At 43.8% G+C, this 72,089-nt stretch overlaps 1 protein-coding gene, 1 long non-coding RNA gene and 1 pseudogene across 2 annotated transcripts; 1 reads left to right on the top strand and 2 right to left on the bottom strand.

The window, feature by feature from the left end:
- Window positions 1-23,685: 23,685 nt before the first annotated feature.
- On the bottom strand, window positions 23,686-39,497 carry LOC128108624 (uncharacterized). The gene is made up of 5 exons (XR_008217546.1): window positions 38,793-39,497; window positions 37,049-37,140; window positions 29,476-29,745; window positions 26,960-27,048; window positions 23,686-24,675 (listed from the first exon to the last, which is right to left on the bottom strand). It is a non-coding gene; the product is annotated as an uncharacterized LOC128108624 (long non-coding RNA).
- A 15,081-nt stretch (window positions 39,498-54,578) lies between these two features.
- Window positions 54,579-56,148, top strand: LOC128108623 (heterogeneous nuclear ribonucleoprotein C-like; annotated as a pseudogene).
- A 5,138-nt stretch (window positions 56,149-61,286) lies between these two features.
- Cxcl13 (C-X-C motif chemokine ligand 13) lies at window positions 61,287-65,878 on the bottom strand. Its single transcript, XM_052735998.1, has 4 exons — window positions 65,752-65,878; window positions 64,043-64,175; window positions 62,329-62,409; window positions 61,287-62,054 (listed from the first exon to the last, which is right to left on the bottom strand). The coding sequence occupies exons 1-4, from the start codon at window positions 65,810-65,812 to the stop codon at window positions 62,003-62,005; spliced, it is 327 nt and encodes a 108-aa protein (XP_052591958.1). The 5' UTR covers window positions 65,813-65,878; the 3' UTR covers window positions 61,287-62,002.
- Between the last annotated feature and the right edge of the window lie 6,211 nt (window positions 65,879-72,089).

Here is a 72,089-nt window from a genome sequence, read left to right as displayed (position 1 = left end):
GTTCTTCAGAGACGACCAAAGCTGGGGAAGCAAGTGGGAATAAATTCCCCAGAGATAAGTGTGTTTGGGCTCTGGCTGCCCATAGCATGTCCAGTGTGGTGTCTGCTATGACTGCAAGAGAACGGAAATCCGTCAGCATCGCCTGAGATGTCTCACAACCAGACTTCTTTGTTCTGGGTCAGACCTAGAAGGAGCAAATTTACAGAAGAGTGGGTGTGGTGTGAAAGGTCCAACCACACTTCATCCATATACTTCCCGAAACTGTAAACCTAGTTTCATGGGATGAGATGGGAGCCTTGATCAAGTAAATGATTGAAGTCTTGAAATAAATGGAACTGAATATTAGGCAAAAACAGTCTTTTAAAGGCTGAAAAGGACAACAAATTATGGCCTAGGACGAAGATCACATGAAAGGTCCTATAACCCAGTAACAAGAAAGATCCGCAGAGCAGCCTCAAAACACTTACTGGAAAAATAAAACGGTTGTGTTTATACTCAAGTCGCTGAGTCTGCTCAGTCAAATTGGTTACATAATCCGACACAGACTTCCTTGATTAATGTTATTTTGTACCGGGAGGACGGAGCCCACATCTGTTGTGCTGAGCATAGAACCCGAGACATAGTACATTCATGCTGCTGGCTGAGAGTTCTCAGCTCATAGCGTGAGTGATTGGTTAGTACAGTTTTATACCCCACTGGAAAAAAATTGCACAGTCCTAATAAACTTTCTGAAGGCAGTCCTTTGCAGAAGCATATTATTATCTTACTCACTTTGTAACTTATCTTGAACAAAATCTGGTTTCTGTTCTAAAGTTTAAGAAGTAATGAAGAGGCTAAGTGACAGTGGTCCCACATTCTTTCCAGAGATTGGTGTTAGTTAGCTCATTTCTGGCTTACATAAGGTGAGAAAAGCACAGTGTGGCTAGTGCATTAAACATTTCATTTGACATGCTGAGAAAAGCTTTCCAAATTGAATCACTTTGTAATTAGGAGCCAATTAGGTAGTTAGGACTTGACTGTTAGGCCCTTGTGTCAGCCTCCTATACCCCGAGGCACTCTCTACCTGGAAACCCACTTGACAGACAGCGTGAGAGTCAGGCAGCAATTGCTCCCCATCCACTCCTCCACTGCAGATTCCCTGGTCTCATTCCCAGCCTTGTAGCAGACTACCTGCAGGGGCCTGTCCCCCCCCACCACTCTGATGGACTCCCTGGGGAATCTTCAGATCCTCCAGGCAGGCCAAGATTTCCTCCTTCCCATGGACACTCAGCCCCCCTCCCCATCTAGCCCATTCTCATTCCTTCCTATCAGCCCCAAATGCCTAGAAACCTGTCCTATCTGGGGGTCCCCAGTGGCCACACCTGCTAGGGACTCAGACACATTCCCTACCAGGCAAACCATAGCCACCACACTCTCCTACGATCCAGAAAGGACAACAGAAACCAAGGACCCGAGTTGACCACTCATCAAAGACAGGACCAGATATCAACACCTAGAATTACAATCATCCCAAACCCTGATGCCTAGACACCAACCTAAAAACAAAACCACAGCCAGAACAATATGTCTCCACCACAGCTCAGCAACCCTACCACAGTAGGCCCTGAGAAATGTAATATAGTTGAAGCATATGATAAGATAAAATAGTTACTATGGGGATGTTCAAGGACCTTAGAGGATGTGAACGAATCCATTAATGAATACTATGAAAACACAAACAGTAGAATGAAATGAGGAAAACTGTGCAAGACATGAAAGTGAAAATGGAATCACTAAAGAAAACCCCAACTGAGGTAAAACTGGAAATGAAAAATTTAAAAGTTGAACAGAAACCTCAGAGGTAAGCCTCACCAACAGAATACAAGAGACAAGATAGAAAAACTGGATATCTCAGTCAAAGAAAATCTTAAATCTAAAAAAAAAAAAAAAAAAAATCCAGACACGAAATATCCAAGAAATCTAGAGCAGCAAGAAAAAAAAAAATACAAATAGTAGGAATAGAAGAAAGAAGAAACCAGGTCAAAGGCATAGAAAATGTACCGAACAAAATCCTAGAAGGTTTTTTAACCTAGAGATGCTTATCAAGATACAAGAAGCATACAGAACACCATATAGACTGGACCAGAAAAGAATTTCCCCATGACACATAATAATTAAAACACTAAGTATACAGAACAAAGAAAGAATATTAAAAAGCCCATCCCCATTCCTGCAAGGGAAAAAGATCAAGTAACATATAAAAGCAGACCCATTAGAATAACATGACTTCTCAGTAGAGACTCTGAAAGCCAGAAGGGCCTAGACAGATGTTCTTCTATACATGCTAAGAGATGAGAGATGCCAACTCAAACTATTATACCCAGCAAAACTTTCAACCACAGTAAATAGAGAAAGAAAAGCATTCCACAATGCAAACAGTAGAGCTTCAAGTGCTTTCTGCAGATCTACAAATCTAGGGCTACAGAAGGCACTAGAAGGAAAACTTCAATCTGAAGAAGTTAACCACAACCAAGAAAACATGAAGAGTAAGAGCAGACCTGCAAATCAGAAGAGGGTGTGGGGAGAAAACACCACAAGAGCAACCCTACCCATTGATAATCATCAACACCAATGGTTTCAATTTCTCAATAAAAGGACACAGACTAACAGATTGGATACAAAAACAGACTCCACCCTTCTGCTGCATCTAAAAAACACACCTTAACATCAAGGATAGACACCATCTCAGGGTAAAAGGATGGGAAAAGATATCCCAAGCCAATAGATCCAAGAATCAAGCTGGAATAGCCATTTTTTATTTGTTTGTTTGTTTGGTTGGTTGGTTGGTTTATTGGTTTTTCCAGACAGTAGCCATTTTAATATGTGATGAAATAGTTTTCAAATCAAAGCTAATCAGAAGAGCTAGGGAAGGACACTGTTGGGTCTCAAACCCAAGGCAAGTCTCACACTGGTACCTGTGCCCCCCAGTACTCCTGATCCTGCCCCCTGCCCTAAGCCTCTCCGTCCCAGGAGTTGGGCTTCTGCTCCCTTCCCCCAGCCTGATCCCTACATAACTCCGCCATTTTGGCTATGTGAGTATCTTGTCTCTTGGCCCAGGTACCTCTCTTGGTCAGTGGTTCATCTCTTGCTCTCCCTCCCTGTCTCTCCTCTCATGGTCCAGTTTTGTCTGTCAGCCATGTTCAGCCTAGACTCTTCCCTCTGCCTGCTCTTCCTGTTATGTCTACAATAAAAATCATCTCCACACTTTAGGCGTAGCCGTGTCCGCCTCCTCTTACTTCATTTTCTCATTCAGATACCACATACTCATCAAATGAAAACTACACCGGAAGGATATTGCAATTCTAAACATCTATGCACCAAACACAAGGGCATTCAAGTTCATAGAAGAAACTCTACTATAACCAAAATCATGTGTTGACCTCACACAGTGATACTGGGTGACTTCAGTACCCTACTCTTGCCAATAGAGAGGTCATCCGGACAAAAACTAAACAGAAATGCCCAAGATAAACAATGTCATAAACAAACTGGACCTAACTGATATTTACAGAACATTTGACCCAAACATAACAGAATATACCTTCTTCTCAGCACCTCATGGAACTTTCTCCCAAATTGGCCCCATCCTTGGACAAGCAAGTCTCAAGAGATGTAAGAAAATTGAAATAACACCCTACACTGTATCTGACCACTATGGGTTAAAGCTGAATATCAACAAAAGAAACAACAGAAAGCTTACAAACTCGTGGAATCTGGACCACTCACAAATGAATGAAAAATGGTCAAGACAGAAATTAAGAAAGAAATGCAAATCTTTTTAGAATTGAATGGAAATTAGAACACAACATACCCAAGCCTGTCGGACATGATGAGGGCAGCTCTCAAAAGCACGTTCATAGCACTAAGTGCTACATCAAAAACTTGGAGAGCTCTCATATTAGTAACACATGGCATACTTGAAAGTCCCGGGGAAAAAAAGAAGAAATAATCCCCCAAAGGAGTAGATGGCAGGAAATAATAAAACTCAAGGCCAAGATCAATAAAATAAATAAACAAAATATAAGCTTAAATATAAAAAATTAAACAGACCAATACAAAGAATCAATGTAACAAAGACTTGATTCTTTGAGAAAATCAGATTGATAAACTCTTAGCCAAATTAACTAAAAACTGGAGAGAGAAGCTCCGTATTAATAAAATTAGAGGTGAAGGGGGGTGGGTAACAGACACTGAGGAACTACAGAGAACCCCAAGAACATACTTGAAAAATCTGAACTCTACCAAATTAGAAAACTAAAACAAATGGATAAATTTCTTGATATACACTGCCTGCCACAATTAAATCAAGATCAGGTAAGCAATTTAAACAAACCTGTAACATATCCCCTAGTGAAATTGAAGCAGTAATTACAAGTCTCCTGTGGTAGTTCAAATGTAATTGGCCCCCATAATCTCACAAAGAGTGGCCCTGAGAGAAGAGAGGTGGCTCAGTGGTTAAGAGCACTGACTGATGTTCCTGAGGACCTGGGTTCAATTCCCAGGCTGTCTGGTGTCCAATCACAATAGAATTAAAAAAAAAAAAAAAGGAAGCAAGGAAATGTGGCCTTTTTGGAGTAGGTGAGGCCATGTTGGAGGAAGTATGTCACTGTGGAGGTGGGCTTATATAAGGTCTCATACATGCTCAAGGTACCGCCCAATGTCTCAGTCCACTTCCTGTTGCCTTCTGATCAAGATGTATTCAGCACTATATCTGCCTGCACGCCGACTTGACATGCTTCCTGCCATGATGATAATGGACTGAGCCTCTAAACTGTAAGCTGCCACCTCAATTAAATGTTTTCCTTTATAAAAGTTGCTGTAGTCATGGTGTCTTCTTCATAGCAATAGACACCCTATCTAAGACATCTCCTAACCGAAATAAAGCCCAGGGCAAGATGGTTTTAGTGCAGAATTCTACCAGACTTTCAAAGAAGAATTAATGTCAATACTCCTCAAGTTTTTCCACAAAACAGAAACAGAAGGAACACTGCCTAATTTTTTTTTTTTTTTTTTTTTTTTTTTGGAGACCACACTTATCATGGTACTTAACCTAAATAAAGACCTACAAGGAAATAGAATTACAGACATTCTGCTATCCTCGTAGATCAGTGTCTTGCTCAGCCGTCATCGAGAAGCTTCCTCCTGCACTAGATGGAAACAAGTTCACAGACCCACAACTGGACAGTGTGCAGAGAATGAGAGACCTTGGAACACTCGGTCCTTTACGAGATGTCTCCATCAAATCCTTCCCCTCAGGACCCAGGGAATTCTGTGGAAGAGGAGTCAGGAAGATTGTAAGAACTGGTGGGAATGGGAGACACCAAATAAACAGGCCTTCTAGAAATAACGGGACTGACACACACAGGAACTCACAGAAACTATGGCAGCATGCACAGGGCCTACACAGGTGTAAGCCAGATGGAACCCCAGTTCTGAGAGGGGACGTAGACGAAACCCAGAAGCTATCTCCAATTGATAAGCACCCTGAAAGGAAAAGCTGGTTTTCTCCAAAGGAGTCTCACTGGGTACACAAACCACACTGCAGGACAGGCCCCATGCCCAGCAGTAGATAGTCAAAACAAAGTCCGTGGGATTTTTGGAGTTTTTTGTCTCACAGTGCTTTATTTGTTTTTTTTTTCTTTTTCTTTTTTTTTAATCACAGATCTTTTGTTTATCTATCATGATTTCTCATCTTGTTTTTATGGGTTTTCTCCATGAGGGGATGTGTGTGTTTCAGTGTCTGTGATCCTTGAGGTTTTTGTTTGGCTCTTTTTCTTCTCTTGTTTGTTTTGTCCCATTCTGGCTTCTCTGTTTTTATTTTACCTAACTTCATTTATTATTATTATTATTATCATCATCATCATCATCATTTAATGCCTATTTGCATTCTAATGAGAGAGATCCATTTACTATGTATATATAGATACATACACTATTTATAATTGAACTTTGGTGACATTTTATTATACAGACTAAGTTTCTTTTTTTTTTTTTTTTTTTTTGGTTTTTTCGAGACAGGGTTTCTCTGTGTAGCTTTGCGCCTTTCCTGGAACTCACTTGGTAGTCCAGGCTGGCCTTGAACTCACAGAGATCCACCTGGCTCTGCCTCCCCAGTGCTGGGATTAAAGGCGTGCGCCACCACCGCCCGGCCTAAGTTTCTTTTTAACTAAGAAAATATAATGTTGATGGCATTAAATAATTGTTAAGGTTGAGCATCCTGATACATACCTGTAATTCCAGCACTTGGGAGTTTGGTGCAGGAGGACTGGGATTTTTATGCCTTTCTATGATACGTGTTGAGACCCTATCTCACAAAAACAAAAGAAAGAAAGCTAACAACAGAAATCTCAGTTTAAGATAGTATTGGAATCGACACGGGACAGGACGGAGCTATTCTCAGGTCAAGTTCAGAGAGACCCACAGATTGATCCACCTTGTTTGAAGCTGTAGAAAGCAAATGTTATGGGGCATTTATTTGATTGCTAAGGTCTGAGAAGAAACTTACCATCGAGTGTTCTGTCATGTAAGGCAGTGCTGGGCTGGGGAGGTGGCTCAGCAGTCACGAGCCCTTACTGCTCATGCGCAGGACCTGGGTTTGGTTTTCAGCGCCCACGTGAGAGCTCAGAGTCTTCCGGAACTCGGGTTGTGGGGGATCCAGTGTCTCTTCTGACTTCAGAGGGTTCCTGCATGTATGTAGTGCACATGTATGCACTCAGGAATACACGCATAAAATTCAAAGGGAATCCTGTGGCGTGCGATGAAGGACATAACCACTGCCACGTTGTTTGCCCTTATTTTCTTTTACTGATGCATTAAGGGTTTACACTACAGAAAACAAGAAATGCTTCTCTTTATTTTTAGTGAGGATCTTATTTTGGAAACAATGTTAAGTCGTCATGGGTCAGCCTCTCAAAAACCCCATTCCTTACTTTACTACTGACATCTGATAGCATTATGGCCATTTTTTATATTCAATAAACCAAACTGATGCATGAGTCCATAGATGACTGGGATTTTCTTCGTTTGGATTTCCTCTGTGTTGATCCCGTTCAGGATGCCACATTGCTTTGATTGTCCTCCAGCAACACAGGCTCTTCGTGTCTCCGATTGCTTCCAAAGCCCCTCCCCCATTTCGTTATCCTGACAACTTACTGGTTAGGAATTTTGTAGACTGTTTCTCACCTGTGATACTTTTCATACTTCGGCTGGGTTTATGGACATTTTTGAAGACATCAGAGACATAAAGAATAACCAACCATAAACACGAGTTTTCCCTGGTCATCTTGGCGGTGACCTGTGAGCACTTATTAGCTTCCTCCCCCTCTTGGTCCGAAGCTCTTTGGAAGTAAGCTGGGTTCACCTTCTTTGAAGGTTAACTCACATTGCTCTGAAGTGCCCCTTCCCTTTTATTCTGGCATAGTTTTCTGTACCGGTGTGTAGCTAGAGTTTTTCTGGTCCTGCCTGGCCCACGGTCAGGACAAATCTCTCACCCGCCAGTCCCAAAGCTGCTCAGACCCAACAGAGTAAAAACACAGAGGCTTATATTAGTTATAAACTGTATGGCCGTGGCAGGCTTCTTGCTAGCTGTTCTTATATCTTAAATCAACCCATTTCTATTAATCTAAAAGTTGTCACGTGGCTCGTGGCTTACTGGTATCTTAACATCTTCTCATGGCGGCGGCTGGCAGCTCTCTCTGCCTCTGCCTTCCACTTCCCAGAATTCTCTTCTCTCCTCGTCCCACCTATACTGCCTGCCTGGCTACTGGCCAATCAGCATTTTATTTATACAGAGGATATCCACAGCACCGGTGTCATACACAGACATGAATACATGACTGGATGTTCACACACAAACTCCGTCTCTCACGTCTACCAAAATGGTCTACACTGAGACTTCAAACTGGCCATGGCCACCTGGCTGAGCTTCGGGTGATGGGGAGAAAGGGGTTTTACAGCAGAGAAAACGAAACACACTCAGGTGTCACGGCCAAGATAAACAGGGATAACGTGTTTATAGTTTTTCTTTATGTCTTTCTATCACATCTTTCTGTGATGTCTTCACAGGTTTCTCCACAGTGACATTCCTTCTTCTCCCTTTCTGTCTTGTATGGTTGGAAGTAAGCCAGCTTCACCTACAAATTCAAAAGCTAAGCTCTCATTCACAAGACCTTCTCCCTATACCTCATGCTTATCAGGGTTTGTACATTGAAATGGTATTCTCTGCCTCCCGGCGCCCCATTCAGGTGTGTTCAAAGATGAAACTCAAAGATAACAGCAAGAGATGAAACATGCTACTGGGACTTTCTTTGACAGATCAGAGCCCAGTGAGCGTCAAGTTCGGCTCCTCCCGCCCACCAGTTCTCTGTGGCAGGCTTAGGGGCCTTGCAGGCACCAGGACCTCAGCTTGCCTCCTGAAACGGGTTGTTTTTCTCCTAGTAACATTAGCAATTTGACCTGATGGGCCATATTTCACCTTGGAAGCTGACGTTAGCGCCCAGTGGATTCCAGAAGGAGAGAAAAACAGTTCTCTTCCACTCTTCCAAAGAAGGCACACATTTGTCATTGTTTCTCTCTTTTTTTCTTATTTGATTGCTAACTGTACAGTGTTTGAAAACACTATTTAAAAACCAGTAGATGTCAATAAAACCCTTCCCAACTCTAAGCTACTGGGGAGAGTATGTTATCTCATAGCCCCATTTCCCAAAGTCCAATTTAGTAGACTAGTTAATTTTAGAATCCCAGTCTATATGAGAGTTCAGAACCAGCTCTTCATTATCTAGCTATATCTAGCTAGCAACAGTACTAATGGAAATCTACTGAGGGTTGGCTGCAGGAGGAGTTTCGGAGTACATAAAAGCCGCATTAAAAGAAAGAAAAGGGAGCTGGAGAGATGGCTCAGTGTGTGAAGGTGACTGCTGGCATCCTGTGCCCCAACTACATCCTTGAAATATTTAAATTCTTCACATGATCTAGAACAACTTCAAAAAAAAAATCCCATGGATAAAATCATTTCATCACTTGTTTTTGTCTTTCAGTCTCTATTAGAACATAGCTGTGCTCCTTCACTAATGTTCTTTGTGTGATTTCATTTGCTCACCTGCGAGTGCAGCCTAGTGCTCCGTGGAGAACACACAGAGCAATCTTTACTAGCTGCTTCTGGACAAAATGTTGACCCTGGTTTCTCCAGGGACTGCTGTCTATCCTGAAGGATTTCAAGCCTAATTCCCCTACCCTTAGCTCATCACCTGCTTCTTAAGAGAAGAGCCATGACTTCTAAGGCATGGAGGATTCCTGGAGAATTAGTGGTCCCCATCAGCATTGAGGGGAGCGGGTGTCCCTATGCCTACTCCCAGTATGAAGTCAAGTGAGGGAGACTAGAAAAGAAAATGTTAAGAGCTTAACATCTGCTCTTGGCGTATGGCTGACACAGAAGCTGCTATCTGAATCGCCCCTGATGGGAACAACCTCATGAGAGGGTAGCTGCTTAGAGGAAGGAAAAATTGCCAGTGTCTGTGACATGGACCTGATGTAGCCACTGCTCCTCTGCTTCCTCTTTCTGGACACCCCCTCTTCCATCACAGTTTTTTTTTTTTTTTACTGCTTTATTGTTATAGCACTCACACACCACAAAATTCGCCCTCTGAAAGTTTACAAGATTCGGAAGAACGTGGTGCACTCACAGTTGTGCAGCCCACCATTATGCAGTTGTGAAACATTTTCATCCCTCCCTAAAGTCACCCTGTATCCATCGTTACCCCCCTCACCCTTCGGCTCTAAGTGGCCACTACTTCATGTCCAACCTCCATGTTCACCCATTATGAGCACTTCACAGAAAGGTGATTATCTATTACACTGCCTTTATTTGGCATGGCTTCCTTAACACACTGTAATGTTTTATATGTTTATCCACATGGCATGAATCAGTGCTCCGTTACTTTTTATGACGAAATAACAAAACTTCCCATTGTGTTTATTGTAGCCCCATATGGACATAACCCGGTTGATGTGCTTTTGAAATGTTATGTTATGAGTTTTGTTTTAAACATCTTCTTTCAGTTCTTTGTGGAGTCTACCTGAGAGGAGAATTGCTGGGGTCCAGGGTAACAGACTCATCCATCAGTGTTCTTCCTTTTAGGGGACTCCAGACTGTTTGCAGCGTGTTGTACTGTTATTATACATGGCTACCAGCCATGCAGATGTAGCCTCTGAGATCATAGCTGTTTTGTGTCTTGGTCAACACTTGTTATTTTGTTGTCTGCTTTTTAATGGATCTGTCCCAGTGGGTAAGGAGCAGGAGCTATTCTATTACCCTTCTGATGCTGGAGTTGAACATCTGTCCGTGTATTCCTATCCAGTTGTAGATCTCTGGTTTTAGAAGGAGTTATTCAAACCCTGTGTCCACTTTCATTCAATTACCTGAAGGTTATCATGTGGGCTGACTGCGAATGATGAGTAGGTCAGAGGGGGACAAGCAGATTTCTGGAACTGAGAACCACATCGTGTGTGGCCGTCATAACACTTGCTTCAAAAATGCAGCTAGGTCTTCTAAAAACCTAGTACTAAAAAGTATTAAAAGTACCAAAAAGAAAAGGAGCCAGAATTTGAGCAGACAACACAGGGATTTCATGGTAGCAGGATCATGACACTTGAATTGCCTACTTTCTCTGAAAAGGCTAATTAAGGCTAATTAACTAGTTGAAGAAGGAGGTAGAGGGGAAAAGTCCAAAACATGCATCTACAGAGAGTTAAATTTTCATTTAGACTTAACTGAACTAGTTAGTAAATCAAAAATGAAGCTATGCATTAATACCTGGCAGTAATTAAAAGTTAAAAACAAACAAACAAACAAACAAACAAAACAAAAAAACCCTGGGGTTGGGGCGGGGGAGATGGCTCAGCCAAGTGCCTGTTGAGCAAACTCGAGGGCCCGAACTCAGACCCCCACACCCCCGTCAAAGGCAGACACAGTGGTGCTTGCCTGTAATCCTAACGCTGGGAGGCAAAGGGTGGACCCGTGAAGCCCTAGTGCTGGGAGGCGAAGGGTGGACCCGTGAAGCTCCATGGCGAGCTAGTCTTGCCACATTGGTGAACTCCAGGTTCAGCAAGGGACTCTGTCTCAGAAAAATAAACTAGAATGAAGCAATAAGGTGCAGAGTGGCCGAGGAAGACACTCGGTATCGCTCTCTGGCCTCCACATGTACACTGATACCTCCGCCCCGCACACACCTGGGATATGCCTGAAATTTCATCCAGGGATGGAAAAACTGGATGAACGCTATGGAATCAGAGGCTGTTGTGTGAAAAAACAAGCCTTAAACTAGCTCACAATGTCACTCTTACCAAAGGAAACTAGTTTGGCCAAGTACAGTACCTAGTCAACACACAATATAAACCTCTCTCTCTTTCTCTCTCATGTGCATGTATGTGTGTATGTCTCTCTCTGTCTCTGTGTGTGTGTGTGTGTGTGTGTGTGTGTGTGTGTGTGTGTGTGTGAGAGTGTGTGTGTGTGTGTGAGTGACATCAAGGAAGGTGAGGAACGGCCCTAGAGGTGGATGGATGACCACCATGAGACTATGGGAGTAGGGAGCTGCTCTGAATGGCTGTCTGGAACTTCAGTTAGAATCACGCCAATCATACTTCTTGATTGGTGTTGAGTTTTAGAGGTGATAGGGAAGTCCACTAATGAGAGACTTGAGAGGAAAGAGGAAGTATGTGGATAGTTATGGAGTTACACACACACACACACACACACACACACACACACACACACACACACGCCATAATGAAGAAGCCCACCAGGGGCATGGATATTTAGAAGCAAGGAGAAGCTCCAATTTCTGGGGCATACATAGGGCTGAGGGGGTCACAAGGTCAAGGTCTGAAGAGGATGTCAGATGAGGAGGAGCAGTCAGTCAAGAAGCAGGAACAATAGAGCTTTTGACATACCCGCTTTGTCCGGATGTGTCTGCTGTAAATTTGATGTATTGGTGCCTTCAATTTGGCCCTACAAATAGCAACCCTATTATTCAGTTTGAAACCCCCAGAACCATGACAGAACTTGGGATTTCTATCATGTAACTTTTTTTTTTAACTGAGAAATTCTTCAGTTTGAAAAAGGGACTTTCCAGTGGAAATAATAGAATGTAAATTGTTTACTTGGCAGGATACCATTGGACTAAGCTCAGGCCCTTCATATATAGGAATATGATAAGAGTTTACCTTCCCAGTGCTTTCAGAATGGGGTGACAGGGAAAGTTCTCCTCATTTGAAGGAAGGAAAGAAGCCTGAAGAATGCCATATTTCAGAAAAATACAGCCGTGAAATAGGAGCTGCAGAAATCCTGGCCAACTAATGAGCACAGTGAGCAAGAACTAAACATGGGGCTAGTTAAGATGAACTTGAGTTGTTAGCCCACGGTGAAGCCTTGAAGTTCACACAAACAGGACAAAGACTTCTCAGCTGCTTTGCTTAGATTTGTTGTCCCATTGTCCTTCCAGGGAATATTTACTGCTGGAAAAGGTACAGAGAAAAAGGTACATGTGTGTTTAGAGAAGCGGTAATAAACACAAACACACTCTAATGCAAGGGTCACTTGAAGTCTGCTGCTGCTGCATTCTCCCTGTGGGTATGCATACTGAATCTTAATTTCTCCATCCCAGGTTATACTGGCTTTGCACGACGGGGTGAAGGATAGGCGGATAGATACCAATCCTCTTGGAGCATCCGTGCTCTTAGGACAGTGAGTCCGACCACATGAAGTACTACAAAAGAAGGACAGGGACAAGCAGCTTTGAATACTATCATGTTCATAGTTCATAGTTAAATCAGTTGCTTCCAGACTGATGTGGTGAACAATGCCTTTGGAAGATGTTGCTTGATTACAACTGAAAAAAAAATGCCTTTGAACTTGTATACAAAGTCCTTTTTCTAACACAAAGCCAGGCAGTGTACCAGACTGTTTCCCAGTATTTGTCCCGTGGGACATCAGTATCCATTGACGCTTCAAGAACAAAGGTCCTGTGGTCAGATTTTAGTACTGTGACATCTCACATCTTCTTGGGAGTTCATTGTACACGTTTGCATAGTAAAGCCTCCAAGAAGTTCGGCAGCAAGGCATTCATATTAAAAACTATACAGCCCTGTACTTCCCAAACACACTTGATTGTAAAGACCCCTCTACTTAAAGTGTTCAGCTTGATAGGTGCTGTGTTAAATGGTACACACAAGGTACTCAGGACCTGGTGCCAGGATTCAATGACTTGAAAAAGCCAACAGAGACTAAAATTAATTTGCACCTGGGCAAAGTGTTTATTTACCAGTATTCTGAACAGGTGCCAGGCCATGGTAGCCAAGCTTCTGCACAGAGTCCTAGTATAATTATGACTCCAGGTGCATGCTTGGTGGAATACTACACACTTCTACTGAGAGAGCTTACATAGCCTGACGGGTAGAGGTTTTCACAATTATTTTCTCTAAATCTTTCCAATTGCTATAAAACTCTACATGTATGCAGCCACTACAAAGATCTCTCCTGCTCTGTTTCATGCATGTTTCTGTCACCATCTTGTTCTTCCAGAACTTCCCTGTCCATTTGCTTCCTCATCTCACTCCTCTTGACTCATCTTCCAGCTGGTAGTGCTCACACCTGTTAGCGTCAAGGTTCCGTGGGTGGCAGCTGTAAACACAGAGAATCCCCTCTCTCTGTACTCCTGCTTTCCAAAGGCAGGTGCCAGTGGGGCCTTCCTTCACTTCTCTCAGAGTCTTTCTCATGAAGCCATTGTAGTTTTTGCACTGAGCTCCCCATATCTTTAGAAGGCAACACTCTTAATTATATTGAGTGTTCTTAAAGGCATCTTTATTTCTCCAAGTAATACTAATAGGACTCCTTATAGGCAGACTTATGTCTGATAACCAGCCAATTCTTAAGGTAAATGTACAAAATCTTGACAGATTCAGATCTTTAAAAATAGCATCTACTCTTCATTTTAACTTAGAAAATATTTCCTTTTGGGGGCTGGAAATGTAGCTCCATTGGTAGAGTATTTGCCGAGTGTATGAGTTACTTCTCTGTTTCTGGGATACACACCATGACCAAGACAACTTATAGAAGGAGGATTTTTACTTAGGCTTATGGTTCTGGAGGATGAGTCCACAATGAGTCTTAGTTAGGGTTTTATTGCTGGGAAGAGACACCATGACCATGGCAACTTGTATAAAGGAAAACACTTAATTGGGGTGGCTCTCTTAGAGTTCAAAGGCTCCATTATCATCATGGTGGGACATGGCAACATGCAGATAGGGTGATGGAGATGTAGCTGAGAGTCCTACATCTTACAGGCAACCGGAAGTGGTCTGAGACACTGGGCAGTACTTGAGCATATATGAGACTTCAAAGCCTACATCCACAGTGACACACTTCTGTCAGTAAGACCACATCTACTCCGCAAGGCCACACTCCTAATAGTGCCACTCCCTTTGAGGGCCATTTTCTTTCAAACCACCACAGCAGGGAAGCGGCAGGAGCTGGAGCTGTGGGCTCAATTCTTAGATGGCAAGCAGGAAACTGAGAGCGTGAACTGGGATTAGCATGAGGCTTTTGAAAGCCCAAAGCTGGTCCCCATTGATGTATTTTCTCGAGCAAGGCCCATCCCCTAGACCTTTTCAAATAGTTCCACCAACTGGGATCCAAATGTTCAAATGTCAGCGCCTGTGAGGGAACATTCTCATTCAACCTGCACACCTAGCATCCACAAAACCTTGGGTTCCATCCCCCACTGTTTAGAGAGAGGGAATCAACATATGAATGGATAAGGAAAGTGTGATATATATGTGTGCATTTCATTATCCATAAAGAATAACGAAAGTATGTCATTTGCAGCATAATACAACTGGGGACATTATGTGACATGAAATAAGTGAGCATAGAAAGACATGGTTTCTGCCATTTGTGGGAGCTAAAAAAAAAATTAGCCTGAAAGAATAGTGATTGCTAGAAATTGGGAAGTAAGGGAGGAATCCAGTTAATGAGGGCTGACTTTGGTCAGTGCACACTGTATGCTTGTGTGTAAATATCACATTGAGTCCCATTAATATTTATCAATTGTTATCAAAAACTAGTTATTAAAAATAAAGAGTGAATGGGGAAAAGGGACAAATGCCTCATGTTCTTTAGCATAGGATCTAAAACAATTGAACTCACAGGAGCAGAGAGAACAGTGAGCAAGGGAGAAGGTGATGGTCAAAAATGACAGATTCTCAAACATAGGAATGAGCGCTTGAGGTGTATCACATGGCATGGTAAATGTCATCGACGATACACCTCAAAGTGCCCGGAGGGAAAATGTCATCATTTTGTCACAAAACTTGGCAAGGTCTGAGGTGATGGATAAGTCAATAAACTTAACAATGTATTCACAAATCAATTACTTTATATCCCCTAGACATATATAACTATAAATTGTCAATTTATACTAAGATCTTAAAATGAGAAAGAAAAAATTGTGTCTGACTTAGCCTGAATATGAATTAAAGCTGAGCTGGAAACCCCCTTTCTTCAGCTTCACCCCACTCAATCAATACATACCTTCTAAAATTGTCTTCAGAAACATATTAAGGAGATTTTGCATGGGTTTCTTCACTGCATCATTATTTCTTGGATTTTCAAAAAGATTTCTCTGGCTACCTGTGTTTTTTATGAGAATGGCTGTTTTGCCTGCATGTGTGTCTGTGCGCTGCTTGCGTGCCTGGAGCCAACGGAAACAGAAGAGGGCACCAGATTTCCTGGAACCGGAGTTCAGACAGTTGTGAGCCACCAGGTGGGTGCTGGGGATTGAGCCCGGGTCCTCTGGAAAAGCATCCAGTGCTCCTAACCACTGAGCCATCTCTTCACTCCCTGCCACTCCCTGTGGGGGTCCTGCCTTTAGTTCTGATTTTCCTAATCATTTTCTTCTTTAAAAACTGACGAGGATCATCCCAGTATTCTTACATATTTAAGTACTTTTTCTATTTCAAGGTCTATTTGTGATGTCAGCACTGTGATGTCACAGTAACTATTGAGATGGAATAATGGAACATTTTGATGTTGCTCACTCAAGCCTTGTGATGAGCACAACACAGCATTGTGACGTCACAATGCACCACTGTGATTTTACAGTGGACCATTGTGATGATGTAGTGATGTCACAATACAGCATTGTGATTGTACAGTAGTACTGTTATGTAGAAGCAGAGCATCATAACGTCACAATGAGGTATTTTGATGGAACAATGGAGCAATTCTGATGTCAAGGGTAATACTGTGGTTTCAAAAATGGAACATTGTGATTTTGTAATGCAGTACTGAAAGTGAACAGTTAAGTACCTTAATACCAAAATTCAGCATTTTGAGAACACAATTCAGCATTGGAATAGAACAATCTAACATTCGGATGGTTTGTATAAATAAAGTACTGTGACTGTCTACTGTGTAGCTTTGGGAGGTCAGGATAGAGTACAGTGAGGGAACAGAGCACTGTGATGCCACAATTCCCATTGTGGTAGCCAAATCATACATTGTGGTATCAAAATTCAGTTCTGTGACATTACAGTGGAGTATTGTGTTGTTATAATGGATCGATGTGATGTTAAAATGCAGCAACGTGATCACACAATGCAGTATTGTGATTATACAAAGGATTGTTGTCATGGCACAATGAAACATTGATATGCCACAATTCAGTATTGTGATATCATCATACAGTACTGTAATGGCTCACTATAGAGCACTGTCATGCCACAATTAAGAATTGTGATATCATAGGGCAGCACTATGATGTCCCGTGCAGCCTGTAATGGCACAACAGAGCATTGTGATACCAGAATACAGCACTGTAATGTCATAATGGAGCATTGTGATATGGCAGTGGAACATTTTGATATAAAATGGGGTATTGTGATATCATGCTGAGGCATTGTGATGTCATATTGTAGCATTGTGATCCCACAAGGAAGCATCATGATGTCACAATAGAGCACTGTATTGTCATAATAGAGCATCATGAGATCATAGTGAAGCACTGTGATGGCACTATAGAGTACTAGAAGGTCACACTGGAGCATTGTGACAGCACAATGCTGTCCTGTGAGGACACAGTTCAGCATTGAGATGGAACATTCTGATGGTACAGCGTTATGGTAGTGTAGAAAAAATGGCCCCCAAAGGGAGTGGCCCTATTAGGAATTGTTGGAGTAGGTGTGACCTTGTTGGGGGAAGTGTGTCACTGTGGGGGTGGGCTTTGAGGTCTCCTATGCTCAAGCTACTCCCAGTGAGACAGATAACTTCCTGTTGCCTACAAGTCAATATGTATTAACTCTCAGCTCCTGCTCCAGCACCATGTCTGCCTGTATGCTACCATGTCTTACCATGATGCTAATGGACTAAATCTCTGAAACTGTGAGTGAGCCACCCAATTAAGTGTTTTCCTTTACAAGAGTTGCCATGGTCATGATGTCTCTTCACAGCGATGGAAACCCTGACTAAGATAAGGGTGGAGCACTGTGATGACTCAAAGCAACATTGTGATGCCATAATTGGGCATTGGGATGACATCGTGGGGCACTGTGATGTCAGATGCAACACTGGAATATGACAGTGGGGCAATGTGATGGTGAATGACCATGAAGTGCTGTGACGCTACCATATACTGCTGTGATAGCATAGTGGAGTACTGTTAGGACATAATTCAACACTGTGATGCCACCATATACTGCTGTGATAGCACAGTGGAGTGCTGTTAGGACATAATTCAACACTGTGATGCCACCATATACTTCTGTGATAGCATAGTGGAGTGCTGTTAGGACATAATTCAACACTGTGATACCACCATATACTGCTGTGATAGCACAGTGGAGTACTGAGGACATAATTCAACACTGTGATGCCACCATATACTGTTGTGATAGCATAGTGGAGTACTGTTAGGACATAATTCAACACTATGATGGCAAAATTGAGCATTGTGGTCTCAAAGTGTGATGCCAGAACTGAGCGTTATAATCTGATGGCACAATGGAGCATTGTGGTATCATAGTACAGCACTGAGAGGGGATGATCAACCATGTGGTGACAAGATTCAGCATTTTGAGAACACTAATCAGCATCGGGATGGAACCATCTACCTAACTTCCTGATAGTGCATGATAAACCACCATGACTGCCCACTGTGGAACTTTGCAATGTCAGTGTTGGGCATTGTGATAGAACAATGGAGCACTGTGATGCCACAGTTCCCATCGTGGTGGCACAATTGTGTATTGTCATGCCAAAATTCAGTTCTGTGACATCATAGTAGAATACTGCTACCACAGTAGAGCATTGTGATGTCATACTTCAGCACTATCGTGTCAAGATGGCGCACTGGGATATTGTAGTGAAACATGGTGATGTTCCAACAAAGCACTATGATGTCACAATCGAGCACTGTGATGTCACAGTGCAGCTTTGTCATATCAAGATGGAGCTTGGTGATGACACATTTAAACCATTGAGATCATACTACTTGATGTCACAGTAGTTCATTGCGGTGTTACAATTTCATTTTGTGATTGTCACAATGAAACATTGTGATGGTAAAACAACATTGCAGTTTCACAATGTGCCATTATGAAGGCACGGTTGGACATTGTGGCTTTACAGCTGGGAATTGTGATGGCAAATAGAGCATTGTGATGTCACTATTCACTGAATGATGTTACACTGGCTCATTGTAACAATTAATCTTTGTAACTTCATAATGGAGCATTGTGATGTCACATAGGGGATTGCAATATCATAATAGAGCATTTTGATGTGACAATGGGACATTGTGATATCATAATGTGGCATTGTGATGGCTCACTTCTGAATTGTGATGTCATGATGAGCATTTGTAATATCATAATGGAGCACTGTGATGTCAGAATGTAACACTGTTGTCAAAATGGAGCATTGTGATGTCCCAATTCAGCAATGTGATAAAACAGTGGAGCACTGTGATAACACAATAGAGCATTGTGATGTCACAATGGACCTTTTGATGTCATAATGTGGCACTGTGATGGCATAATGGAGCTTTGGGATGTCATAATGCTGAATTACAAAATGGGCGGGTAAAGTGTTGGGGTGTGAGAGGAGTGAGTTGGGTGGATTTAATGAAAACACATTGTAATATATATGGAATTCTCAAATGAAAAAGGAAAGACACAGACTTTCCACATAAGGCCTTTTAGTTGGTGAACTTTTTCTAAATTTCTTGAATATGCTGAGGAAAGACAGCCGTGATGCTAAAACAAAGAAAGGATCAAAAATTAAACAGAAACAAATATAATTTTTTTCATGAAAAGCTAATGGTTGACTTAAAATTGACTAGCTAGGTACTTCAATTTAAAATATACGTATTTTTCTAGTTCTTTTTTTTTCCCTTACTGTATAGTATTTTTGGTAAACCACCTGGAAATGCTCAAGTGCCTTTTTGCCTGCTTGTATACTGATCCTGGGAACATGGGCCGGTGCCTGGAGAACTGATACTCGTCATGAGAACAAGGATTATGGGTCATGGCAGCAAAGCAGAAGCTGGAAGGAGTCTGATGATTGCTAAGCTGGCATGGAAGTCTATGACAACCTCTGGACTTTCAAAAAGTCAAAGAATTTACAGGAAAGTGTGTAGGCTGACTCCAAAGATGATGCTCTTTCAATATTCTTGCAATAGTCTAATGGCAAAATAAATGTTACCAAATACTGAACTTTACTTAACTGTGTGCATTCTGAAGTGGACTGACTCTTTAAAAAGTATTTCAAAATTATTTTCAAATATTTCAAATCCAAAAAAAAATTCATGGAAAAGGTGTACCATGGTCAGTTTTCACTTAAAAATTGTTCAATATCATTTATCATGAGAGAAACACAAGTTACAATCACATGATGGCACCACTTTACACTTTCTAGAAGAGTGAAAACGAGATATTAATAGCCTGATAAAGCCAAGCACTGGCAATAAAGCCAAGCTGGCTTAGAGCAACTGGAATGTATCAGTGCTGATAGTGAAGGTGTAAGTGCCGACCTAACAGTGGTCAGCCTTGTCAGCCTCAGTCAGTTTCACAGCTGCCTACCAAGATGAGCGTTCATTTTTGTCATCTGATCCAAAGCTACACATGGATTTCTATTAAACCAGGGCAGGCCATCTGGACGAGGCCTCAGACCGGACCAATGACTCATAGCAATGAACACTAACAAATAAAGATGTATGGACTTTAGGGTAAACTGTGTGACTTGCTGGGCCACACAACAACTTCCAGGGCAAGACTGTATTTTTGTTTTTTGGGTTTTTTTTGTTGTTATTGTTACTTTTATTTTGGATCTTTGTTTTGTTTTGCTTTTTCCTTTAAATTTGGTTTTATTGGGGGGGGAGGTTCAAGGGTAGAGGGCAGATGTGAGGGACAGGGAGATAAGCGGGATCGGAATGCATGTGAAATCCACAAAGAATCAATAAAAGTAAAAATACCAAAAAAAAAACAAAAAACAAAAACAGGGCAGTGGAATCTATGAGCACACGCATGCGCACGCACACACATACATACACACACACACATGCACATTCACAAATGTATATGCTATTGTCAATAACATCCTAACAGCCAGAAACTAGAAACACATATCTGCTTACAGGTGACTTGGTAAACACATTGTGTCTTATACATTTATGTAATTTTGTTTTACTTATGTAAATAATAAAAATAAGCCATAAATCTATGCTAAAATATGGAAGAATATTTAAAAAATTATACTGTACTAACAATACTGTAATATTGTTAAGTTATTGTCTCCTTAAACCTTTAACATTAAGTATTTATGAATGAAATTAATGTTATTAAATACATTTGAATCTCATTAAATCTCACAGAAATTTTTCAAAGCGTCTTATGTGGAAAGTGGTTTCATAACTATTGTTATGGGCCCCTAATTTTATAATAAGTCTTCTATTTCTATAGACATTTTATTTTATTTTGTTTTGTTTTATTTCTTTTTTTCAATTTGGTTTTTGAGACAGTGTCTCTCTATGTAGCACTGGCTGGCCTGGAGCTCACTATATAGACCAGGCTGGCCTTGAACTTGCAGAGATCCACCTACCTCTGCCTCTGGAGTGCTGGGATCAAAGGCGTGCGCCACCTTGCCCCGCTTCTGTAGGCATTTTAAAAGGAATGGGAGAGAAGAGTATCTAGCTGCCATCGGGCCTGACAGTGGCTAATCAAGGCACGCAAAAACATCAGTTGTCCTCCGGAATTTCTAATGCCACAAAGCAAAACTTGACTTTATAGAATCCTACCCAGATGTTTTGAGCACCCGAAGGGCTGTATGGTCTCAGGAAAATAGAAATAAAAAGCATCTTTAAGGCTTTCATAGCAAGTAATGCTGAAATGAGGCTCAAGTATAGGCATTAATTGTATGTTTTTAAGAATAATATGAGTCAATATTTATGGTACACTATGATAAAGCAACATTCCATGTAGTAACTTATGTGACTCAACTCTCTCCAGTCATAACTTTTCCCAGGAAAAGAATGTTGATGAAAATGTAGAGTCAGCAGAGAGATATTTATTATCTTGTCTTTTTTACAACATCTCCATGTAGCTAGAGTTTTCCTGCCTGGCCCACAGGCAGGATAAATCTCTCTCACCTGCCAGCCCCACAGCTGCTCAAACCCGACCAAGTAAACACAGAGACTTATATTGCTTACAAACTGTATGGCCGTGGCAGGCTTCTTGCTAACTGTTCTTACAGCTTAAATTAATCCATTTCCATTAATCTATACCTTGCCACATGGCTCGTGGCTTACCGGCATCTTCACATGCTGTTTCTCATCATGGCGGCTGGCAGTGTCTCTCTGACTCAGTCTTCCACTTCGCAGCTTTATTCTCCTCCTTGTCCCGCCTACACTTCCTGCCTAGCCAACGGCCAATCAGTGTTTTATTTATTGACTAATCAGCAACACATTTGCCATACATAACATCCCACAGCATCTCCATGAGAAGGTCAGAAGGAATAAGATCGTTCTGAAATGTTTTAGTTAATGGGCACTTCATGATGTCCAGACCCAGCTACAACTATTTGTATACCTATTTTTAAATAAGAAAGTGTGGTGACAGAGTCCACCCTAGAGCCGACTGCAGGGTTTAGCGGCTCCTTTAACTGAAGGCTGCTGCAAGCACTCAGCAGGTTATTTGAGCTTTTAAATGTGAATTGATTAAATTTAAAATCTCGCGCTATTCATATGTAAAATAGAGGTGATAATAGATAGCACTTTCTTTCCTCCTAGGGCTATTATGAGGATCAAATGTGTTAATATATGCAAAGTACTTAGAAAAATGACTAGCACATTAATACACTTTGAAAAATATTAACTTGAAAATAATAAGTACGCACGAAGGCCTTTTTATAAAGTTCTGTGGGTACTCATGATGGAGAGCAAGTTCTAAAGTGAGTCCCAGTGATCCGGGTTCTTTGTATTTATATCCTTATGTAATTTCACTTCCTTTAATGTGACTTGAGCCAAGAGACTTGCTCACAATTAATCACCTCTGAAAAGGGTGAAGAGATGCCATTCCCCAGGTTAGGTTATGAAAGAGGGTGATTTAGGGAAACTCTTGGGCCCTTTTTACTTGTTCCCTCTGACAAAGCAAGCTGCTACAGCCGTCTTACCGGGAGACGGGGCACATGTCAAAGAACTCTTGGGTGTCTTTAAGCTAACAGCAGTGAAAAACCAAGAATACTGCAAGCCGAGAAGCCTTCAGAGAACTGAATTCTGCCAAGAATCAAGTGAATGAAGCTGGATGAGGCTCCTCTTTTTTGCCCTCAGAAGATAGAAGCCCCTTGGACACCATAATTGGATGTCCTCAGACCTAAATCAGAAGACCCAGCTAAATGACACCTAGATTCCTGATCAATAGAAACCATTATATAGAGTCTAAATCACCAGTTTTTGAATAATATTTATGCAGTAAGTAATATGTACCAAATGTATATCTTGGTATCATCTAAGTGTACTTTTGTGCTAAAAATATTGGAGCTGATTTGGCTATGAGATGATATTGGGTTCTGAAAAACTTTCTATTCTATTCTATTTATTTACTTAGTGTGAATATGTACACACACGTGTGTGTGCCTGTGGAGAGGTCAGAGGGTAACTTGCAGAATTAATTTTCTATGTGGGCCCTGAGCATTGAAGGTGTCTTATGCCATTGAGTCAGCTCATCGATCCAAGACTGGAAATGTCTTAAAGAACATGATAATGAAAGGAAAATTGCTTCAAACAAATGGTACAAATCTAGGCCTTGAAGGTATTTCCAATGTGACCTCCTAGTGATATATATCCCAGGGTCTTGAAGAGCTGTTTGTACACTTGTGTTCACAATAGTATTGTCTGTAACAGCCAAAGAAAGTAAACTTCTAAAAATACAATAAATTGTGACAGAGGTTTTAGTCAAAGTAACTACATGGACTTTCACTGACCAACATTTATAATCAAAATAAAATATTGAGCTAACAAAATGTTGTATCCAATCAGGAAGATTAGGGTGTGTGTGTGTGTGTGTGTGTGTGTGTGTGTGTGTGTGTGTGTGTACAAGAAAGCTAAATATTTATTTTTAAATGGTTAGAAGCCAATACATAAAATTTCCCCAAAATCAAGACATAACAGTTCAAACATTAAAAACATAGAGCCAAATAAGAAAAGACATAATAAAAATATTTTTTGTTTCTCGGATTTGAATTAAAAAATAAGATGCAAGAAACTTTAAAAAAATACCTGTGCTCTTTGAAAATCAGTTTCACTAAACAGTCTTTATTTCTAATTCTGAAAATAAACTATTTGATGACATTCCTGCTCAGAAAGAAGGGCATTCATAGGGAGCCTAACTCCCCCAGACAAGCATGGCTGCATGTGGGGATAACACGAGGGAGGGGCATGGGAGATGGGAAAGTCGAGGTACCGTTGTGAAGAGCACTGCGGACTTTATCTTGACAGATGTAGATAGGCATGGTCACAGCCGCTTCACCCACCAAGGATCACGCTCCGGGGATCATGGGGCAGTTCTCTAGAGAGGTGATTTGCCCAGGATAGTCATGTCTGTGTCCCCTGAAGGTGGCTGGTCAGAGGTTGGATGGGTGACCCACTCCTCTGAAAAGCACCAGCCCTGGTCTGACCTCCCCTCTTCTCAGATAACACTCTTACCACCACTGGAGAGGGGCTAGTTACAGTGTTCTCTCCTGAAACTGGGTTACGATTGTTCGTTTACAATGGACTCTCTCCTCAGATATCTCAGCCAGGCAAACCTGGCATAGACAGCTGTGGACTGGAGGATGAGCGTACGAAGTGCACACAGGCAGCGTTTCCTGTCTGCTTGCTCGCCCTGGTGAGAAGTGAGGTGACAGTGGCAGCAGAAGCAGGCACAGACATGAGAAGTCCAGGAGGCAGATTCTTCAACATCTGTTAACATCTGATGCCTGTGGGAAGTCAGTGTGACCATGACGTCCAGGAGTTCTTGCTGTAAGCAGTAGAATCAGGGTCTGATTATCTCAAGGGGATGGGTATTCACTAAAAGGACCTTAGTGGTGCTCAGAATCTATAAGAAGGTAAGAGAATAAAAGTTGGGAGTCGCCGGGCGGCGGTGGCGCACGCCTTTAATCCCAGCACTCGGGAGGCAGAGCCAGGCGGATCTCTGTGAGTTCGAGGCCAGCCTGGGCTACCAAGTGAGTTCCAGGAAAGGTGCAAAGCTACACAGAGAAACCCTGTCTCGAAAAACCAAAAAAAAAAAAAAAAAAAAAAAAAAAAAAAAAAAAAAAAAAAAGTTGGGAGTCATACAGTACTGAAAAAGACTCAGTAGCAGTGCACCAGGTGGTGGTGGCGGCGGCGGCGGCGGCGGCGGCGGCGGCGGCGGCGGCGGCGGCGGGCGGCGGCGGCGGCGGCGGCAGCGGCGGCGCACGCCTTTAATCCCAGCACTCGGGAGGCAGAGGCAGGTGGATCTCCGAGTTCAAGGCCAGCCTGGTCTACAGACTGAGTTCTAGGACAGCCAGGGCTACACAAAGAAACTGTCTCACAAAACAAAACAGAAAACAGACTGGCAGTGCAAAGAGGAGGGAGCACAAGAGTCTTGCATCAAGAAGACTCACCAGGAGATTATCACTATCAAAGCCTCATGTCCCTGTCTCTAGGGACCACCCCAGTTGGCTTTCCCAGGGAACAGTGTTCACTTGTCTAATTCTGGCTGCTGTACCTATAGCTGTAGGAGTGGAAACCAGGATGACTGTTTCCCACTCCACAGTGGAAGAAAGGCACTCACTGGAACAGACCAGAACTATACACAGGTGGGGGACTGGTCGGGCATTTCCTCTTTGAGGAAGAGCCAGGGACCTGGGATTACATTTAGCAAGCTATTTCAGCATGTGGTTGACAGGACACTATGCCTATCAACCAGAACCTTTAGCTGGTTCCTAACTCCAGGTAGCTCAGAATCTTTGAGTTTGCGTCTTGTCTTCTAGATAACTTAGTCTGTGTCCCTATGATGATTAATGTCGATGGACAACGTGATTGGGTTAAGAAATGCCAAGAGCCTTAGTGAGGCACACATCTGGGTGTGTCTGTGAGGGTGTTTCCAGAGAGGATGACAGAAAGGTAAGACCTGCCCTCACTGTGGGTGGTGGTACCATCCCATAGGCTGCTGTCCTGAATGGAATAGAAAGAGGGGAAGGGGAAAGCCAGGTGAGCACCAGAGTTCCCCTGTCTCCACTTCCTGTTCTGGGATGTCAGCAGGAAGCCCTGCTTCCATGACTTCCCCCGCTGTGATGGACTGTATCCCCTCAAACCATAAGTGAAAATAAACATTTCCTTACTCAAGCTGCTTCTGGCGGGTATTTTGTCATAGCTATGAAACAAATAACTAACAGGGCCCGGAAGCCTTATCCTGACTTTTTCATTCTGCTTACTTCAATGGCTAAACATTCTCTAAGAAGGCAACTTTTCAACCAATCAGCCGAAAGTATCCTCTAGTCTGGCTTGCTGAGGCTCTTGGCTGCTCAAATCTAGTAATACCAAACTGTCTTTACTCTGTGTAACTATCCCTGTTCTCATTTAATGTTGTAGAAACATTTTCCATCAAAAGTATTTATTTACTCTTTCTCTTAGGGAAAAAAGTGGACATTTTCCAGGTTTGCTTGCCTAATTTCAAAAAGTCACACAGACATAGGTATGATCAATAACTTCCTTAGTTTCACTTCTAGCTAATACTTACCAGCAATAAAAATGGTTGTTTAAAATGTGTTGCACAATTAAGTATCAAATGCACTCCTGCTATTTGATGAAGATGGTTTTATTCCCAAATGTCAACATGTTCACAGCGATATCAGGGCAGATAGATGCTGGGTGCTGGGGTGATAATTCTACCTGTTTTTAGTAGAATCATCTTTCATAGATAATTTCCTGTTTTACTATGGCTAGTATAGTTTTTCAATTCAGGTGAGTACAAAATGCTCTCCCTCTCCGAACTTATTAAACCGATCTTCCATGAGCTTGGATTATAGACCTCCTGTTACAGATAGAAAGTCTGGGACAAAGGGCTCCAATTATTTTTGAAAAGTTAAACCAAGACTCCATAGCTCAACTGCAATGGTATTGTACAATCATTAAATCAGAATCATACAATTTCAGAGGGCAATCAAAATTTTCTCTTAGTTTTTCAAACTGAAAAGAATTTCACTTCAGCTAAATTTGTAAATGTTATAGATTGAGTAATTGAAGAGGTACACAGCAAAACTGTCACTTCCTTTTGTCTCTGTGAACAAAAGTTAAGTGTAGCCTCAGTGTTGACCCTGCACAAGGAAAACCAGCCAAAAGAGATATTATTCACTTACTCATGCAAAGCCCTTTAAAAAATGATGTTTCCATGGAAACTATCAGGAACTGACTCATCAGGAATGGTGATATTTTCCAGACAATATCTCTAAAATTAAAATGGAAAAATTGGCAAAATTATATAGAAATACAATTTTAGCCCCTCCAATTGAAATATCCCTCTCTTTCTTTAATATAAGGACATGTCACAACAGTGAAAAGCAGTGTGAGTAGTAGTGACCATTCTCGTAGGAGCAAAGATGTGTTTTGTTACATTTTGGTTTTGGTGAAAGTATCACATGTAGCTCAGGTTGGCCTCGAACTCTCTATGTATCAAAGATGACCTTGGGTTTTTGATCTTCCTGCTTTGACCTTCACATACTAGGATTACAGGTGTATACAACTACACCCGGTTTATGGAGTATAGAGCATTGTCTTAGTGTTTCTATTACTGTGAAGAGACACCATGACCACAACAACTCTTATAAAGAAAACATTTAATTGGGGAGGCTCACTTGCCATTTCAGAGGTTCAATCCATTATTATCATGGTGGCACACAGTGGCATGCAGGCAGACATGGTGCATCTTGGCTTGCAGGGAACAGGAAGTCGACTGAGGCACTCTGCAGTATCCTGAGCATAGGAAACCTCAAAGCCTGCCCCCACAGTGACACACTTCCTCCAACAAGGCCATACCCACTCCCACAAAATCACACCTCCAAATAGTGCCATTCCCTATGAGATTATGGAAGCCAATCACATTCAAACTACCACAGGTGTCTAACCAGGGCCTCATGCATGCTGTGTATCCTAGGCAAGTTTTCCCCTAACTAATCTATATCCCCAGCTAGGTGGGAAGAAATCCTAAAGAGAGACACTGTGTCTTCCCCTGGCCTATCAGATTACTGAGACAGCTGACCCCAAGGAACTGGAATTTCCCTAGGAGTCTCACGCTTGGGAAGGGAAAAGCTGGGGCCCTGGTGCCAACCGGAGGGGAAGGTTGTCTTTTGTGATTGATGACAGTGGTGCAGGACAGACCGGAGCTGGCATCTCATTGATGGGCAGGACTACACCTTAACCAGGACTCCTTATCTATGCATACCTTTTGCCCTCTGTTTAAACCTGCATCCCATGTCAAGACTCCTAAAAATGGACCTTTGAGTCAATCACGTCTTATTTTCTTCCCGTTCTGGCCACATTGAGTGACTCTTCTTCCTCTGCCTCTTCCACTATTCCTTGTTTCTTTAACTGGCTTATTGAGGATGAGTGGCCAAGCCACTAGTTTGTTTGTCAAGGCTGACAGGGTACAGGCTCTGAACCCAACAGCTCAGGTAACAGCAGATAACGTGTAATTCCATAAGAATATAATTAAATTATGTCAGCAATCCATACGCATGCAGAGAGATTGGATAACATACAAATTCATGAGCCCATAGTTACCAGCGGCGGTGAGTGCTTTGCAGGCAATGAAAAGGGGCCAGGCCTAGTCTGTGGCTCTCTAACACAGTTGCTTCCTATAGAGAGCAACACCACTGTGTTCCAAGCCTTTCTACTCTCTGAGCTCCACCTGAGTCCCCCACACTTCCATCTCCATGCCTTTGCTCAAACACTTAACAAGAAAATCCATTTCCCATGATATCTGCAGTTGCAAGCATCACTGAAGTTCAAAGCCCAGCAGGCTTTTCTTTGTCCACCCAGTAAGGGTGGACAGTCTCCTGTCTTAATCTTGCTGTCAAAGCTCTCATTACATTTCGCCTGGTTTTCCAGTTACCTCCCTATGATGAGCAGTATGTGATGTTCCAGTTAGTGTAGGTCCCCCATCCCACCCCCCAGTTCTCTCTGCAGCACCACAGTAATGAAACTTTAGATGAATCTGTGAGTGTGGTGAGGGAGCTGTTATCACACTTATGAGTGTGATTCGTCCATTCTTTCAACTCCCTGTCAATGTTATGCTCATCCCTCTCAAGACAGGTGTACTGTCTGCACATTAGCAACAACAGTGGAAGAAACGGTGTGCTGAATGCTTTTGAACATTTCAGCACAGTGTGGTGATCTATTGTGTACCCTAATAAACTTGCCTGGAGATTGGAGGACTGCTGTGGGATGTTCTGTATGGCAAATGTGTTGCTGATTGGTCAATAAAACACTGATTGGCCATTGGCTAGGCAGGAAGTGTAGGCGGAACAAGGAGGAGAATAAAGCTGGGAAGTGGAAGGCTGAGTCAGAGAGACACTGCCAGCCGCCATCAGGACAAACAGCATGTGAAGATGCCGGTAAGCCACGAGCCACGTGGCAAGGTATAGATTAATAGAAATGGATTAATTTAAGCTGTAAGAACGGTTAGCAAGAAGCCTGCCACGGCCATACAGTTTGTAACCAATATAAGTCTCTGTGTTTACTTGATCGGGTTTGAGCGGCTTGGGACTGGCAGGTGAGAGAGATTTGTCCTGACTGTGGGATCTGGGATCTGCTCCATCTGGATCTCTGTGAGTTCAAGGCCACACTGGAAACAGAGCCAGGCAGTGGTGGCACATACCTTTAATCACAGTACTGGGAAGCACACACGCCTTTAATCCCAGGAAGTGACATGGCTGGGCGGAGAAAGGTGTATAAGGTGTGAGGAAACAGGAACTAAAGCAGTTCAGCTGAGATCCTTTCGGGTGAGGACTCCGAGGCTTCCAGTCTGAGGAAACAGGATTGGCTGAGGAGTTGGCGAGGTGAGGTTGGCTGTGGCTTGCTCTGCTTCTCTGATCTTTCAGCCTTCACCCGATCTCTGACTCTGAGTTTTTTTTAATTATAAGGCCATCTAAGATTCAAACAACAGAATAGTATCTTCAAATTTTGGGAAGAAACAGAGGTATTAGGGGCTGGGAGATGCAGAGAAGGAGTGGCCAAGGCCATGTTTTAGGCCTATAAAAACCTATCAAAAACCATTGTGACAGCATAAATTTCCATCCCTTCTGATGTCTTTATTTTTAAACCTGACCCTTTGTCCCAGGAAACACTGGAAGTCCCCGTGATCAGCTCTGTGTTTGTGCAGTATGAGGAACACTGCATTTTCCATCCACCTCATAATTTGAAATGCAGGAGAAGATGTTGAGGTCAAGTCATCGGTGGAGGAAAGCACTGATGAGGAGAAAATCTAAACCAACAGGAGTCACAGCAAGGCAGAATGCTCCCTGTGCTAAATTCCTCCAGAGCCAGCCTGCGTCTTTAATCAGTGCCTAAAACGTTAGGTTTTTATCTGATGGTAGTAAACATACTTGGGGGTCTTAACTAGTGTTTCTGTTGCTGTGAAGAGATATCGTGAGCACAGCAACTCTTATAAGGAGAACATTTAATTGGGGTTGGCTTACAGTCTCAGTTTAGTTCATTATCATCATGGCCGGACATGGGGCATGCAGGCAGACATGGTGCTAGCTACATCTTGATCCAAAGGCAACAGGAAGTGAACTGAGATAATGGGCATGACTTGAGCATATATGAGACCTCAAAGCCCGCCTCCACAGTGACATACTTCCTCCAACAAGACCACACCCACTCCAACAAAGCCACACCTCCTAATAGTGCCACTCCTTATAAGCTTATGGGAGCCAATTACATTCAAACTGCCACACTTGGTAATAATCAATCCCCAGAAGGTAAAACTTTACATTTTCAGTTCATTTTAAGGTGCTTTTTAATAATGAACTATAGAAATGATTCCTGAAAGTATAGTCTTTGGTGCTTTGGACTAAAATAAAACATATTGTAAGGAATTCTTAGTGAGAATACAGTATTTGCTTCAAAAGATATTTCTCAATAAGCTACTTAGGATAGCAACAAAGATTTCTGGCAGGCTGAGGTGCAGGCAGAGCTTCCCCTCATAGAATGAAAAGACTCTTGTCTGAAGGTGGTAAGAAAAATGGAAGAGATGAGAGAAGCATCATGAAAGTTGTGTGTATTGTCCAATGTTTGCCGACTCCAAAACCCTCATTATTTACCCCTTAAAAGTTTCAACATGTGCCATCTACTCTGAGCTTGAACTGAATAAGTGCTCAGAAATGGTATCAGTCTTATAGCTATTTTTATGTGTTCTAAGAAAATGATCTAATGTGCTTTTGAACATTTACTTACTTAAAATTTATGTGTATTGGCCGGGCGGTGGTGGCGCATGCCTTTAATCCCCAGCAGAGGCAGAGGCAGGCAGATCTCTGTGAGTTCAAGGCCAGCCTGGTCTACAGAGCGAGATGCAGGAAAAGGCACAAAGCTACACAGAGAAACCCTGTCTCAAAAAAAAAAAATTATGTGTATCAATAGTGGGACTACATGTGAAAGCTTGGCCTATTCCTAGGCCAAAGAACTTTGGATGTAAGGTCAGATTATAAATCAACAAAGAGACAGATCATGTTCAAAAGGGGGAAAATGGGTTAGGGATGAGTTGAAATAGTCTCTGTTTAGTCAAGTAGAAGTCTTAGATGCTGACAATCCGTAAGTGTGAGCTATTGGAAAGACAGACCTGTGTAGTAAGCCAGGGCCACATGGTTGCCACACACATGGCAAGTCAGTCTTAACATCAGGCTTTTCATGCTGGTCAGGCTTGGGTCACAGAGCCTGTCTAAAGTGGGGCAAGAGCAGACATACACTATACAGCCTGTCTCTCGCCGAGCACCCCCTGGACCACACAGCACTTAGATTCTCTCAGCCTCACCCACCACTGGCTCTGCTTCTAATTGATCCCTGCCTGGGAGCAATCGAACAGTGTCTGTCCAAGTCCCTCTTGCCTGTCCCCCTGCAGTCACACAACAGAAATAAATTTCCTTTCGTAATCTAACAAGTACCACTTGTCATAACTGAAAGTACTGACTGGTGCAGAGGAGAGACAGAACGTCAAACCTATTGATTATGCCAAGGGTAGGCTATGGGCGTATCTTTTCCAGGCCTCAACTCTCATCTGTGGAATAAGATACAAAAAGTCTTATGGCGTCATGCACTTAAAGCTGTTTCAATTTCTAACGAGAAAAGTAAATAGAGAAGCAAACGTTTCTTGGGATAGGGTGAGCCCAAGGCCTGGAGCAAAATTTGTTTGAAGTCACCCACTTCTGAGTCCAAAGGGCACACTGGCTCTCTTCATACTCTCCAGTACCAGGGTTCAGGGAAGAGCCTTATTTAAACCAACAGCACTGACAGCTTGCTTCCCTGCTGTGGGAATGTGCAGTCTCTTGTGCTTTGTTAGAGAGCCACACTGCTATAGTCAAGTGACAAAGACACACAGCAGCATAAACGTATGCAAATGTCTCCACGGCAAAGGGAAGAGGTCTGCGGTTCCCTTTCCAGTGACCTGGAATCAACGCTCATTGACAAATAGGAGCATATTTGATCATTAGTGCTGCAAATTAGTCAACATGCAATGGTCGAGTCTCAAGACTCACAGGGTCGCTAACTGTGTTTTGTCCCTCAACCAATTAGACAAATGATTTTGAAATATAATTTAGAGCCTCATCTCATCCAAGACCATTTTGTTCTTGTTTTAATAATCGTTTCTCGGAACAGACACAGCCTTTCCCCAGAAACATAAATACAAAGGGTGTAAGAGTATAATCTCATTGAATGATAATTAAAAAGTTTCAAAACCTTTTCAGCAATATCACTGTCATGAAGTGCTGCCCTGCTGTTTTCTTCAAAGTGAGAAAGGGCATGGTGAAGAAGGGTAAGGGACCCATGACTGTTTGTTTCTGCTGGGCACAATCCAACCAAAACACCAGCCAAGGCTAAGGACAGAAGGACATTTTAGACATGTGAAATGTCTAAAATGTCAGGAGTGAGTGTTCCCCGGGGCCCTTCTTGAAAATCACTGTGTCGGTGAGTGTCCTAGGAGGCTGGAAAGAGGGCCTGGTGCTGTGTGAACATCCAACATGGGTGCTGGGAACTGAACTCCTGCGGAAGAGCAGCAGGTACTCCTAACCACTGAGCCACCCCTTCAGCCTCTAAAGGGCCCTTCTTGAGGAACAAGCTTCAGCTGGCCAAGAGGTAGCTGGGAAATGGATGAGCAAAGCTGTATTTTATTACTGTTGCTGCTGCTGGAGCTTGAGGGGATTAAGGGCTGTCCTGCGCGGCCTCTGTCTGGTATACACAGACCGCTATTATGTTGACAGTGACATAGATAGTCTGTTTAGGAACAGGACAAGAAAGCAGTACTGTGCTACAGAATCAGCAGATGAAAAAATCCATTAGTGTAATTCATCCAGTGCACTATTTGACCCCTAGTTCTGGGTGGATGTTTGAGTGAAATGCCGGCTGAAATCCTTTTCAGTGGTGAGTGTTGATTACTTCTCAGTATTTTGCATAGCACAAAACACAGACACTTCGGGCAGATTGTCATCATCTCCCCCAAATTGCCATGCACAATGAAGTTGGTGCTGGCAAAGCACAGTGTAAAAACCAGAGTAGGGTGTCACAACTCACATCATCATGCAGACCCCGCACTGAGGAACTGCTCTGGGAATTCAAAGAAGCACCAAGGCTATTCAGGGAAGACCTAATGAGTCATACCCTCAATCCACCCTAGAAACATTTCACTGGAATTCTTCCATTTTTCCAGACGATACTGAGCAAAAGAAATTCAGGAGAAATGGCTGAAGTCCCAGAGGAAGCAATTTGCTAAGTTATCCCAGAGATATCAAAGTTTTTCACTACTCTTCCCCCCCCGCCCCCCCACCCCCTTTTCTGGACATGATCTTGCTGTGTAGCTCAAGCTGGCCTAGAAATTTTGGTCCTTCTGCCTCTACCCCCAACAGACCGGGATTTCAGGCATGCACCACTGTGCCTGGCTCTGAAATTGCTTTCTGCCTACTACACGGTATTCTAGCTACTCCTCATTTTCTCCAGGCTCCTAAGCCTACACGCCACCTTCCTTCCTATTTAAGTGGACCAAGTGGATGGGTATAAACGACTTTCTGTCTCGCAGAAACAAAATAAAAATGATAAGAGAAAAACTTTCTGCTACCTGGAGAAACTTTCCCCCTTCTTCCTGCTAGAAAATGGAGGCTGTCTTTATTTTCCTCACAGACTCTAGACCCTGTCATATTTCCCCTCTGTATTATGCCATTATTTGCCCCTCAAAACTGCCAGGAGCACCAATCACCTTCTAGGGACTTGGTCCATGGATTACGCCCTCACTTGACTCTAGCGTTGAGTTCTTTTCTCCCTAAGGAAACTCCAACTTCCCTGGTCCTGTTTTGTGTCTTTAGTCAAAACAACAAAGTAAGACTTGAAGTAAACATGACTAAGCGATGGCATTTGTTGAATCTGGTGACTTTTGAATGGGAATTTGTTCTTTTAATCTCCTATGTTTTGTACCAATATTACCTTCAGAAGGCACGCGCGCACACACACACACACACACACACACACACACACACACAGTGTTAAGAGTTCAGTCAAGGTAGAGACCATAAGCGCCTCTGTCTGTGGCGGCCACACAGAGTCACCAATTATCACACCAAATATGAAGTAAGTTTTGGGTCTAGCTGGCTGAGCTTTAAGAAAAAAAGGAAAAGTAAATTATAGAGGATGTTCTGTTTACATTTGAGTGGGGGATTTCCTAATTCCACTGTAGTAACTGTCAAATGATTTATTCAAAGGTGACCCCAAAAGCTGGCTGGAAGTGACCATTTGGAATTTTTAAAACCTTTTCAGTCATGCTACTAAAAACATGATTAACTGTTAGGAAAACACAGGGTGTCAAAGTTCGCTCATCTGTTGGGTCCTCAAATACCTGCTGGGATCTCGTGCATCACACAGCACCAAGGTGAAGATAGGTTGATCTTTATTTTCTACTGTATTATTTCTAAGAAAAGCACAGCTGTGGCAGAGCACCCGCCCACCCCACTCTCTCCCTTTAGACCCACCCCTTTCCTGGGGGCCTTTATAGCTCTTCTTTCCTTCTTAGTAATTCTCCATCCTCCCAAATCACCCTTGTGCCTGAAATCCACCCCCTCCTCCTCTTTGGAAACATAAGCCATGCCTGTCTTTAACGCATGATGCCTGTGAATTCATTCCCATGGCATTTTAAACGACTTTCCATTTTAACTTCACCAAAACAGGGATGACGATCAGAATAAACCTCTTTCTTGTTCTCAAACACCATTTCCGTGACTGCCATCTTGATTCTTACTGTTACAAACTCAACAAACAGGAATTAAGAAAACGGAAAGGAAGGTAAATCACTACCCTGTCTCTAGTTCGTTTCCGGTCACCCCTCCACCCTAGCCTGTCCTTCCCTGTGACCTCCCTGACTTGTGTTGCCGCCACTGACCTTAACACAGTCTCTGTCCTCTGTGGGATGCAAATGGCCCTTCAGAGGTGACCAAGGAACAACTCATCTTTAACATTTGTACATATCGAGACTTGGTCAAATTTTAGGAAAACAGGATTTCTCTGTTTTTTTTTTTTTTTTTTTTTAGAAACAGTTTTATTCAGTAATTTTATTTTTTAGATGGTTAAATTTTTAAGAAACTTAACTGAACATTTTCTCTCTATTCCAAATTCAACATTATCCCTGGAACAGGCCAGGTAAGCTAGGGAGCCTACAGCAAAGAAGAGGCTGGGCTAATTCTACAGCCTTTCTCTTCCAGGACTCTTCCAGCTTCTTCCAGACTGGTATGCCAACCAACCAACCAACCAACCAACCAACCAACAAGCAAGCATTTCTCCCCAGAACCAACAGGACGTTTTTAGGTGGCAGCAGGGGGTTGGGGGTCCAGAATTCAATTTGGCTGCAGGAATGAAGCTGGAAAAGACAGAGAGACCCAGTTCTGGTTTGTAGTTAAGTAACAAGAGGCCAAATCAGGAAGTGTGTACAAGACACTTGACTTGGGGAAGAATTCTTTTTCTAAGGCTTATGCTTTTGAAACCCCCCTCTTATCCAACAGACACTCCTAAAGTGTTTGCGCCAGCAAAAGGTATGAACAAATGAACAAAAGGCTTGGCTGCAGACTTCTCACACGATCGTCTGCTCCCCAGGAGGTGAGATGCCGGGTTAGCTTGACAAGTCTGTGTGAGACTTTTCACAGGAGTCACATATCAGATATCCTGCATGTCAGATATTTACATTATGATTCATAACAGTAACAAACTTACAGTCATGAAGTAGCAATGAAAATAATTTTGTATTTGGGGTCACCACAACATGAGGAACTGTATTAAAGGGGCACAGCGTTAGGAAGGTTGAGAACCACTGGTCTATGTGAAGATAATTGGGTGTTTTAGATGTAGCAGTCATAAGCTGCAACAACCCAGGCTCAGAGGACGACAGAATTCCACTGTTACGCTTCAAAGTGCTTCTGCTGGTGCTGCTGGGGGCATCCACATCGCCATGGATGCCATTTTAGAAGCACATTGTCTGGTATTCAGAAATTCTTAAACTGGTGCAGTTAGACTCTGAATGATGGGGATGGAAGGAACATTCTGCCTTTGGGTAGTCAAAGTCCCTGAGCGTGCACGTGCGTGCGTGCGTGCGTGCGTGCGTGTGAGTGTGCGCGCATGCGCGCGCACGCACGCGTGGGCTTCTATACAGCTGTTTCATGCTGTCCCTAGAGGATAGGTTCTGTGACCTCCCTCAAACCAGTGACGCCTAAGTCCTTCATATGAAATGTCAGGGTTTGTATATAACTTGTGTGTGCCTTCACCATACTTCAGATCATCACTGAATTATCTACATTTCCTGATACACTATAAATGCTACCTGAATAGCCATCATGCTGTGTTATGTGAGGAATAATGATGGAAAAACACTTCTTCTGTTTCAGTACATATGAAATAAACATAAATACTACACATCTGCGGCTGGTTGAATTCACAGAGGCAGAACCTATGGGAAGGGAGGGCTGACTGTGTATTATACGGAGAGGTTATTAGCTTGTATGGCTGGGAAGTTTGGAACCTGCAGGCTGGCTGACTGGAACCTCTCAGGCAGGAGCTGTGTCTAGTAGTCTGCAGGCAGAATTTCTTCTTTCTCGGGGAAAACTCAGTATTGCTCATCAGTATTGACTAGGTTCAATCAAGGCTCACCCTGACGGTTAGAGACAGTTTCCATACTTGGAGTCTACTGATTGTAATGCTAACCGCACCTGTGAAATGCTGCTGTGGCCCGCTGTCCTCTGGGCATGGCACGGCTATGACTCTCTCGAACTGTCAGTGGCTGCGATGGTCCAAAAGAGACCTACACAAGATGGAGCCCATTAATTTTCAAATATAGTGGAAGGTACTGGGGTACACAGCCCTTCCCATCCATCTGGAGTTATACACAGTTAGTGGCTACTAAGGGAGAGAGCTTACAAGACCATGGCCCACCCCATGGGCACATGAACAGTTCTAGAGAAGAGATTTTTCTTCGGTGGTGTAGCTGCCATAAATCGCTCATCTTCTTTATAAGCAGCCCCTCGTCTCCATTTCAGTAAGTAACCCTAACTAATCTCACTGTTTAATCAAGCTAGATTGGAGTGGTCTGTTTCTTTGGTCTGTGGTTGGTGCTCTATCTGAAGTGAGTAAATGTTTGTTCTCCTCAGGGAAAGTTCACAGAACAAACACCTTCACACTAATACTTAGATTTGTGTTTAATTGAACAGCTTGGTACTATAACAGATTGTGTTCACTTATACCAGTCACACACCTCTCTCCCAAAGGAGGGAGGACTTGGAAGCACAGCTCATTGACAATGTTCCTCGCATTTTCGGGGCAAAAACCTGGGCTTCCACAGCCTTTGAAAGCTAGACTTGGCACTGGTCCCCAAAATGCCCACAAAATAGATGAGGAATGGTGAGAAGTCAAGGGAGATTTGTTAAATGTGAGAAGAGGAATAAATGAAAGAGATCAAGTGGCCTCGAGTCCATCTTATGGCTACTGGCATGCTTTAGCTTTAAGCAGGGAAAGAACTGGGGGAGAAGGAAGGATGGGGGGAGAAGGAAGGATGGGGGGAGAACGAAGGGGCAGGCATAATTTAGCAATCCTGGTCAAGGTGTGGTGAGGTTATTGCGTCAGTTCTGGTTCTGCGAGTTAGTCAAGCCTTAGAGCAGGGGTGACTTGAAGGGAGTGATCTATTTTTCCACAAATGAAGGCTTCTGCTTCAGGGTTCCAAAATAAGGGCCTCAGCATCACAGATAATCGTTCTCATCTTAACAGGGGTGGGGGTGTCCCGTGAGGTTTCGTTCATCCTAGAATCCAGGGTGACTGTAGAGTTGGGACAATGATTCACAGAGGTGCCTTCAGCCAAAGTAAAAGAGGCAAACAGACACAGAGGAAAGGCAAAGGTGCCCGGCTTTCGCCCTGCGCTGCCAACATTGTGGCCCAGAGACAGAAGCCAACCCTTCCATCAGAGACGGCTCCTGACGAGTTTTAGCAGTCCTGCAGACAGCCTTGAGGTAGCCTCGTGGTGAAAGAAGGTTTAAATATTTTCAGCTGGAGTATAGGGAGTCTAGTGCTCTGTTGTAAAATGGAGGCATTCATTAGGCAATGTTTTAGGGCTGCATGTGTGGTGGCGCATGCCTTTAATTCCGGCACTGGGGAGGCAAAGGCGGGTGGCTCCCCATGAGTTCTAGGCCAGTCTGATCTATATAGTGACCCTACCACTTTCCCGTGTCTCTAACTTACAGATGGCAGATTGTGGGATTTCTCCAATTCTATATCATGCGATCCAGTTTCTCACCAATCTCTGTCTGTCTGTCTCTCTTTGTAGGTATGTATACACATACACATACAAATGCACGCATTTAGTTCTTACTATAGGTAATAATCTTTCTCTTTGCACACACACATGTAACACACACACATATTCATATCTGGTTTTATTTCTCTGGAGAACTTTGGCTTACACACCTGAAGAATTGTCCTGAGTTGGGACTTCAGTGTGCTCTTATAACAGATTCCCAATGCTGGAGGTGTTCCACTATAGTCTAAGTGGAGATACAGCATAGAGAGAATTCAAATATGGCATGCGCTTTTAGGACCATAGGTAGACATTTGCGATGATTTCTTAGGTCCGTTTTTTGCATTTACAGGACCATAACATCTGCCTTGCATACTTCACTGGACTGCCTTAAAATTAAGTTCCTTGAGTCAGTGCATGTGACCTAAATAATAAAACAAAAGTTACACGAGTCATTGCTTAGATGAAGACAAGGGCATTGTTTATCATCATCAAAACGAGCCAGGAGAGAAAGACAGGACAGGGAAATTCTGGTGGCGTGGGGAAGAAAAAAAAGCTCTTCATTCAGAGTCTAGCTGAAGTCTCTCCGTATTTAATTATGCGCATGTGTGGGTGTCTGCGTGTGGATAAGTGCATGTGTGCGCAAGTGCCCACAGGGGCCAGAGGCATCAGGTCCTCATGGAGGAGTTACAGGCTGGGGACAGAACTTGGCTCCTCTGCAACGGTAGTATGTACCCTCAGATTCCCCGAGACGTCCTTCAGCTCAGGCCTTGTTTTTAATCTTCAAATCATAAGAGTTTCTCGTAACTTCTCTTAAAAAATTAAATCTAGTGATGGGGGTTTCAGGGTTTGGGGCTGTAGGTAATAGCTGCAAGGATTTGAAATGCTAGGAAGCTACATGGACATCCTGAACACTGACCCTGAAGCTCCCTTATGCAAGTAGCCTTCGGTGACGTAGTCTATGTTTTCCATTGCTGCTCCATGTCAAGGGGGTGAGGTGAGCAGGGAATGGTCAGCGGGAGGATAAAGGCGGGCAGAGGGGACCATTGTAGGATCAAGAACCCAGTATTTTAAATTCTCCCACTTTGGATATAAATTTTTAATATAAAAAAATCCAGCTCTCTAGGAAGGGATCATACCCTTACATCTCAGGCTGCCATGGAATTATCAAGTGGAGTAGAGTGGTCTTGGTCCAAAGGGGCATTTTAGAGACTAATAATACATGGACTCCCAGTGACATAATCAGTCACCATGGAAACAGGTGGCTGCCCCTGTTTCCATCCAACACTCTGCAGTAACTCCATTTAAAGAAGCTATTCGAAGCCTTATGCTCAGTTCCATGGAAATGCAAGCTCACAACGTGAATTTCGTTCCTAAAGGTAAAATCACCTTTTTTTTCCATCATGACTTTTGGACTTCAGTGTTATTGCCAATCTTTTTGAGGATAATTCACCCCAGAATACTTCTGTAAGGAAAGAATAATGGACATTCATGGAGAGACACTGTGTGCCAAGAGTTTTGCCAGCTGTTTGCGTCCCCCTCAAAAGCTCCAGAATTAGAGATGACTGTTACTGCTTTGTAAGTGAGGAAATTGAGACATGGAAAGTTTCAATAATGCAGCAAAGACCAGACTGTGATGCTGTTGAAGAGCAGAGCGGAAATCCAAGCCCATTTTCCTCTGTGCAGAGAATGCCAATGTTTCCCTTGATAACCCTACACCCCACCTTGGGGGCAGTCCCCACAGAAACTGATGGATTCTTGCATCTTTCTATCAGATGATGTACTCTGTCTTTGGGAACTTCCCCAGCCCATGTACAAACTGGAAAAATGCTACAGTGTTAAAACCTCCAGGGGGTGTAATGCTGTGGGCAGTACAGGCAATGGGGTGCTTGAAAGTTGTGGACAAATTCTCAAACTGGAAAATTCTGACCCATGTTCAAAGTAGTCTCTGAGAGGGCACACAGAGGCATTGAGCTTCAGCTGGGTTTCAGCCTTGCTTTGGTCCAATATTTCCTCACTATGCCCCTTTTCTTCCCTTTTGGGATATTTATTGGTAATATTTATTCCTGTGCCATTGTATGTTGGAAGTATGTGATTTGCCTTTTGATTTCCTGAGGGTTACAGTTAAGAGATTGCCTTGAGTTTCAGAAGGGACTTTTGATGTTTAAACAATCTTGAGACTGTGAAAGGCTATAGAGACTTTTGAAGTTAGATTAAATGTATTTTGCATTAAGGCTACAAGCCTATGGGGGCTAGGGAGTGGAATGTGGGGGTTTGAAAGAGAATGGTCCCCATAGGCTCATATATTTGAAGGCTTGGTCCTTCATTGGTGGAACTGTTTTGGAAAGGATTAGGAGGTGTGGCCTTGTTGAAGGAGCTGTGTCACTGGGGGTGGGCTGTGAGGTTTCAGAAGCCCACACCAGGCCTAGTCTCACTCTATGTCCAACTTACAGATCCGGATGCAAGCTCTCAGCTTCTGCTCCAGCACCATGGCTGCCTGCCTGCCTGCCACCATGCTCCCTACCACAATGGCCATGGACTCACCCTCTAAAACTGTAAAATCCCCGTTAAATGCTTTTCTTCTTTAAGTTGCTTTGATTGTGGTGCTTTGTCGTGGCAGTAGAAAAGTGACAAAGATATTGAATATGTTGAGTAGTAATATGTCTGCTGGTAGCCCATCTACCCCATCCTTATAGATGATATGCTCTCTTAACCACCCTGAGATTCAGCTCCCTTGCCTTGGTGTCATGCTGTCCCTGTTGCTCATTATGCCTGCCTTCCTCTTGGTGGTTAATTCTGTTGCCTCATTTCTCTTATTTCTGGAATGTGTCATACCACGCTTCACCCAGAAGCACAGTTCTGTAATGAACTCTCCTGCGGTGTGTTCTGACCTATAGAGGAGAGTCATTCAGTGATGTGAGAGGCTTTCTCAGCAGCAGCCCATAGCTTTTTTTTTTTTTTCAGATTGAATACTCTCAGAACCTTCTCCCTAAGTGATTTGTGTGATGGATTTTTCTGTATGCTGTTTCCATTCCAGCTTGCCTACTTTTATGAACTTTTGATCCTTGCTTTCACAGTAGGCCACGGCAGTTCTAGAATTCCTACTGCATCTAGAAATGTGGAGGGTAATAGCTGCAGCATGGCAGAAGAGGTCACTGGACTCCCTTTCTACATCCCTGCAGATGCACCAAGTGTCCCAGTCCATGGGTCGTCTCTACCTGAGAGACCCCCACACACCAGGCAAGTGAGAACTGTTGAGTGGGTCACAAGAGCAGAGACATGTCAAGACAGACTCTGCCCTAGACACTTCCCCACACATTTGGAAAATCCCCAGCACTCAGCTTCTCCCTGAGGTGAGAGACTGGACTATACACACAGCACCCTATCTCCGAGGGTCTCTATGGTTTGACACCTCTCTCACTGACCTTGAGAAGTCAAGAAGGTGAGGCATATGGGAATGTTGCCACCATAATGATCGGCAACTACTTCCAGATGCTTCGCTCCCCATGTGGGGGCAGAGAAGGGCTCAAAACTCAGAAGTTCCAGTCTGTCTGGAAAGGATTCCCCACACACAACTGTTGTTATTGACAGTCAAACGTCAACCCCGTTTGTATCAGGGGAAGGCTGGACAGGCAAACAGAGACTTCTGGAAGCTTGAGTGAGAAGTTAGAACTTCCTGGGCCTTCACGCTCACGGTCTTACTTTCACTACCAAGGTAGAAGGCACTGGAAAACACGCTCATGACTCTTACTTTTCCAGGTTCTACCTTAACCGCCTTGGGATGCTGACAGGCCCTAATTTGGGACTTATCAAAAACAGAAACAGAAGGATCTAGGAAGCATGTGAGACCTCTCTCCATTCTCCTGCGCTGAGACTGGACTGACAAGATTGCCAGCAAACCCTGGACATTCACTGTGTGTAAACAAACAGGGACAGGGGAATAGAGAAATAAAGAAACGCGTTCCAAAGAAAAGCAAGCAAATTCCTACAAATTGACCTTGGTGAAAAAGACATGTCACTGGCCAAATTAAAAAAAAAAAAAAGAAAAGAAAAAAAAGGACCTAAAAAAATGAACACAAAGTGTAAACGAATCCCAAACAGAAACTGCAGATCTGAAAACATTACAACTGAAGTGAAGGCTGAGGGTCTCTACACAGAAGCAAGCTGAAGGAAGGACCGCTGGACTCAAGGATAAGTCTCCAGGAAACACTGGTTCTGAGCAGCAAGGAGAGAGAGAGAGAGAGAGAGAGAGAGAAGAAAAGAGTGAAGGTAGCTGAAGGGACTTGTAGAACACCATCAAGTGAAAGATGTGTCCAGAAAGAACTAGAAAGGAGAAAACAGGAGGGCCAGAAAACACATTCAGAGAAGCAATTCTACAAAACCTGGGAAGCCTAGCCATGGTGTTAATGCCTGCCATGCCAGTCTTGGGAGGCTGAGGGAGGAGGACTGTTAGGGGTTCTAGGCCATCCTGGATTACCTAGTGAGTACCCGGCTATCCCGGGCTGTGGAAGAGGTTGGGGGAAGAGCAGGAGGGAAGATGTCCAATAAACAACCTAATGTATCCTCACTGACTCTAGAAAAACTAAATTTCAGCTTAATGGAAGGAAAAGACAATTGTAAAAACGGAGATATGTGAAGCAGGCTGGAGACCTGATAATAGAGGAGACCAACCAAACTGAGTGGCTGTGTGCAAACATGGACAAGACAGACAAACCTCTGTCCCAATTACGAGAAAAGGAGAGGAGACGCCAACTCAGAAAGGAGGTTTTGTGCCTCCTCCGCTGCTGCAGAGATGCCGAGGACCGTGAGAGGCAGCTACAGTTGGATGTAATTAGATACCCTAGCAGAAATGGATGACAACCTGGAGAGGCAGGACATACAAAGACAGAGTTATAAGACAGAAAACATGAACAGACCACTGAGAGAGAGGGGTTCTATCAGTAAGAAAGTCTCCCATCTGGGCTGGAGGGATGGCTCATCAGTTAGAGCATGGCCTGCTCTTCCAGAAGAGACAAGTTTGGTTCCTAGCACTCACATCAGTGGCTTGGAACAGACGGCAACTCCAGCTCCAGGGGATCTGACACCTTATTCTGGACTCCGTGGGCATCTAAAGTCACATGTGTGCTTGTGTATGCATCCTATACACATACATAATTTTAAAAATATTTTCAAAGGTTTCCTATCAAAGAAAATATCCAGGAAAGGATTCACTCCTGGCTTATAAAATGTTGAGAGAAGCAATGTAACTCCTTCTCAGTCTCTTCTAAAAGTTTGCAGTGGGAGCTGGAGAGAAGGCAGGGTGGTTAAGAGCACTGGCTGCTCTTCCAGAGGAGCCGGGTTCGACTCCCAGCACCACATGGCAGCTCCCAGTTCTCTGTAACTTTAGTCCCAGGGGTTCCGATGCCGTCTTCTGGGGGCACCAGGCATGCACATAGTGCACAGACATGCATGCTGGCAAAATACACATGAATACCCATGCAAATAAAGTAAACAGACGAAAAACCCTGTACCCCAAGGAAGAGCTTCCATATTGATGAGCCCCAGCTATCCCATCTCACATCCTCTCACCCCTTGGATTGGCATGCCTATGCTTTCACATGTACCCTATCTGACTTGGCTGGTCCATGCTAACCAGGTCCTCTCGGTCTTCTGGGGAGTGGAGCCTTTTCTTCCCCGACAGGCCCAGCACTTGTGCTATGAGCCACTCTTCCTAGTCACCAGGTGGTCAAAATGAGCAATGGGACAGAAGCCAAAGGAGCCTGAGGTGCAGCAGCACCCACAATGCTATTCAAGTCTGCACCATTACAGCCCAAGTGGAGTCTGGGGATTCAGTGTCTTCAAGAGCATAATCTCAAAGGCGTGGTTCAATCCCATCTAATTCCTTTCCAGTCAGGGTCCTGGCTAGGATGACAGTCCAACCGGATTAAACAGATTAAACCCTGAATCTGTCTTCATATTTCCGGCTCTGTGTCAGGAGAGAGGAGAGTCTCATAGTGGACTTCAAGAAGGCCTGTGGCTCCACAGTTTGTCTGAGTCTGCTCAGTCTGTAGTGGGTGGCTTATGGGCAACAGGGATCCATTCCTCACTGTTTTAGAGACTGTTATGTCTAATATCAAGGAGGCATCAGTCTGTGTCAGAGGGTCCACTTCCTCTTAGGTAAGCTATCTTCTCATTATAAATGCTTTCAAGTCTCAATGGGCCTAAAAGCTCTGTGGGGCCTCTTATTAGGGCACTAATTTCATTCCCAAGGGCACCACCCCCATGACCTAATTATCTTCCTAAGCCCCCATTTTCTAATGCCATTACCATGGGGATTGGATCTGCACATAAGAATTTAAGAGGTATATGAGTGTTGAGTCACAACACAATCTTTAATGGCCAACAAATCATTTTTTACTTTCCATTATCTTTTTTTTTTTTTTTTCTGAAACACCTAATACCTCCAGAAATGGCCACCTGGTTTCATTTATTTTTTTCCTCAGAGTAACCAGTCCTCCAATTCCCCAAGCACTTGATACGTTGCACCTGCTGGCACCTTACCTTTTGCCATTTGTCACTCACCTCAGTGAACAGTTTATACTGCCATCTGTGCAGGGGCTGAGCCCTCAGACCCACCCTTGCAGGCTAGGTTCCCTGGCAAGCATACCGATGCAGGGCTTAGTAAGCAGAGGGTAACGAGGGAGTGTTCTCTGGTGTAGCTCCTTTGGGGAAGGAAAGGCAGCTGATTAGGAGAAGGCAGCCATAGCAAAGGCCTTGGGGAGTTGAGGGAGAACTGAAGCTAAGGAGCTGTTCAGATTTGACTGAAGTTCAAGGGAGGGCTGGGGCAGCATGCCTTCACATCAAACACTCTTGTGTACAGGCTACTGGCAGAAAGCACATGTAACTGGGGCCCAAATCAATTTCCAGAGTGCCCCAGCTGCTGCCAGCCGCATGCCCAGTAGCTGGGGGAGTAGGTGCCTCATTCCTGAAGGCATGTCTGGTCACTCAACACATCCTCCTGTTATGGAATAATCTTTTTGTGCACTGTGAAGATGTGTCTTTGCCAAGGCTCCTTCTGATTGGTTTAATAAAAGAGAGCCGACTGGCCGGTAACTAGGCAGGAGGTATAGGTGGGACAGTAAGACACAAAGGACACAGAGGAAGAGAAAGGGTGGAGTTTCGGGGGTCTCAAGAGCAGACGCAGAGATAAACAAGATGAACATGCTGTGTTGAAAGACGGTGCCAACCCATGGCAGAATGTAGATAGGAAATGCAGGTTAATTTAAAATGTAAAAGTTACCTAGTAACAAGCCTGAGCTATGGGCCGAGCATTTGTAATTAATAATAAGACTTGGCTATTGGGGAGTGGCTGCTGGGACACAGAGAAACTCTGCCTAGGTCTTCCAGCATTCTTTGTCACTTCCAGATCTCCACTGCAGTCTTAGGCCACCTCTAGAATGAGTATGCTCACCCACATCCTTGAATCATGGTTCACGTCTAGAGAGTCCCAAACCAAGGCTGCTTCCAGGGGACCGAACAGTTTTTAGACAGGTATTTGAATCGCAATATTTACTAAATATGGGTACTGGAACTTTAAGGTCATCCAATTATTCAGGGGAAATCGAGGTACTTAGTACTTTCTTGAGCTTCTTAGTATCATTAATAAAAGAATTTAATGACGGGTCAAATAGAAGCTCAAGGATAATTTTATTAGAGTTTAGAAAGAAAACCCCACAGCAGACAAACTGCAAATCCTGGCAGATACCTGGAGGAGGAGGACGGAAGAAAGAAGGAAAACATGGCCATGCCACGTAAGCTGGCACGAAGGTCAGACACGTGGTAGACAAGCAACTAATGGTGGGGAGGGAGGTCTAAAGGAAAAGGAAGGAAGTGTTCAGGGGAAGCCTGAAATGTCAAGGAAAACATGCTTAGAAAAGAGATCAAAAGAGGACAATGAAAAATACTCAGAAAAGCAGGCAGACTCACAAGCTTTACGGCTGTGGCCCAGTGAACCACTGCCCCAGGGTTGGAGGATTCTGGGAAGGAAAAGTTGAGTATCTCATTAAAGGACTAACCATCGGCCCAGCTCTTTAGCATGGCCTGCCTTCCCAGGGGTGGTCTTTGGGCAAAACTAGAATGTTAGGTCTCCACTTGGGCCGGAGATTCTGTTGTTGACCAGGAAATTTTCACTCTAATATCCAGTGCTAGTTAACATTTGGGGTGTTCTGCGGTGACTTACACTCTCACTTTGCTCACATCTAAAAGGACATCTGACTGGGTGATTCATCCCAAGCTTACCTCCCAGCCCCAGGAGTCTACACACTCCTTTTCCAGCTCAGTCCTATGCAGGTCCTGACCCTGGTTGGTCATGGGGCTTTGTGTCTATTGGCGGAAGGCTGAGATAAGAAGCAGGATTAGCTTCGGGGCCCTTTGGTTAGAGTACAGACAACAACCACGCTGTCATTTTTGCCTTCAGCAAAATGTAGCACTGCATCTCTCCCTCAGCCCCTCGAAGGCTGGACGAATGCTTCTAGCCAACTACTCAGATTGTACAGTGCGTCCCAAGCTTGTAGAGCATGTCTGCATTTCTGTTATTAATTTACGATGACTAAAGTATTGCCTCCCTGCCCACCCCACCCCACCCCCCAAAAAAACAACCTCAGATTTTGGCCAAAGTTTTCCCCAAAGTTTCATAAATTCTTCACTTTGAAGTGGAGGGGTGATCTTAAGAGTCAAGGCCAGCCCAGAGGCTGCAGTTTGGTTTGGAAGACAGTCCAGAATGCAAAACCAGAACACACAGACAATGGAGAGAGCGGAAAGAAAGTTGGAAGACTTCCTCAATTTTAATCTTCCTTGGAATTTTAGCTTTCCTTGGGCCTCAGAGGGACATTCAAGGTCCCTGTCAGTCAGTAGGCTTTGGAACTGGCCAGAGTTTCCAGAAGTCACAGGTCTACAAAGAAAGTTGAACCTCTGCCCTGTCTGTCACAAGGCCCCACAGCAACTAGAGATGGACAAGTCGGCCTCAGTGAGCTGACAGGGGACTGCCCACTCAGTTAGCAGGTCCCACACTCTTCAGTCTGTCTAAGAAGTAATTAGAGGGGGGAGTCATCCGTTTCATTAATCCTCCAGCAATAGCTGGATGATAACAGGGAACATATAAATTAGGAAGGTTCCTTGGTTTTTAAGAGGCAGGAAAAACAAAACAAAAACTCAAACCCCAAAACGACAAACAAACAAACAAAAATCCAAGGACGTGAATCCAGGTTGTACTACCTGTGGCCAAGTTAATCCTGTTCACCCTGGTTTACACTCCCACCTCTTACCCCAATTGACGTTTTCAGTGTCGTTCACTCCCACGAAGTGTGTGTCCGTACGTAAGGTTATCACAGTGAGAGAATGTGGAGAAAGGGCTTCAGTTGAAACAACAATCACACAGAAAGGTGGGCTGGATAGTTTGTAAATGGAAGTTTGGGAGTTGATGCCAGCTGGGGACTCTGTAAAGGGTGAAATTGTTAAGCAAAATAAAAGATGTTTTTTCTTAACGTGTGGTCGCTTCCCGGGGACGCCAGTTGTTCCTGACTGACAGGGACACCCACGCCCTGGAGGAGCCCTCACTGAAATCAGCACGCCGCTCTTTGCTCACTGTCAGTCTTACTTCTTATAGGAGGTGGAGGCAGCAAGGGAAGGACATGCAAATGAAACAAATGTGTGTGTGTGTGTGTGTGTGTGTGTGTGTGTGTGCGCGCACATGTGCATGCATGTGTGTATGCACATGTGCATGCATGAGTGAGTGTGTGTGTGCACATGTGCGTGCATGAGTGTGTGTGTGTGTGTTGTGATGATTCACTCTAGAAGCCAGGAATGGCACCTGCCATTTGGTACAGAGTACTTTAGAAATGCTAATTTTACTATTGAATAATAGGTCTCCGCTTACTTGAACTTTTGACAATTATTCCCCATCTAATTTTAGAGCTAGCACAAAGGAAAATCTTTTTTTAGCTTGGCACCTGGCAGTGGACAATGAACTGGTATTAATCTCCTTAAAGGGAGGAATTAGGTCTCAGCTGAAGGTGGCCCATGGTCATATTTCCTTCGTTCCTCTTGTCTCTTCTGGGAGCCTGGTTTCCAGCTCCCATCTCCCTGGTCCTCATGATAAGGGCTGATGAGCCGGATGTTCTAACAATTATGCCACTTACCACTGGATGCCAGCAGAGGACTGTAGACTGAACTTGGGGTTGCCTGTGGCATTTCTAGAAGACCAGAGGAACAGCACGAGGAGCTGAAGAATAATCCCAGCTCTCTAGAATGTCTGTGTCCCAGCCCTGATGTCACATTACAAGATGCTGATATTCTTTTCATCTGCAAGTGTAATAATTATGACACTCAGACTGGAGCCAGCCTGGCCGGGTCGTTCCTTGACTTGGACTGCTGTGATGTGCATGTCCGTGGCCCTCTAGTTAAGCTTTGATCTCACTTCCGGACCCTGAAGGTGGGCTTGAAGGGTTCTATGTGGCCACATAGTAAATCGCTCCTTTCTGGTTTCCACTATAAGTCTGGCTCCTTCAATAAGCTTCTTGAGGACAAGTGGTTGGACCTGTCTTGGGGCACAGGCTGTGACTCCTAGGTCTGATAACAATGTGACTTAATTATATTTGAGTTAGTCATAGAGATAGCAGGACCAGATCTCTAAAAACATTTTTATTGTACTGTATGTGTGTGGATATGCTTGTGGCATGGTGTGTAACATGGAGGATGGAGGAGCTGGTTGTCTCCTTCTACCGTGTGCATCAGGGATTGAACTTAGGTTGTAAGGCTTGGCCATTAGTTGTCTTTACTTGCTGAGCCGTCTGTCCTGTCCACAGAACCAAATTTTGATTCAGTCTTCTCCCGTCCATCTTTTCTTCATCTGGCTGCAAGCCTACCTGGAGGGATTACGTTTGGTCCTGGGAATCGCTTGCATGTGGTGCTTTGCAGCGAGAAGTACGGAAGACATAAAAAAAGAAAAGAGAAAACACTGGGGCAAAGGCTTTTCAGTGTCGGCACATAGAAACCATCTGGGAAATTAAAACTGCAGGGTTTTGGTTTCAGGGTTAGCTATCAAACTCAAACACTAGTGAGAATTCTGGTTTGGCAGGTGACAGCCTGAACTTCTGAATTTGGCTATTCCCAGAAAGGAGTCACAGGATTTACTTGTCTGCGGCCCTGGGGAGACACTTTTAGGGATTTGACTAAATAGGAGGGCAAGAGGGGGAATGTGTGCTCCACATAAAGCTACCTGCTCCAGGGCCTCCTTCTTCAATTTGAACGCATTTCCCCAGTAGGCCACCAGAGGACAGTAAAGAACCTCTTGTAATCACAGCCTTGTGAAGTTTACCTAAAATCTCTCTACAGGTAGGAAGCAGTTGACATCTGGGTTGAGGAGAAGCAGGATTGTTCAGGTTATTCATTTAGGGTACCAACAAGAAAAGAGAGTCTCAGCTGAGACTTTAAAAGGAATACGTGAAGGATCCAGCAGAGGCATGGGCAGCTTCACGCAGCAGGCAAGAAACCCGGATGCATCTAGTCAGGCCTAAAGGAGACATGAGGAAGGGCATTTCAGAGCTAGGTGATTGCCTGACAGGAACTACAATCATTGATGAAACAGCCATGACCACAAGTACATATCAATAGGGAAGGAAGGAATAAATTCCTCCGTCCCCGCTTCCTCCCATCTTCTGTCCATTCTCCCCAACCCCATCATTGCCCAAATACTCAGAAGTGGGGAGGAACTGAAGAGTCTGGAGCCTAGATCCTGTGTCAGGAAGAGCTGCAGCTCTGTGGGGACAACATCATGAGAAATCAGAAAGAATGCTGTCAACGAGATATCACTTGGAACGCTTATCCCTCCTCAGTGGGACACATGATAACGAAAGCATCTGAAAGTGTCATTATTATTAAAGATGATAACCATCTGGGCCATGAGTTGGCACAGTGAGTAAAGACACTTATCACATAGGCCTGATGGCCCGAGTTTGATCTCTTGAACCCACAGTGGAAAGAGAGAAGGGACCCCTGAAAGCTGTCTTCTGACCCCCACCAAGCATAGTAGTACGCATACCCACCACCACATTAATTACATAGAATATTACTTTAGAAAATCACAACAGCTGTACTTGGGACGCAGGGCGTTCAGAATAACAACTGAGATTGGGCATTGGAAGATGCCTGCTAAGATTCAGCTACCGCAGCTGCTATTCACTGTCTGTGCGGCTTTGGGGAGGTTCCTTAATATCTGTGAACATTAGTTTTCTTATATGTTCCTTGCTGAGTATTTGGTCAATGGGGAGAATGGATAGAAAATGGGAGGAAGGGGGGAATGGAGGAATGTATTCCTTCTTTCCCTGTTGATATGTACTTGTGGTCATGGCTGTTCCATTAATGATTGAGGTTCCTGTCAGGCAATCTTCTAGCTCTCAAATGCCCTTCTTCATGTCTCCTTTAGGCTTGAGTAGAAGCACCTGAGTTCCTTGCTTGCTGCGTGAAGTTGCCCATGCCTCTGCTGGACCCTTCACTCATTCTCTTTAAGTCTCTTGTTTCTTGTTTGTATCCTAAATGATATTACTTAAGAGTTTAATAAATGTTAGTCATCTTAGCTTTATGATAAATGCATTCACATTGATTTTGCTTTTTCCTGTAATATATCATAGTGCCTTAATCCCATGACATAATTGCAGTGGAATTTAACTGGGAGGTCTCAGCATTATATCATTACATTAAATTTCAATGACAGTTATCTGCCAGATGCTCACATGCACAAGGGTTGTTAGAAACATGGGGTTAGGTTGTACTGTTTGCTATTCACATGTCCCAAGTAATACAGAACAAAATGTGTCCTAAATATTTTAAACAAACACATGTTATACAAGATGTTTTAATTATGTACAAGTGTCGCTTACTGAATACCTTGGTCTATGTCTGCAGGAGACAAATAAGTCTATCTTCTGACTCCCACCAGGCATAGTGGTATGCATGCCCACCACCACATTAATTACATAGAATATTATTTTAGAAAATCACAACAGTTGTACTTGGGACACAGGGTGTTCAGAATAACAACTGAGATTGGGCATTGGAAGATGCCTGCTAAGATTCAGCTACCGCAGCTGCTTGCTGTCTCCAACAGGTTTGCAATCCACCTAGAAAAATCAGACAAAATCAGAAAACATAATGATGAGTGAGGCTGTAAGGCATTCATCATTCGCATACTTGTTCAATAAATATTTGTTGAACATCTATAAGTTCCAGGCTGTAATTGAGGCTAAGATTCAGGGATGGGCAAAACTAGCTATGGAGTGGCTTTGCCTTTAAGGAATAACCTAATGGGGAGACGGATGGGAGTTAGGTGGTCATACCAGTGATGGCGATGGAGGTCACCGATTATGTGTGTGGCAGCACATCCGAAGGAAGCTGATCCAGGCTGACGGGCGTGGAAGGCCTCTCTGAGGAAGCAATCCTTGAGAAACCCCAGCCTGCAGGGATGCTAGGGTGCACTAAAGAGGGGTACCAGAGGAAGGCAGCTTTTAAGCTATCCAGTCTAGATGAAACTTGATCTTAGACTAGGGTGTGGTAAAGCTGGAAAATAGGGAGTGGGAAGAGGAATGTATACGGAAATGGTCTTCAGATTTTTGTGACAGACGAGAGATGGAGCTCTTGGTGAGAGAGATCTGGAAATGAGCCCCAGTTTTCAACTTTGCACAGTTAAACAAGCTGTGGACATCCTCAGTGTGGGGCGTACTAGAACTGGGCCTCACTGGAATCCAGTCATTGATTTCGGTCCTTGACGTTGAGTTCTGGGTAGCTTCATAAAATCCAGAGCAGGGATAGAAGGGTCACTCGGATGTAGCGGGATGCGGTGAACGTGGGATGGAAGACAGAATGGAACCAAATGCTTCCACGACAGTGAAGTCTGTAGTCTAGTTGTTTCTTGGGAAGAAAGTGTCCGAAAGGGGCTAAGAAAAGTTAGATGTTGAGAGGCTGGAGAGAAAACGGTGAACCAGAAAGCGAGTCCGAGAAGGCCAGAGAGAAGAAGGAACCTGAAGTGCGGTGGTCTGAGAAGGCCAGAGAGAAGAAGGAACCTGAAGTGCCGTAGTCTGAGTGCCAAGGGAGAGATTTTGGCTGTGGACTGATGGTTTCCCAGACACTATTGGGGTCCCTAAAAGAAGCACAAACTACTGACTCTCCTTGGCAACTCTAGCAGTTTTATTATCATTTCAAACTCTTTATCCTTCTCTGTACCCACACTCCCTTCCACGTGGCTGTGCAGTTATATTAGAACCAAATTGGGTCAGAGGTTTACTTTATCTTTGGCATGACTGGCTAAGCATGGTGGCCATAGGTAGTAACCTATTGTGTATACCTGATTTGCTAAAAGGGTCGACTTTAAAGGTTCTCAGCTCAAAGAATGCTGAATATGATAGGTGGTAGACGTGTTCATTAGCTTGATTTGATCAGCCCATAATGTATACATATATCATGTGATCACAATTATAACCTATATCTATGTACAATTATTTTTTTTGTCACCGTGAAAAAAAAATGTGAGTGAAAGTGACAAGTTAGACCACAGGGGGCCTAGCATGCCTCTTCATCCTTCGTCTGGGTGTCTGCTGTCACTGTGACAAGAATACATGCTGAATACCATTTGATTTCCTCTAAACGAGAGGCACATTGGAGAGTTCTGAACCAAACAAATGGCCTGGCTTAAGGCCAAACTCAGCCGAGCCAGCTGAACCATAGTTGACCTAAAGACAAGTGGACGAGAGATAAATGTTTTTGTTGCAAACCATTAAACTCCACCAGCATTGTCATAGAAACAGCAGCAGCTTGATTTGCTTTACAGATGGTCATTGACGACCTTCTGGCAGCTGGGGAAATGGTGTGGCAGAAGCTGGCTTTGGATGGTGCTTCAGAGTAAGGAAGGCACTGGAAAAGGTAGCCAGAACGTGGCCAGGTAGAAGCCTCTTAAAAATCGTGCTTTTTTTTTTTTGAGATGGAAGAGACTGGCATGTGTTTGAATGGGGTAGGGATAGAACTAACTGAGAGGGAGGGCTTGATTGTTTAGAAAGGACAGTTGATGTCATGTGGTGTCTCTGATGGTGGGGGGCAGGTGATTTAAAACGCAGGTGAAGAGATCGGCCTTGATGGGAAGGAGGGAAGTGTGTCCATGCTAGCCTGTAGGTAGAGTTTTCCTGCCTGGCCCACAGTCAGGACAAATCTCTCTCACCTGCCAGTCCCACAGCTGCTCAAACCCGACCAAGTAAACACAGAGACTTATATTGGTTAAAAACTGTATGGCCGTGGCAGGCTTCTTGCTAACTGTTCTTACAGCTTAAAATTAATCCATTTCTATTAATCTATACCTTGCCACATGGCTTGTGCCTTACCGGCATCTTCACATGCTGTTTGTCGTCATGGTGGCTGGCAGTGTCTCTCTGACTCAGCCTTCCACTTCCCCGCTCTATTCTCCTCCTTGTCCCACCTACACTTCCTGCCTGGCCAATGGCCAATCAGTGATTTATTTATTGACCAATCAGCAACACATTTGACATAAGACCACCCCACAGCACTAGCCCAGCAAAAGAATTGGTAAGGAGGGGAGAAATTCGGAGTAGATGTAGGGTATGGTCACCCCCTTTCTGAAGTAAAGAGGGAAACAGGGGAATATTGCCAAAAAAAGCTAAAACAGAAACCACATCAAATGATGTGGATGATGAATACTGACTTCAGCCGAGGAGTGTCTTTCAAATGCTTCAGCTCAGAGTTTGGTTTTGGGGTCACCGCAAGAGGCAAATGTGAACACCTGTAAAATATTTCTGAGAGAGATTTTTGTGAAGAGACGGTGAGCGAACGGTCGTGAGCTGCTTGCCTGCTGTAGCTTCGGCGTCTCGGCAGGAACCGGAACCGCCGTAGGAGAGGCAGTCTCGGCTCTCTCTCCATCTTCTCGTGAGATTTTTTTTTTTTTTTTTTTTTTGATCTTCAGCTACACTTTGTGAGAGACCTTGTAATCAAAGGAGATGGCTAGCAATGTTACCAACAAAACAGACCCTCGATCCATGAATTCCCGTGTATTCATTGGGAATCTCAATACACTTGTGGTCAAGAAGTCTGATGTGGAGGCAATCTTTTCAAAGTATGGCAAAACTGTGGGTTGCTCTGTGCATCAGGGCTTTGCCTTCGTCCAATATGTTAACGAAAGAAATGCCCGGGCTGCTGCAGCTGGAGAGGATGGCAGAATGATTGCTGGCCAGGTTTTAGATATTAATCTGGCTGCAGAGCCAAAAGTGAACCGAGGAAAAGCAGGTGTGAAACAATCTGCAGCGGAGATGTGCGGTTCCTCGTTTGATTTGGACTATGACTTTCAACGGGATTAGTATGACAGGATGTACCGTTACCCAGCACGTGTTCCTCCTCCTCCTCCTTTTGCCCGAGCTGTGGTGCCTTCTAAACACTAGCGTGTTTCTGGAAACACCTCTCGAAGCGGGAAAAGTGTCAATTCGAAGAATGGACAACGGGGATCTTCATCCAAGTCTGGAAAGTTGAAAGGTGATGACCTTCAGGCCATCAAGAAGGAGCTGACTCAGATAAAGCAAAAAGTGGATTCTCTGCTGGAAAGCCTGGGAAAAAAATTGAAAAGGAACAAAGCAAGCAAGCAGGCTTGTCCTTCTCATCTCCAGTAGAGATGAAGAATGAAAAGTCTGAAGAAGAGCAGAGCAGTGCCTCTGTGAAAAAAGATGAGACTAATGTGAAGATGGAGTCTGAGGCCGGTGCAGATGACTCTGCTGAGGAGGGTGACCTGCTGGATGATGATGACAATGAAGATGGGGGGATGACCAGCTGGAGTTGATCAAGGATGATGAAAAAGAGGCTGAGGAAGGACAGGATGACAGAGACAGCGCCAATGGAGAGGATGACTCTTAAGCACATAGTGGAGTTTAGAAATTGCTTGTGAGAGATCAAAGTAACAGCAGATCCTCTCCCCTAGAGCTTCAGCACGTTCTCACTGTTCACCCTCTCCATATCCTTCCTGCTTCATCGATTCATAATTGCCCTGCACCTAGTTCCATTTAAACTTCCTTTGATGCTCCTTAGTAGTTTTGTTAAGTCTTACCTTGTAAGTTTTGCTCTTAATTTTGATACCTCTTTGACTTAACAATAAAAAAAGTATGGTTTTTTATCAACTGTCTCCAAAATAATCTCTTGTTATGCAGGGAGGTACAGTTCTTCCCATTCCTATGATTTTGGTAGTTGCTTCCCTAACTGCAGAGGCATCTCAATTACTTGTAACCCTGAGAGCAGCTTTGGTGTGTGTTTCCCTCACATGAGTGGGGCTGTTCAACACGAATGTAACCATGTATTTTTGTGAATGAGAGTTGGCATGTCAAATGCATCTTACAGGAAAATAGTGTAATAGTCTTAATATTTGTTTTCTAAAGTTAATACCATGGGTTATTTTTGTGAACAGCCTGATGTTTGGGATCTTTTTCTCAAAATAAACAATTCCTTATTAAACCAGGAAAAAAATATTTCTGAGAGAAACTAGAGAAATGTCCTGCAGAGAGAAATATCATGTTCATAAACTGGAGGACTCAGTAGTCAGAGGTCAAGTCTCCCCACACTAACCCACAAACTCGATGCCATTCTAATCAAAATCCTCTCAGGGCCAGAAACTGACAAGGCAATTCTAAATTTCCTGTGGGAGAGCTTGCAGTTGGACTCGAATTAGCCAAAACAGTTTTTTAGAATACTAAGCTTAAAGGTTCCTGATACAGAATTTTAAGCCTCACCACTCAAGGCCACTGTAGCAGCAGAAAGAGGAAAACACATCGATGCATGAAATAGGAGAGACAGCCATAAATAGACTCAGACACACAGTCATTTTCCCTTCTGACAGCTCAATTCAATGAGAAAATGATTTAAGGTGTATTTCTCTGTAAATAGGTGCCCATAAATTGCAACAACCGCAGCCTTTAGGCAAACATAAATTGAGACTATGAAAGTTATTTAAGTGTCTAAAGCCTAAAGGCTCCCCTTGCCAGGATGTTTTACCTGAGCTCATGGAGGTGAGCCACCACGGACGGAATGCCCTGCCTGAAACCGTGAGGCAAAGCGAGTCTTCCCTCCGTCACCTTGTTCTCTCTGCTAGTCCAACACAGATGCCCGAAAGTGACTGTTGTGACACGTAAAGCCCTTTCTTGGGTTCCGTGACTCATCCTAGCAAATCAGCCAACCTGGTGTTGGCAAAGTTATGAAACAGCTGGAACACTTGCCTCTGGGAAGCTGCACACCGGTGCACGGCTCGTGGGAAATAGTCTAACAGCTTTGTACAAGGTTACGCATGCGTACCCCACAGGATGCAGAAATTCCACTTCTAAGTACTCAATGAGAGCAAATTTCTCTTTTACCAGACAGAAGCAAGAATGTGTTTGTACACAGACTGCTGCATGTGTTTGGTCCGCAGTTTCTTCCATCACAGCCCAAACTGAAAACAATACAGATGTCTATCAACTGGTGAACGAATAAGCCGGTCGTGGTATATCCGTTCGATAGAACAATATTAGCAAAGGGAAAGAAACTGGGAATCCACTCAAGAACATGAAATATCTCCAAACCAATATACAAAGGAAAAATAAGTCAGACAAAAGACCGAGGATAGCACGCTCCTGTTTATATGACATCCTGGAAAAGCCAAACTATAGGGACAGGAAAGGGACTGGGCTCTTCCACACAACCCACTTGACTGAACCTTTAAGGACTGTAAGTTTTAGTGTATCTAGACTACAGTTGGATTAACCTGACGTAGGAGAAAACAAGCCTCCTAGATAGCTCTCATCCGTTAGGATGGATGAATGCTGTCTTTGAAGTGTTAGCAGCATCATAACTGCCTAGAGTTAGGGATGGCTTTCTGGGATGTTATTCATAGCGATAGTTCTTGAATTCTAGCTCCTTTACCTCAGAGACAGAATTCTGGAATCTGCATGAGACTCTCCGTAGAGTTGGGAGCACTGAGATGGACCTTTCAGTGCTGAAAGAAGGTGTGGGAACGTGGAAGACAAGAGAAACGAACCCACACAGCAGTTTCAAGGGGAGGCCAGTTGTGCCCTTGAGACAGAGCGGAAGAATCGTCTCCTCCTGGGACTCTGGAGGTGGGTGGATCAGAGCATCACTCAGTCTGTTTCAGGTTTCTTTTGTTCTGCTAGGACATCGTTGTGCAGCTAGGCCTGTGGCTCCTTGGTTCAGCCTCCCAGAGCAATCATTTTCTTTTGGTAAGCATCGCTTTGTGTTTTCCCTTCAACTCTATTTACTTTGACTTTTAATTAATTGGCATATGTGTGTGTGTTTGTATGCATGCAGTCATGAGTGCCTAAATCCTGTCTTAACAATCTACGGTTGTTCCCTTCCAAACCTTTCTGCAGACTCTCTATTAATCGATTCAACAACAAGTTCTCTGGTAGCTAATTATGACTTAGTCCTGGTTCCAAGTCAGTTGAGTGCTCTTAACGTTATGGTAACTTCTGAGGAATGGATGCTGCTATGCTAGAAGAAGACAGTTTAGGCCTCTCACATGTCTCATTCCCCCCCCCCCCCCTTGCCATATTACCCACAGCCTTCAGGCCTCACTGCTCTGCAGCAGCCCAGACCCCCCGTGGGACTGAACTATGAACAGTGGATATGTCGCCCACCCTTCTCTAACACAGAGAGGGTGCCCCCACCCTTCCCTTATCTGCAGCTTTTATTTTTAGCCTTATAAATGGATGCTTAAAAACCCTACATATTTTGAGGGAAGCACACGCTATGTTTTGATCATGTATACACTGTGTGAGGTTCAAATCAGGATAAGTTTATCTTTTGCCTGAAGCACTTATCACGTCCCTGTGAAAATATTCAGAATGCTTTTAGCTTTAAAACAATATACAGTATATTACCAAGATCTACAGTCATGTCACCAGCAACAGGGAGCGCAGCTCAGTGTTGCTGACTGTACAGCCTGAATCCCTCTCACAGCCTCATATACTTTCAGTAGCTCAGTGTTGTGGCTATGCAGCCTGAGCAGCCCTGCAGAGCTTCAGACACCCTATATTTGCAGTCTGAGGAGCCCCTCAGAGCCTCAGACGCCTCCACTAGAGTAGAGGTGGGATTCTTGACTTGCCACAGAAAAGAATTTCTTCATGAGTCAGACCAAGCAAAGTCAGCAAGTTTACTGTTGAGAAAGGACGGACATGCGTAAGGAGGTCGAGTGAGGGAGAGGGTCCATCCAAGGGCTTCAGGAGCGGCTGTGTGAGTGATTTGGGGGTTTGGAGTTACATTGTTTGAAGGAGATGATCTATGACTGAGGCCAAGGAAGAAGAAAAATATATCAGTCTCCTTCTGTCTTATTGAAAGATATATTTTTGTTGTTGTTTGTTAAATGAAATCATGGGTGATTTATGAGAGGATAGGGAAGACACACACAAGGAAGAAATGTGAATAGGATAAAACATTCATCAAAATAATATATACAAGTGGTTTTGCTTTATATACTTCAAGCAAAGAGGTTAAGCATGTATTTTTATCCAAAATATGGTTCACTAGTCATATTAATAAGCCTTAGGGTTTTTAGGAAGCATAATTTCTACCTACAGTTTCTGTGTAGGGTGACCTCTAGTCAACTATGTCAAAACTCTTGGCTCAGTCAGCAAGAGACATAATAACTCAGGTCTAGGCAGGTAAAGGTCAGGGGCTCTTTCCCTTCCCAGGTCCCCTTAAGTCCCTTCCTACCTCACAATATCCCCTGGCTTTGACTGGCTCTGAAGAGGAGAGCAGGAAAAGGGGCTGAAATCAGAATAGATTTGAACACATTCTGAGTCTAATGTCACGATGACGAACAGCCACTTAGGAGTCCGGTGAGCCTGACTTCGGATTCTGGCTTGTCTTTGACTAGTTACACAGACAAAGGCAAGAAGTGTCTGTCTGTCTGTTTCTACTGATGATGTAGAGAGATGGTAGTGTTAGAGCGATGGTTCCTGGTGCCCACTTACTGTGCCTCATTTCTGCCAACTGTGACAGGATGGTTAATAGTGACTACCTCATGAGACATGGCGGCACTGATTATTGGAGGATCCTGAATTTTTGTTGAGCTACGCTGTTATAAAACTGAAGCCTGATTCCCAAGCTCCAAACACTGAGGGGTAAAAAGCACTAGGTTTTAGTGTTTGGTGATACTTTTGCATATGTATAATAAAAATGTTAAAGTATAGATGACAGAGAATATAATATTTATAAATATCTTTTATGCCTTCTGAAAATAATAAAAAGAAAAAGAGAAAGGCAGGCATTGAGGCTCACACCTGTATTCTCTAGTGGCTGAAGCAGGAAGACAGCTCCAATTCAAGGGCAGCCTGGCATACATAGTGAGTTTCAGGCTAGCCCAGGCTACAGACTGAGATCCTGTCTCAAAAAGAAAGCTAGGAAGAAAGAAAGAATGAAAGAGAGAGAGAGAGAGAGAGAGAGAGAGAGAGAGAGAGAGAGAGAGAGAGAGAGAGAAAGAAAGAAAGAAAGAAAGAAAGAAAGAAAGAAAGAAAGAAAGAAAGAAAGGAAACCTAAAATAAAAAGGTGGTGGGGAAGGACTTGGGAAATAGCTCAATGAGTAAAGTGCTTGCTGTACAAGCCTGGAGTCCTCAGTTTAGACCCCCAGAGCCCACATAATCCCTCTCCTGGGGGAAATAGAGACAGCCAGCCTAGCCTACTTGTGAGCTAACTCCTGCTTTATTTTTTAATAAATAGATAAAAAATAAGTCATCTATCTTAACCTATTTTAATAAATAGATAAAAAATAAGTCCCTCCTAAAAATCAATTAAGTTAATAAACAGATTGACACAGAGAGTATATAAATAGTTGGAGGTTGGAGGTTGGGCAAATGGGAAGGTTTGGAGGAGGAAAAGTGACAGCTAAGGGAAGTGTGTGTGTGTGTGTGTGTGTGTGTGTGTGTGTGTGTGTGATGAAAATACTATAAATGTGTTTTGGTGATTATTGTACAACTCAATATTTTATCTAAAAAATAAGATAGATGACTCCCAAAGAATGATATCGGGGTTTGAACTCTTCCCACACATGCACCTCCCCACACATGAGCACATGCACACAACCATACAAAGCCAAACCCCACCACCACCCCACCACAAAATAAACAAACGAATGAATGAATGAATGAATGAATGAATGAATGAGATAAATGAAAGAGTGAGCCAGATGTGATGGGAACAGACCACGAAGCAGCTGAGGAAGGCTAAGAAGCAGATTCAGGCTATGACCTCAGCATAGTGGTGGGAAAGAATGGTGTTTAAGTCCTCTGCCTGTCAACTCAATGCAACACTTTGTCAAATGAAATATTGGAGACTCAGGGAATCCATATAAACAGGCAGTGAGAATGGGTTTGAGTAAGAGTTTGAAGTCTGGAGGAAATCACATTTAACATGCCTGGGGAAAGAGGCTTCAGAGCCAAACCTTTCCCAATGCATAACCACTCTCAGGGCAGACATAATTTGAGGTCATCTGTAGAGGGCTCTGATATGCAGAAAAAAATGAACATGATTGAAACCTTACGTCTCCTTAGGAACAGCTGAAGAACATCTCAATGTGAGAAAATTGTCTGTTAAAAATGAGCCGGTCATAAGTAAAATACTTGATTAAGTTTATTGAATGACATTAGATGAGTAGGAAACATTAAAAAATTTGATACAAGAGACTGGTAATTTTGTCTATGCGAAAGATGTGAATAAAAAAAAAATCATCAGGGCCACAGTGCACAGGAATGCATTTGTATATTGCTGGAGAGCCTGGAATTTTAATCCTAGGATCTTTCAACATTACTGGTTTTAATCTAAGACAATAAATTGTATACAAGAAACCTTTAAAACTAGAAGGACTCTATTTTCTTCATAAGGCTTTTCACTACAGAGACCTACTTTGCACCCTGTGAGGCTGGAACTGCATCAGCTGCCCAGGAAGCTTCTGGAGACTATTCTGGAAACCTGCTTTTCCTAAGGGTATAAAACGATGTAAAGACACCCCATAACTTTCTTATTAATACAAGATACAGGTTCCATTCTTCTACAGCCTAGGACAGTTTCACCTTAAACAACAGGTCTATTATCAAACACATGCAAGTGGGTTGTAACTCAACACCTATCCTCAAACAGCCTTTGTTAAGGAACAAGAATGTAGGCTGAGCACACAAAGGGGCTCCAGGTTCCCCCTTCAGCTCCTGACAGTCATGTTTGCTTGTAAAAGGACATTCTTTTCTTGGAAATTCTTCAACTATGAGCAAAGCTAACATCCAAAGCAGGGATAAAGGAGGATGCAGGTGACCTTTGGAGGACAGGGGCTTCAGGTAGTCCTCTTGCTCACTGGAGCTGGGGGAGTTGAAAACATATTTTTGCTGTGAATGAAACAAAAATAAGTCACACTTAGAGGAATGCACACAAGACACTAGAGCTTCCCTTTGGTGACATCAAATAACCACCATTGTGCACACTTGCTTCAGCTTACTCAACAGCTGGAATGACAGCTTACTCAACAGCTGGAATGAGTCAGCCCTGTTCTAGCCAACCTCCACTAACAGCAAAACAGGTATTTGTCCTACAAACTTTTCCTAATTGTAAAGTATTCCCCAACTTGGCTGGTTAGGAAAGCTCTCGGGGTGCTTAACTCACCTCCATACAAGTTTTAATACTTTTTGTAACCATCTGGTGAGAGGATTCAAACACAGAACTTTCTTAGCCTTCGTCCAGACCCTGGGGAGAAATAAACAAAACTAAAATTGAAACAGTGGTACATTTTGGTCCATCCTGTATTTTTTTTAATAATGAAGGAAGTTGATTGTGAAAATAATTATTCCTAGAAGAATGAAATTTGAGCAAGAAGTTTTGAATCTGGAATAAGCGGTTTGTGGTGTGAGGCTTGTGGAGTCCAAGTTGACAGAAGCCCATATGTCATAAGAGACTGTCTTGTCGATAATCTTTATGTGAGTTGGAGAGCAGCCAAAACGCTGACTCCAAAGTAGGGTCACTTGTAAAGTTATACCCCAGGATCACTTAAATGTCTTGTCCACTGAGCTCAGGAGAATAAAACAGACTAGAAAATGTTGTCTTGAAATGTTTTATCTGAAAAAAAATACGAATATCTTTGAACATGGAAGAAGTTTCAAAGCTGATTGGTCTCAGTGACATTTCTCCAAGTCACCAGTTGGCAAGACTTTTCCTGATCTAAGAAACTAATGAGAACAAAGCCAACCCTCAGAGCTAACAACCAACGTTTATTAAACGTTGTCCTCACTGTGTGCCATGCACGAAGCTCAGTGAGTCACATGGTCACCTCAATTCATCCCACAGAAGTCCTGTTCTAGAAGAACTATTATTTTCTCCCCTTCTGATGGGCATGAAGCTCAGAGGGTTCAAACAACTCGTCCATGACTGTACCACAAATGTGCAGTGCAGCAGGATTCCTTGAATTGCTCTAAAAGTTGTCTGACTCCAGAAGCCACACTTTCAGTGACCACTTTCCAGGAGTTATGACCTGAATAGTTAAAAAGTTCCAGACATGGCATTAAGGACTTTACTGTGGAGTTTAAGGGAAGTAACTGTGGCTTAGTTAGAACTCTCATTGGTGGAGACATTGGTAAAAGTATAATGCTATCACAGTGAAAGAATTTCATGTATTTTTTGAGAACGTGTATTTCTACTTTGCAAGTCAAATCCATCTGGTCCCAGCTACAAAGCTTCTGTTTCAAAATGAGACAAATACACGTAACTGCTTACAAACCCTCCCCTAAGCCTGAGGAAACAAACTCTCCAAAGTTCTTGAGGGCTGGGAGTGTGGCTTAAAGCTGGTCTGGGATCTGTGAGGTCCTGGGTCTTCTCCATAGCACTGTCCACAGAGATGAATGAAAGGGAAGAAAAGAAGAAGGGGGGAGAAGTCCGGGCAAAGAAAGGGTCACTGTGGGAAGAGCTGCTGCTACAAGTGAGGTTCCAGCACGGAAAAGAGGCTCTGTGCAAGCCTCCTTCAAGGGCTGTGTAGGAGGGAAGGCGTTCTGACTCCATCCCTGCTACGGGTGCTGCAGGCAAGTTAGCCTGCTGAAGCCTCAGTGAGTTCACGTCCTTAAGCCCAGTTTCAGCCCCTGTAACCACAGCAGACAGGCCTCGGTGGAGCAGCTTGAGAAGTAAAACGAGTGAGCAAGGGTGACAGTTTTGGACTGCTGAAAAACAAGTACTTAAATATTCCAATTTTTCATGATTAATTTCAGATATTTAGCAACATCAAGCTGGTCTCTGAGATTCTCGCTACCATACGGTTGCTAGTTACAAATATATTTCATCTGATTTTCATTCGAAGAGAGACCTTATGTAATTTTTTTTTCTCAAAACTTACACGACTTCAGTCCTTGGGCAGCCATTCCCAGGAGGTGTGACTTGAATCCGCTCTATGGAGTTTGGATGGATAAGGGCCGAGCTCGTTCTGGGACATCTACACTTGAGGTTTGTGTAATGGGCCTCCAGGATACCTGTAAACACAGAATCAGCCGCTTCAACCCATTGGGCCTATGACTTAGAAATAGAACTGAATTATCAATTATATCATGCATTTGAAGAGGCAAACATTTCAAGCCAGCACTTCTAGCTGCATATGCTTTTATTTTGTATATTTTGTTTGTTTTTCCTTGCGTGCTTTCAAATGTTTTCTACCAAAACCTTAATTGAAATAAACTTAGCTTTTCAAAATCGTAACGTTCCTTAACTGTGCTAGCAGCGTTGTGTTGGCACTCAGGTGACTTGAGAACTGATGCTTTAGGGACTTACAACTATGTTGCGACTAATGTGATGTGAAATCAACTGATCTCCACTCCCAACGCAAAAGCAGAGGACCAGATCCTGCCAGAGATTTGCGGATACTGCAAGCATCTCTCCCACACATAGAATCCTTTCTCTTAGCACACCCCTCTACTCTCCCCGTCTCTCTACCTGAGAAAACACATGGAGGATGCTTCTTCATTTATGTTTAATATCTTGGTTCTCGATCTTAGTCATAAATTATTACCAAATGAAAACCAATAATAAAAATTCAAGACTGTATCCAACCACAATACTTACTAGTTATAGACATTTTATTGGTAATTCATTGGTTTTTCATGAAGTCTAAGTTGTTCTTTTTGTTTTTGTTTTTTTTGTTTGTTTGTTTTTGTTTTTTAAAGAAATCATTGCTGGGTAAGTCAACCATTTGAGAGGCTGACAAAGGATGATTTTTTTATAAGTTCAAAGCCACTTACTGAGACCTTATCTCCCAAAACAAAACAAACAAACAAACAAACAAAATATATTTATCACATCTTTTGTATAAATAAAAGTCTCAAGTTCTTACAGTGCTTAACAGTTTTGTGGGCTGAACAAGGGGACAAAAATTAGACCACCACTGAGACAGTATTACACACAGACGCTGTACTGACATCAGCAGCAAAGCTTCATGGGAGAGGGGAGAGACGAGCTTTGCAGGGTGAAAACAGTATGTGAAGAGTGAAAATGGGGGTGGAGGGACTTCCACATCCTAAGTGTAAGTCCTGTAAACCGGGTGTTTCTTTTTGCCCACACATCCATCCCTTCCTCTGTATACACATCTCGCCACTTCAGTTAGGCATTTATCCACTCACACAGAAACAGCTGCCCCATTCAGGCTGAAGTCAGCTGTTGGCCTCCGCGTTCTTTAGAGTGTCAGGGCCTTACCCCATGCAACCGTACTGGGAATGTTGGAGCAAGGATCATCAAGATGCAGAGCAAAGAGGAGCCACTCAAAGAAGTCTTCCTATAGGGGCCTGAGCTGACAGCCTAGCAATACACACACTAAACATAAGTCCCATGAACACTCACTGCCCAGTAGCTCCTCTTTCTACAAATAAAAATCTTCACACTTTGAAAGCTTCCATTTTTAAAGAGTTAAATCCCTGGGAATCTCACACTTCAAAATCTAGAAGCAGCTGAGCATTTCCCCCGCTTTAGTAAGACTTCCTTCCCAGCTTTAATGGAAGAAGAAATGGTGAGGAGCGCTTCTGTTCAAAGGCTAGTGAAATCATAAGTGAAAGTTCTCACCGTGGCCTGGAGAGAGGCAGCTGGCCAGCAGGAGAAGCAGGGCTGCTGTGCTGAGCCTCATTCTGCCTGGAGGTGGAGTTCAGCCCTCAGCTCAGAGTCCAAGCCGTGGCTTCCCAGCTCCGGGCTCTTGTTTAAGTATACCGGTGGTGAGGGCCCTCCCCCTGCCTCTGCCACCAGTAGGTCAGCTGCACGTCAGTTTTCAAATCCCCCAAAGAGTGCTGAGTCTGCCTTTACAGAAAAAGAAATTCATCCTGCAAAATGTATGACTTTGCCCTGGAGCACTGTTAGTATAACAAAGTGTTTCTTGAAAAATGTAGATTTAAAATGTCAGGGATGCTGTGGAGATTTGAGGGTTAAAAAAATGAGGAGAATGGTATCAGTTTGGAGACACCCCCCCCCCAAAAAAAAGAGCTCTCTTTTTCAGTGCTACAGAGGAAACCCGTGGTCTAGAATTGGCTAGATAAACAGTCTACCACAGAACCCCTGCCCAGGCCACAAGGCACACTCCAGGAGTGCGACTGGTGATCTTTGACTGCTTCCGGCAGTGGAAGGTCCGTCAAGTTTCTCCATACATTCACACATAAGCTCTGTGACACGAGGACCTCCGTACATCGCTCCATTATGTCCCCAGCCCTTGCAAGAGGGCTCACCCTTGGTACGTGCTCAGTAAATGTTTAGACACCTGACAGACACTCCTTCACATAAAGATCCTCAAGCTGGCTGTGCCATAGATTTTTCTACCAAACCTCGCCACCTCTTCATTGTCCTATCTGAGATGATGGTTACACAGGATGGAAATCTTCAAAGGGGCAACTATGTGTCTGGTCCTCGGTGTGCCTGTGTCATGATGAGAGGAGGGTAGGGAAGGGCTTTGAGATGAGCATCTTTGCGGCTGCACTTGAAAGTTAGTAAGCTGAGAGCTGTGTGTCCGTGGAGACTCAGGAGAGCGTCAGCTGCGGGACCTCGTACATAGACTGTTCAGCTTACGCACCTGCGAGGCTTGGTTTGGACAACAGCAAAGAAACAGTCAGCCTTACCCAGTTGGCTATGGATGCTTTGGTTTAAAGGAGGGCATTTGTGTAATGGCTGGCCTGGTCTTTCCTGCCAATGGCCTGACCTGGATAAGGGTAGATGTATTTCACACCTTGGATCACGGAGAAATCAAGTTTAGTTTTCTGGAGTGACTTCCTAAACAATGTGATGCCATGAATCAAGTACTGAATGCTTGATGTCCTCAGTACTCCAGTATGTTTGGGGGGCACGCACGTGTGTGTGTGTGTGTGTGTGTGTGTGTGTGTGTGTGTGTGTGAAGAGAGAGACAGAGACAGAGAGAGAACCCTTTCTGCAAAGAGCAGCTCTTCCATTTGGGTCGAATGACTGTAATAATGGGAAACTGAATCATGAGACAGTTTAGACCATCTTGTCCTGTCTGGCACTTCTAGCTATTTGGAAGTTCTCCCCACCCCCCAGTAGTGGGAATGGAATGATCCAGGGTCTTGAACATACATGGCAAGTGCTCTATCATCGGACTATGCACCCCACCCAAGCTCTTCCCTATGAGTGTGTGACAAGAGATTCTCTAGTAGTTCATGCCTTGTGCCCTACTGCCATCTGCTCTTGGATTGTGGCTCCAGACATTCGAAATCAGAATGAGTCTTAGGGTTTTCCTGGGAGACCGATGTGGGGATGGACTTTGAACTAAGAAATTTATTCAGAATAACTCCTGAGATGATAAGGAGGGGAGAGGGGAGACTTGGACCGCAATGCTGATGTGATGAAGCCTGAGGCCACACACCAGCGAGCTCTAGAGAAGAGACCTATCGCCAGGGCCTCTAACAGATAGAAATGTCCCCGTGCACAGCAAAAAGGAGTGGTGTGACGATCACAAGGAAAGGGTGGGGACAAAGGTGCCTGAAAGAGAGCTCTGAATAAATCCAGCAAACTTCTAAATTGGCTTTTGATAGAATACCTCAAGTCCAAAAAGTAGAATTCTTATGAAGTTACAGCTGGCCCTGCCAAAAACAATCTCAGGGGGCCGGACTGTCTCCCAGTAGCCTGTCTCGATGGAGCGGACAATATAGGAGCGAGGAATTATAGGCATCTATGTCTATATCCATATCCATATCCATATCCATATCCATATCCATATCCATATCCATATCCATGTCCATGTCCATATCCATGTCCATATCTATATCTATATCTATATCTATATCTATATCTATGTCTATGTCTATGTCTATGTCTATGTCTATATCTATATCTATCTCTGTCTCTGTCTCTATCTCTATCTCTATCTCTATCTCTATCTCTATCTCTATCTATATCTATGTCTATGTCTATATCTCTATCTCTCTCTCTATCTCTATCTCTCTATCTCTATCTCTATCTCTATCTCTATCTCTATCTCTATCTCTATCTCTATCTCTATCTCTATCTATCCCCCTGAAGCCGCATCTCACTTGCCGTGCCCCAATTCCCTCTGTAGACTCCAGGTGTCTCCCTCCCTTCTCTCACACACACTTTTCCCCGAGGGAGAGTGTGTCTGTCCTCTGCTGTTTGAAATGAACAGTCCAGGCTGTTACAGTCAGTATCCAGCGCCTTCTCTGCCTCCTGCCTCTTTAAGCAGTCTCAGAAATCTAACAACTTTAATTAAAACAGAGCCACCAGGCCTGAGAGGTAATTCCAGACAAATCCTGAGTCTGATTTCAGTCCCTTCAAACTCAGAATTCTGTCTTTATTCTATGCTGTCCATTCTGCCTCAAGATGGGATTGGTGGTAGCCAGATGGTTCCAGAAGTTGGATTCTCTAATATCATTTAGAGTAGAGGTACGTATTCTAAAATCTTAGAAGACCAGGAGCAAGAAATTTGAGCTGATAGGGCCAGATGAAAATATCCTATTTTTGAATTTTTAAGTTGTTACTGATTTGTGTGTGTGTGTGTGCACATGTGTGCACATGTGTGGAGGTCAGAAGACAACTTGCAGGAATTGGTTCTCTCCTACCATGTGGATCCCAAGAATTGAACTCAGGTGGTCAGGCCTGGCAGCAAATGCCTTTACCTGCTGAGGCACCTCAGCAGGGCCGAGCTGGGCCATCTTCTCAGCAGGGCGGAGCCAGGCCATCTTCTCAGCAGGGCGGAGCTATCTTCTCAGCAGGGCCGAGCTGGGCCATCTTCTCAGCAGGGCGGAGCCAGGCCATCTTCTCAGCAGGGCGGAGCCAGGTCATCTCAGCAGGGCTGAGCAATCTCAGCGGCCTGAAGAACTTTATTTTTAAAACAGCTTTGCAGAAGTCTTTGTTAAGAAACACAGACGCATCCAAAATGTGCGGGAAATCAGAAAAGTAAGTTTTCTCCTTGACCTTGTGATAAATCAGATTCTCTCTCTAGATTCATTAGAACTGGGAACCTTCGTGCCTTGGACTTTACAAACTGGCATCATGAGTTTCTCTTAGGAACCAGTTTAAAAGGGTCTGCTGGCTGGCAGGCCTGTAATCCTGGCAACTAAGGAGCCCAAAGTAGGGGGACTGAAACTTCAAGGCCAGTCTTGGGGATCAAGTTAAATTCCAGATCTGCATGGATGATGAAATGAAACTCAGTCTCAAAATAACTGAAGGTTAAAAACCAAGCTGAAGATAAAGCTCAGTGGCCATGTTTGCCTGCCATTCAGGAGACCCCTACGCCCTAATACCACCACCACCACCACCTCCACCACCACCACCTCCACCACCACCACCACCACCACCACCTCCACCACCACCACCACCACCACCACCACCACCACCACCACCTCCACCACCACCACCACCACCACCACCACCACCACACCACCACCACCTCCACCACCACCACCACCACCACCACCACCACCAAACAAACTAACCCCCAGCTCCTGTCTTGAAACAAGATTCTCAGGAGGTTGAGCACACTTTAAAGCCTAAGAGACAGAGCCTGGCAGGCCATGGACCATAAGCTGCAGCGTGCTGTGGCCAGCCTTTCAGCAGGATCCCACGCATATTCAAATCATGTTCAGTGTTCATTTGTGTAAGTTGTCCTTTCAGGGTGATGCACAGACAGATACCCCGGTGACAAAGGACAGGCAACGTGCCCGAAGACCTGACGCAGAGCAGTGTTCCAGCAGTCAGGGTGTTCTGTGAGGTTACTGAAAAGGGGAATGCAGAAATCAGGAGATGGCATTGCTGACTGACAGAGCATCCGCTGGTCTAGGTTGTCAGCAGGCCCTGGGCAGAGGGTCCACACCCAATGATTGATATGATGAAAATTCCTTTCACTTTGTAATAACTGAGGCGAACACCACTGGGACAAAACTGAAAATGGCTTTTTTTTCTCATGCCACTCCACTTAGGCAGAAAACAGAAACCGACATTATTCCGTGAACACGTGTTTTATCCGCTGAACATCTGCATCTGATTGCCTCCATATCCCTTTCGGCAAGATAGCAAAGCTTTACAGCTCAGGGGTGGGGCCCTGCTGGCCAGCTGTCTGGGTTTATACCCCAACACTAGCCATTACTAGGCTGTTAAGTTCTCCATGCTAGTGCTCTCGTGGCAGTGGCTGTGGGGCCAGGACCAGCTGCACCATCCCGGAGAGTCATGTGGACTGGGTCATAGTGGTTAGAAAGAGCTTCTAAATCTCGGGGCAGATTCCATTCAAGGAATGTCAGATTTTGTTTTCCACCTTTGTGAAAACATCAATATTAAAATATATGTTGGAATGGCTGTGGTTTAGACAGTGGTCACTCCTGGAATGACTTAAAATGTCACTTAGGTTCACACTGGACACCTTCATGTTTGCAGAAGCTCTCTGTCCCTCTGGAGAAGAACCCATCACACTCTCTTAATTTTCCCCCAGAAGACACCTGGAGAAATTCGTATTTAATCTAAATGGACCACAGCTCTGCAAAGGAAGTGTTCTTCTTTTGTTATCATTTTCTTACTTCTATTAGATTTTAGACAACTCTATTGAGTTATAACTGAGGTGCACATGACTGCAGATATTTAATGTGAGCTGTTGGGTATATCTGGACAAATGTAAACGCTGGCATTGTCCATCATTTTCCCCTCAAATGAACTGCTTTCAAAAGCCTATTGTTTGCCAAGCAATGATCTCAAGGCCCCTACCTGTGGAGAAGTCACTTGTAAAAGGTAATTAACTCCATGTTTAAAGTGTCATTCAGGAATCATCTCACATGCACAGAATCCCACACAAATCTTGAATCCCACACAAAGCAATTACCTACTGATTGTTGTGATTCCCCCAACAACTGTTAGGTGGCAGCATTTCTTACAAAAACAGTTTGCAGGGAGGAACCGTTCTGGCCTCAGGCAGTGTGCTCTGCCGGCAAGCTGAACAGAGGACTGTGGGCACAATAGTCAAAGCAATTTGAAAATCTTGTTCATTGCTTTAAACAACATCATGATGGTTGAGACTTTTTCATTAGGTCAAAATGTTCATCATGGAGTGGAGGAAAAAAAAACCCTAAAAATCTGAAACAATCCAACAAAATCTGGACCAAATCCAGTTTCTTCGTCTTGAGGTTGCAAAATCAAATTGCTCGTCAGTTCTTTGGCGTGTGATCACTTTTGGCCTCCGCGGCAGCTGGTTTTGAACCTTGTGTGATCAGAAAACTCTCTGAATACAACGAGGCTACCACATACCAGTGTCAGGGTGATGGACCATCGAGAGCAGCGAAGACCAACTTAGCCTCCACGCTGTTTCTCCTGTTTGGATTCTGTAATGTCTACATACGTCACCATCTGCGGTCTTCACCTAGGAATGGAACCCTAGACGCTGTAGATAGGACTCAGTAGTTTCAGTTCTCAAAAAAGACCTCCCTCCTAGGGCTGGGACCACAGGTCGGGAACTTAGGATGTGTGAAGCCCTAGGTTGAGTCCCCAGGACACATCCACACAGCAGAGTGTCCTTACCTAATGTGGAAGGTTTGGGGGCACACCTCTCTGTTCCCGAGTTACCCTCAGGTCATCTGTCTCACGTTTCTTTGTCAGTTTTTCTCACCTCTAAGCAGCTGTCAAGCTCTTCTCGTCGTATATTTTCTCCCCAGACAAGCATGTTCTGCGCAGGCCTTCAGACATAACCAACCATGTGCAGACACTGCGCTTGGTTCCCTCCCAGCTTGATCCACTCTAGCATTCCCAGTTCTGGCAAGCGGTAGCATCATTTACCCACGAGCTACCTGAAAGTCACTTGTAACTGCATCTCCTGTGAAGCTGGTCTCTGAGAGCTGGCACTTGTAGTTCTTAAAATATCTCGACTGTGTTTACTTCTCTCTAGATTCATTGTCTCTTTCTATTCCTCAGCA

This window comes from Peromyscus californicus, unplaced genomic scaffold, assembly GCF_007827085.1.
Source record: "Peromyscus californicus insignis strain IS unplaced genomic scaffold, ASM782708v3 Scaffold_13__1_contigs__length_99412109, whole genome shotgun sequence".
Lineage (NCBI taxonomy): Eukaryota > Metazoa > Chordata > Mammalia > Rodentia > Cricetidae > Peromyscus > Peromyscus californicus.
The sequence above is the reverse complement of the archived record's forward strand: the minus strand, read 5'-3'. Positions and strand labels throughout refer to the sequence as shown.

Excerpts from the sequence above, each read along its gene's own strand:
- Cxcl13 (XM_052735998.1), bottom strand. The coding sequence starts at position 65,812 with ATGAGGCTCAGCACAGCAGCCCTGCTTCTCCTGCTGGCCAGCTGCCTC. Across the intron at positions 64,176-65,751 it reads CTGCCTCTCTCCAGGCCACG|GTATCCTGGAGGCCCATTAC; the intron begins GTGAGAACTTTC and ends CTGTGTTTACAG. Across the intron at positions 62,410-64,042 it reads TGCCCAAGGACTGAAGTCGT|GGTCTGGACGAAGGCTAAGA; the intron begins GTAAGTTTTGAG and ends ATTTCTCCCCAG.